The sequence below is a fragment of the Oncorhynchus gorbuscha genome, linkage group LG13, assembly GCF_021184085.1.
Source record: "Oncorhynchus gorbuscha isolate QuinsamMale2020 ecotype Even-year linkage group LG13, OgorEven_v1.0, whole genome shotgun sequence".
NCBI classification, from domain to species: domain Eukaryota; kingdom Metazoa; phylum Chordata; class Actinopteri; order Salmoniformes; family Salmonidae; genus Oncorhynchus; species Oncorhynchus gorbuscha.
In genome coordinates this window covers 88,031,948-88,104,036 of record NC_060185.1, presented here as the reverse complement: position 1 = coordinate 88,104,036, position 72,089 = coordinate 88,031,948, and the positions used below count along the sequence as shown (strand labels likewise).

The 72,089-nt window shown below is 45.9% G+C and overlaps 1 pseudogene; it reads right to left on the bottom strand.

Annotated features, from left to right (window-relative positions):
• Window positions 1-24,276: 24,276 nt before the first annotated feature.
• LOC123993655 lies at window positions 24,277-38,689 on the bottom strand (annotated as a pseudogene).
• Window positions 38,690-72,089: the final 33,400 nt, after the last annotated feature.

The window sequence follows — 72,089 nt, the reverse complement described above, 5'->3', positions numbered from 1 at the left end:
GGTGGCTGACTTGTGTATTCTACCTTTAGGTGGCTGACTTGTGTATTCTACCTTTAGGTGGCTGACTTGTGTATTCTACCTTTAGGTGGCTGACTTGTGTATTCTACCTTTAGGTGGCTGACTTGTGTATTCTACCTTTAGGTGGCTGTATTCTACCTTTACTTGTGTATTCTACCTTTAGGTGGCTGACATGTGTATTCTACCTTTAGGTGGCTGACATGTGTATTCTACCTTTAGGTGGCTGACATGTGTATTCTACCTTTAGGTGGCTGACTTGTGTATTCTACCTTTAGGTGGCTGACTTGTGTATTCTACCTTTAGGTGGCTGACTTGTGTATTCTACCTTTAGGTGGCTGACTTGTGTATTCTACCTTTAGGTGGCTGACATGTGTATTCTACCTTTAGGTGGCTGACATGTGACCTTTAGGTGGCTGACATGTGTATTCTACCTTTAGGTGGCTGACTTGTGTATTCTACCTTTAGGTGGCTGACATGTGTATTCTACCTTTAGGTGGCTGACATGTGTATTCTACCTTGTGTATTTAGGTGGCTGACTTGTGTATTCTACCTTTAGGTGGCTGACTTGTGTATTCTACCTTTTTAGGTGGCTGACATGTGTATTCTACCTTTAGGTGGCTGACATGTGTATTCTACCTTTAGGTGGCTGACTTGTGTATTCTACCTTTAGGTGGCTGACTTGTGTATTCTACCTTTAGGTGGCTGACTTTAGGTGGCTGTGTATTCTACCTTTAGGTGGCTGACTTGTGTATTCTACCTTTAGGTGGCTGTGGTATTCTACCTTTAGGTGGCTGACTTGTGTATTCTACCTTTAGGTGGCTGACATGTGTATTCTACCTTTAGGTGGCTGACATGTGTATTCTACCTTTAGGTGGCTGACATGTGTATTCTACCTTTAGGTGGCTGACTTGTGTATTCTACCTTTAGGTGGCTGACTTGTGTATTCTACCTTTAGGTGGCTGACTTGTGTATTCTACCTTTAGGTGGCTGACTTGTGTATTCTACCTTTAGGTGGCTGACTTGTGTATTCTACCTTTAGGTGGCTGACTTGTGTATTCTACCTTTAGGTGGCTGACTATTCTACCTTTAGGTGGCTGACTTGTGTATTCTACCTTTAGGTGGCTGACATGTGTATTCTACCTTTAGGTGGCTGACTTGTGTATTCTACCTTTAGGTGGCTGACATGTGTATTCTACCTTTAGGTGGCTGACATGTGTATTCTACCTTTAGGTGGCTGACTTGTGTATTCTATTCTACCTTTAGGTGGCTGACTTGTGTATTCTACCTTTAGGTGGCTGACTTGTGTATTCTACCTTTAGGTGGCTGACTTGTGTATTCTACCTTTAGGTGGCTGACTTGTGTATTCTACCTTTAGGTGGCTGACTTGTGTATTCTACCTTTAGGTGGCTGACTTGTGTATTCTACCTTTAGGTGGCTGACTTGTGTATTCTACCTTTAGGTGGCTGACTTGTGTATTCTACCTTTAGGTGGCTGACTTGTGTATTCTACCTTTAGGTGGCTGACACCTTTGTGTATTCTACCTTTAGGTGGCTGACTTGTGTATTCTACCTTTAGGTGGCTGACTTGTGTATTCTACCTTTAGGTGGCTGACATGTGTATTCTACCTTTAGGTGGCTGACTTGTGTATTCTACCTTTAGGTGGCTGACTTGTGTATTCTACTTGTGTATTCTACCTTTAGGTGGCTGACTTGTGTATTCTACCTTTAGGTGGCTGACTTGTGTATTCTACCTTTAGGTTGTGTATTCTACCTTTAGGTGGCTGACTTGTGTATTCTACCTTTAGGTGGCTGACTTGTGTATTCTACCTTTAGGTGGCTGACTTGTGTATTCTACCTTTAGGTGGCTGACTTGTGTATTCTACCTTTAGGTGGCTGACTTGTGTATTCTACCTTTAGGTGGCTGACTTGTGTATTCTACCTTTAGGTGGCTGACTTGTGTATTCTACCTTTAGGTGGCTGACTTTAGGTGTATGTATTCTACCTTTAGGTGGCTGACTTGTGTATTCTACCTTTAGGTGGCTGACTTGTGTATTCTACCTTTAGGTGGCTGACTTGTGTATTCTACCTTTAGGTGGCTGACTTGTGTATTCTACCTTTAGGTGGCTGACTTGTGTATTCTACCTTTAGGTGGGTATTCTGACCTTTAGGTGGTGACTTGTGTATTCTACCTTTAGGTGGCTGATTGTATTCTACCTTTAGGTGGCTGACTTGTGTATTCTACCTTTAGGTGGCTGACTTGTGTATTCTACCTTTAGGTGGCTGACTTGTGTATTCTACCTTTAGGTGGCTGACTTGTGTATTCTTTACCTTGTGTATTTAGGTGGCTGACTTGTGTATTCTACCTTTAGGTGGCTGACTTGTGTATTCTACCTTTAGGTGGCTGACTTGTGTATTCTACCTTTAGGTGGCTGACTTGTGTATTCTACCTTTAGGTGGCTGACATGTTGTGTATTCTACCTTTAGGTGGCTGACTTGTGTATTCTACCTTTAGGTGGCTGACCTTTAGGTGGCTGACTTGTGTATTCTACCTTTAGGTGGCTGTGTATTCTACCTTTAGGTGGCTGACTTGTGTATTCTACCTTTAGGTGGCTGACTTGTGTATTCTACCTTTAGGTGGCTGACTTGTGTATTCTACCTTTAGGTGGCTGAGTTGTGTATTCTACCTTTAGGTGGCTGACTTGTGTATTCTACCTTTAGGTGGCTGACTTTAGGTTGTGTATTCTACCTTTAGGTGGCTGACTTGTGTATTCTACCTTTAGGTGGCTGACTTGTGTATTCTACCTTTAGGTGGCTGACTTGTGTATTCTACCTTTAGGTGCTGACTGAGGTTGTGTATTCTACCTTTAGGTGGCTGACTTGTGACTTGTGTCTACCTTTAGGTGGCTGACTTGTGTATTCTACCTTTAGGTGGCTGACTTGTGTATTCTACCTTTAGGTGGCTGACTTGTGTATTCTACCTTTAGGTGGCTGACTTGTGTATTCTACCTTTAGGTGGCTGACTTGTGTATTCTACCTTTAGGTGGCTTGTGTATTCTACCTTTAGGTGGCTGACTTGTGTATTCTACCTTTAGGTGGCTGACTTGTGTATTCTACCTTTAGGTGGCTGACTTGTGTATTCTACCTTTAGGTGGCTGACTTGTGTATTCTACCTTTAGGTGGCTGACTTGTGTATTCTACCTTTAGGTGGCTGACTTGTGTATTCTACCTTTAGGTGGCTGGTGTATTCTGACTTGTGTATTCTACCTTTAGGTGGCTGACTTGTGTATTCTACCTTTAGGTGGCTGACTGTATTCTACCTTTAGGTGGCTGACTTGTGTATTCTACCTTTAGGTGGCTGACTTGTGTATTCTACCTTTAGGTGGCTGACATGTGTATTCTACCTTTAGGTGGCTGACTTGTGTATTCTACCTTTAGGTGGCTGACATGTGTATTCTACCTTTAGGTGGCTGACTTGTGTATTCTACCTTTATTCTTTAGGTGGCTGTGTATTCTACCTTTAGGTGGCTGACTTGTGTATTCTACCTTTAGGTGGCTGACTTGTGTATTCTACCTTTAGGTGGCTTGTGTATTCTACCTTTAGGTGGCTGACTTGTGTATTCTACCTTTAGGTGGCTGACTTTAGGTGTGTATTCTACCTTTAGGTGGCTGACTTGTGTATTCTACCTTTAGGTGGCTGACTTGTGTATTCTACCTTTAGGTGGCTGACTTGTGTATTCTACCTTTAGGTGGCTGACTTGTGATTCTACCTTTAGGTGGCTGACTTGTGTATTCTACCTTTAGGTGGCTGACTTGTGTATTCTACCTTTAGGTGGCTGACTTGTGTATTCTACCTTTAGGTGGCTGACTTGTGTATTCTACCTTTAGGTGGCTGACTTGTGTATTCTACCTTTAGGTGGCTGACTTGTGTATTCTACCTTTAGGTGGCTGACTTGTGTATTCTACCTTTAGGTGGCTGACTTGTGTATTCTACCTTTAGGTGGCTGACTTGTGTATTCTACCTTTAGGTGGGACTTGTGACTTTAGGTGGCTGTGTATTCTACCTTTAGGTGGCTGACTTGTGTATTCTACCTTTAGGTGGCTGACTTGTGTATTCTACCTTTAGGTGGCTGACATGTGTATTCTACCTTAGGTGTATTCTACCTTTAGGTGGCTGACTTGTGTATTCTACCTTTAGGTGGCTGACTTAGGTGGCTGACTTGTGTATTCTACCTTTAGGTGGCTGTATTCTACCTTTAGGTGGCTGACTTGTGTATTCTACCTTTAGGTGGCTTAGGTGGCTGACTTGTGTATTCTACCTTTAGGTGGCTGACTTGTGTATTCTACCTTTAGGTGGCTGACTTGTGTATTCTACCTTTAGGTGGCTGACTTGTGTATTCTACCTTTAGGTGGCTGACTTGTGTATTCTACCTTTAGGTGGCTGACTTGTGTATTCTACCTTTAGGTGGCTGACTTGTGTATTCTACCTTTAGGTGGCTGACTTGTGTATTCTACCTTTAGGTGGCTTGTGTATTCTACCTTTAGGTGGCTGACTTGTGTATTCTACCTTTAGGTGGCTGACTTGTGTATTCTACCTTTAGGTGGCTGACTTGTGTATTCTACCTTTAGGTGGCTGTGTATTCTACCTTTAGGTGGCTGACTTGTGTATTCTACCTTTAGGTGGCTGACTTTAGGTGGCTGTGTATTCTACCTTTAGGTGGCTGACTTTAGGTTGTGTATTCTACCTTTAGGTGGCTGACTTGTGTATTCTACCTTTAGGTGGCTGACTTGTGTATTCTACCTTTAGGTGGCTGGTGTATTCTACCTTTAGGTGGCTGACTTGTGTATTCTACCTTTAGGTGGCTGACTTGTGTATTCTACCTTTAGGTGGCTGACTTGTGTATTCTACCTTTAGGTGGCTGACTTGTGTATTCTACCTTTAGGTGGCTGACTTGTGTATTCTACCTTTAGGTGGCTGACTTGTGTATTCTACCTTTAGGTGGCTGACCTTAGGTGGCTGACTTGTGTATTCTACCTTTAGGTGGCTGACTTTAGGTGGCTGTGTATTCTACCTTTAGGTGGCTGACTTGTGTATTCTACCTTTAGGTGGCTTTAGGTGACTTGTGTATTCTACCTTTAGGTGGCTGACTTGTGTATTCTACCTTTATTCTTGTGTATTCTACCTTTAGGTGGCTGACTTGTGTATTCTACCTTTAGGTGGCTGACTTGTGTATTCTACCTTTAGGTGGCTGACTTGTGTATTCTACCTTTAGGTGGCTGACTTGTGTATTCTACCTTTAGGTGGCTGACTTGTGTATTCTACCTTTAGGTGGCTGACTTTAGGTTGTGTATTCTACCTTTAGGTGGCTGACTTGTGTATTCTACCTTTAGGTGGCTGACTTGTGTATTCTACCTTTAGGTGGCTGACTTGTGTATTCTACCTTTAGGTGGCTGACTTGTGTATTCTACCTTTAGGTGGCTGACATGTATTCTACCTTTAGGTGTATTCTACCTTTAGGTGGCTGACTTGTGTATTCTACCTTTAGGTGGCTGACTTGTGTATTCTACCTTTAGGTGGCTGACTTGTATTCTACCTTTAGGTATTCTACCTTTAGGTGGCTGACTTGTGTATTCTACCTTTAGGTGGCTGACTTGTGTATTCTACCTTTAGGTGGCTGACTGTATTCTACCTTTAGGTGGCTGACTTGTGTATTCTACCTTTAGGTTGTGTATTCTACCTTTAGGTGGCTGACTTGTGTATTCTACCTTTAGGTGGCTGACATGGTATTCTACCTTTAGGTGGCTGACTTTAGGTGGCTGTGTATTCTACCTTTAGGTGGCTGACTTGTGTATTCTACCTTTAGGTGGCTGACTTGTATTCTACCTTTAGGTGGCTGACTTTGTTACCTTTAGGTGGCTACCTTTAGGTGGCTGACTTGTGTATTCTACCTTTAGGTGGCTGACTTGTGTATTCTACCTTTAGGTGGCTGACTTGTGTATTCTACCTTTAGGTGGCTGACTTGTGTATTCTACCTTTAGGTGGCTGACTTGTGTATTCTACCTGACTTGTGTATTCTACCTTTAGGTGGCTGACTTGTGTATTCTACTTTAGGTGGCTGACTTGTGTATTCTACCTTTAGGTGGCTGACATGTGTATTCTACCTTTAGGTGGCTGACTTGTGTATTCTACCTTTTACCTTTAGGTGGCTGACTTGTGTATTCTACCTTTAGGTGGCTGACTTGTGTATTCTACCTTTAGGTGGCTGACTTGTGTATTCTACCTTTAGGTGGCTGACTTGTGTATTCTACCTTTAGGTGGCTGACTTGTGTATTCTACCTTTAGGTGGCTGACTTGTGTATTCTACCTTTAGGTGGCTGACTTGTGTATTCTACCTTTAGGTGGCTGACTTGTGTATTCTACCTTTAGGTGGCTGACTTGTGTATTCTACCTTTAGGTGGCTGACTTGTGTATTCTACCTTTAGGTGGCTGACTTGTGTATTCTACCTTTAGGTGGCTGACTTGTGTATTCTACCTTTAGGTGGCTGACTTGTGTATTCTACCTTTAGGTGGCTGACTTGTGTATTCTACCTTTAGGTGGCTGACTTGTGTATTCTACCTTTAGGTGGCTGACTTGTGTATTCTACCTTTAGGTGGCTGACTTGTGTATTCTACCTTTAGGTGGCTGACTTGTGTATTCTACCTTTAGGTGGCTGACATGTGTATTCTACCTTTAGGTGGCTGACTTGTGTATTCTACCTTTAGGTGGCTGACATGTGTATTCTACCTTTAGGTGGCTGACTTGTGTATTCTACCTTTAGGTGGCTGACTTGTGTATTCTACCTTTAGGTGGCTGACTTGTGTATTCTACCTTTAGGTGGCTGACTTGTGTATTCTACCTTTAGGTGGCTGACTTGTGATTCTACCTTTAGGTGGCTGACTTGTGTATTCTACCTTTAGGTGCTGACATGTGTATTCTACCTTTAGGTGGCTGACTTGTGTATTCTACCTTTAGGTGGCTGCTGATTCTACCTTTAGGTGTGTATTCTACCTTTAGGTGGCTGACTTGTGTATTCTACCTTTAGGTGGCTGACATGTGTATTCTACCTTTAGGTGGCTGACTTTAGGTTGTGTATTCTACCTTTAGGTGGCTGACTTGTGTATTCTACCTTTAGGTGGCTGACTTGTGTATTCTACCTTTAGGTGGCTTTGACTTGTGTATTCTACCTTTAGGTGGCTGACTTTGTGTATTCTACCTTTAGGTGGCTGACTTGTGTATTCTACCTTTAGGTGGCTGACTTGTGTATTCTACCTTTAGGTGGCTGACTTGTGTATTCTACCTTTAGGTGGTATTCTGACATGTGTATTCTACCTTTAGGTGGCTATTCTATTCTACCTTTAGGTGGCTGGTATTCTACCTTTAGGTGGCTGGTGGCTGACTTGTGTATTCTACCTTTAGGTGGCTGACTTGTGTATTCTACCTTTAGGTGGCTGACTTGTGTATTCTACCTTTAGGTGGCTGACTTGTGTATTCTACCTTTAGGTGGCTGACTTGTGTATTCTACCTTTAGGTGGCTGACTTGTGTATTCTACCTTTAGGTGGCTGACTTGTGTATTCTACCTTTAGGTGGCTGACCTTTAGGTTGTGTATTCTACCTTTAGGTGGCTGACTTGTGTATTCTACCTTTAGGTGGCTGACTTGTGTATTCTACCTTTAGGTGGCTGACTTGTGTATTCTACCTTTAGGTGGCTGACTTGTGTATTCTACCTTTAGGTGGCTGACTTGTGTATTCTACCTTTAGGTGGCTGACTTGTGTATTCTACCTTTAGGTGGCTGACTTGTGTATTCTACCTTTAGGTGGCTGACTGTATTCTACCTTTGTGTATTCTACCTTTAGGTGGCTGACTTGTGTATTCTACCTTTAGGTGGCTGACTTGTGTATTCTACCTTTAGGTGGCTGACTTGTGTATTCTACCTTTAGGTGGCTGACTTGTGTATTCTACCTTTAGGTGGCTGACTTGTGTATTCTACCTTTAGGTGGCTGACTTGTGTATTCTACCTTTAGGTGGCTGTATTCTACCTTTAGGTGGCTGACTTTAGGTGGCTGTGTATTCTACCTTTAGGTGGCTGACTTGTGTATTCTACCTTTAGGTGGCTGACTTGTGTATTCTACCTTTAGGTGGCTGACTTGTGTATTCTACCTTTAGGTGGCTGACTTGTGTATTCTACCTTTAGGTGGCTGACTTGTGTATTCTACCTTTAGGTGGCTGACTTGTGTATTCTACCTTTAGGTGGCTGACTTGTGTATTCTACCTTTAGGTGGCTGACTTGTGTATTCTACCTTTAGGTGGCTGACTTGTGTATTCTACCTTTAGGTGGCTGACTTGTGTATTCTACCTTTAGGTGGCTGACTTGTGTATTCTACCTTTAGGTGGCTGACTTGTGTATTCTACCTTTAGGTGGCTGACTTGTGTATTCTACCTTTAGGTGTATTCTACCTTTAGGTGGCTGACATGTGTATTCTACCTTTAGGTGGCTTGTGTATTCTACCTTTAGGTGGCTGACTTGTGTATTCTACCTTTAGGTGGCTGACTTGTGTATTCTACCTTTAGGTGGCTGACTTGTGTATTCTACCTTTAGGTGGCTGACTGTATTCTACCTTTAGGTGGCTGACTTGTGTATTCTACCTTTAGGTGGCTGACATGTGTATTCTACCTTTAGGTGGCTGACTTGTGTATTCTACCTTTAGGTGGCTGACTTGTGTATTCTACCTTTAGGTGGGTGTATTCTACCTTTAGGTGGCTGACTTGTGTATTCTACCTTTAGGTGGCTGTATTCTACCTTTAGGTGGCTGACTTGTGTATTCTACCTTTAGGTGGCTGACTTGTGTATTCTACCTTTAGGTGGCTGACTTGTGTATTCTACCTTTAGGTGGCTGACTTGTGTATTCTACCTTTAGGTGGCTGACTTTGTGTATTCTACCTTTTGGCTGTGGTATTCTGAGGTGGCTTGTGTATTCTACCTTTAGGTGGCTGACTTGTGTATTCTACCTTTAGGTGGCTGACTTGTGTATTCTACCTTTAGGTGGCTGACTTGTGTATTCTACCTTTAGGTGGCTGACTTGTGTATTCTACCTTTAGGTGGGTGGCTGACTTGTGTATTCTACCTTTAGGTGGCTGACTTGTGTATTCTACCTTTAGGTGGCTGACTTGTGCTGATTGTGTATTCTACCTTTAGGTGCTGACTGACTTGTGTATTCTACCTTTAGGTGGCTGACTTGTGTATTCTACCTTTAGGTGGCTGACTTGTGTATTCTACCTTTAGGTGGCTGACTTGTGTATTCTACCTTTAGGTGGCTGACTTGTGTATTCTACCTTTAGGTGGCTGACTGTATTCTACCTTTAGGTGGCTTGTGTATTCTACCTTTAGGTGGCTGACTTGTGTATTCTACCTTTAGGTGGCTTGTGTATTGACCTTTAGGTGGCTGACTTGTGTATTCTACCTTTAGGTGGCTGACTTGTGTATTCTACCTTTAGGTGGCTGTGTATTCTACCTTTAGGTGGCTGTGTATTCTACCTTTAGGTGGCTGACTTGTGTATTCTACCTTTAGGTGGCTGACTTGTGTATTCTACCTTTAGGTGGCTGACTTGTGTATTCTACCTTTAGGTGGCTGACTTGTGTATTCTACCTTTAGGTGGCTGACTTGTGTATTCTACCTTTAGGTGGCTGACTTGTGTATTCTACCTTTAGGTGGCTGACTTGTGTATTCTACCTTTAGGTGGCTGACTTGTGTATTCTACCTTTAGGTGGCTGACTTGTGTATTCTACCTTTAGGTGGCTGACTTGTGTATTCTACCTTTAGGTGGCTGACTTGTGTATTCTACCTTTAGGTGGCTGACTTGTGTATTCTACCTTTAGGTGGCTGACTTGTGTATTCTACCTTTAGGTGGCTGACTTGTGTATTCTACCTTTAGGTGGCTGACTTGTGTATTCTACCTTTAGGTGGCTTTAGGTATTCTACCTTTAGGTGGCTGACTTGTGTATTCTGACTTGTGTATTCTACCTTTAGGTCTACTTGTGTATTCTACCTTTAGGTGGCTGCTGACTTTAGGTGGCTGACTTGTGTATTCTACCTTTAGGTGGCTGACTTGTGTATTCTACCTTTAGGTGGCTGACTTGTGTATTCTACCTTTAGGTGGCTGACTTGTGTATTCTACCTTTAGGTGGCTGACTTGTGTATTCTACCTTTAGGTGGCTGACTTGTGTATTCTACCTTTAGGTGGCTGACTTGTGTATTCTACCTTTAGGTGGCTGACTTGTGTATTCTACCTTTAGGTGGCTGACTTGTGTATTCTACCTTTAGGTGGCTGACTTTAGGTGGCTGTGTATTCTACCTTTAGGTGGCTGACTTGTGTATTCTACCTTTAGGTGGCTAGGTGGCTAGGTGGACTTGTGTATTCTACCTTTAGGTGGCTGACTTGTGTATTCTACCTTTAGGTGGCTGACTTGTGTATTCTATTCTACCTTTAGGTGGGACTTGGTATTCTACCTTTACTTGTGTATTCTACCTTTAGGTGGCTGACATGTGTATTCTACCTTGTGTATTTAGGTGGCTGACTTGTGTATTCTACCTTTAGGTGGACTTGTGTATTCTACCTTTAGGTGGCTGACTTGTGTATTCTACCTTTAGGTGGCTGACTTGTGTATTCTACCTTTAGGTGGCTGACTTGTGTATTCTACCTTTAGGTGGCTGACTTGTGTATTCTACCTTTAGGTGGCTGACTTGTGTATTCTACCTTTAGGTGGCTGACTTGTATTGTATTCTACCTTTAGGTGGCTGACTTGTGTATTCTACCTTTAGGTGGCTGACTTGTGTATTCTACCTTTAGGTGGCTGACTTGTGTATTCTACCTTTAGGTGGCTGACTTGTGTATTCTACCTTTAGGTGGCTGACTTGTGTATTCTACCTTTAGGTGGCTGACATGTGTATTCTACCTTTAGGTGGCTGACTTGTGTATTCTACCTTTAGGTGGCTGACTTGTGTATTCTGACTTGTGTATTCTACCTTTAGGTGGGACTTGTGTATTCTACCTTTAGGTGGCTGACTTGTGTATTCTACCTTTAGGTGGCTGACTTGTGTATTCTACCTTTAGGTGGCTGACTTGTGTATTCTACCTTTAGGTGGCTGACTTGTGTATTCTACCTTTAGGTGGCTGACTTGTGTATTCTACCTTTAGGTGGCTGACTTGTATTCTACCTTTAGGTGGCTGATTGTATTCTACCTTTAGGTGGCTGACCTGACATGTGTATTCTACCTTTGGGTGACTTGTGTATTCTACCTTTAGGTGGCTGACTTGTGTATTCTACCTTTAGGTGGCTGACTTGTGTATTCTACCTTTAGGTGGCTGACTTGTGTATTCTACCTTTAGGTGGCTGACTTGTGTATTCTACCTTTAGGTGGCTGACTTGTGTATTCTACCTTTAGGTGGCTGACTTGTGTATTCTACCTTTAGGTGGCTGACTTGTGTATTCTACCTTTAGGTGGCTGACTTGTGTATTCTACCTTTAGGTGGCTGACTTGTGTATTCTACCTTTAGGTGGCTGACTTGTGTATTCTACCTTTAGGTGGCTGACTTGTGTATTCTACCTTTAGGTGGCTGACTTGTGTATTCTACCTTTAGGTGGCTGACTTGTGTATTCTACCTTTAGGTGGCTGACTTGTGTATTCTACCTTTAGGTGGCTGACTTGTGTATTCTACCTTTAGGTGGCTGACTTGTGTATTCTACCTTTTAGGTGGTATTGACTTTAGGTTGTGTATTCTACCTTTAGGTGGCTGACATGTGTATTCTACCTTTAGGTGGCTGACTTGTGTATTCTACCTTTAGGTGGCTGACTTGTGTATTCTACCTTTAGGTGGCTGACTTGTGTATTCTACCTTTAGGTGGCTGACTTGTGTATTCTACCTTTAGGTGGCTGACTTGTGTATTCTACCTTTAGGTGGCTGACTTGTGTATTCTACCTTTAGGTGGCTGACTTTAGGTGCTGTATTCTACCTTTAGGTGGCTGACTTGTGTATTCTACCTTTAGGTGGCTGACTTGTGTATTCTACCTTTCTGACTTGTGTATTCTACCTTTAGGTGGCTGCTGAGGTGGCTGACTTGTGTATTCTACCTTTAGGTGGCTGACTTGTGTATTCTACCTTTAGGTGGCTGCTGACTTGTGTATTCTACCTTTAGGTGGCTGACTTGTGTATTCTACCTTTAGGTGGCTGACTTGTTTACCTTTAGGTGGCTGACTTGTGTATTCTACCTTTAGGTGGCTGACTTGTGTATTCTACCTTTAGGTGGCTGACTTGTGTATTCTACCTTTAGGTGGCTGACTTGTGTATTCTACCTTTAGGTGGCTGACTTGTGTATTCTACCTTTAGGTGGCTGACTTGTGTATTCTACCTTTAGGTGGCTGACTTGTGTATTCTACCTTTAGGTGGCTGATTCTACCTTTAGGTGGCTGACTTGTGTATTCTACCTTTAGGTGGCTGACTTGTGTATTCTACCTTTAGGTGGCTGACTTGTGTATTCTACCTTTAGGTGGCTGACTTGTGTATTCTACCTTTAGGTGGCTGACTTGTGTATTCTACCTTTAGGTGGCTGACTTGTGTATTCTACCTTTAGGTGGCTGAGGTGGCTGACTTGTGTATTCTACCTTTAGGTGGCTGACTTGTGTATTCTACCTTTAGGTGGCTGACATGTGTATTCTACCTTTAGGTGGCTGACTTGTGTATTCTACCTTTAGGTGGCTGACTTGTGTATTCTGACTTGTGTATTCTACCTTTAGGTGGCTGACTTGTGTATTCTACCTTTAGGTGGCTGACTTGTGTATTCTACCTTTAGGTGGCTGACTTGTGTATTCTACCTTTAGGTGGCTGACTTGTGTATTCTACCTTTAGGTGGCTGACTTGTGTATTCTACCTTTAGGTGGCTGACTTGTGTATTCTATTAGGTGGCTATTCTACCTTTAGGTGGCTGACTTGTGTATTCTACCTTTAGGTGGCTGACTTGTGTATTCTATTCTACTTGTGTATTCTTTAGGTGGCTGACTTGTGTATTCTACCTTTAGGTGGCTGACTTGTGTATTCTACCTTTAGGTGGCTGACTTGTGTATTCTACCTTTAGGTGGCTGACTTGTGTATTCTACCTTTAGGTGGCTGACTTGTGTATTCTACCTTTAGGTGGCTGACTTGTGTATTCTACCTTTAGGTGGCTGACTTGTGTATTCTACCTTTAGGTGGCTGACTTGTGTATTCTACCTTTAGGTGGCTGACTTTTGTGTATTCTACCTTTAGGTGGCTGACTTGTGTATTCTACCTTTAGGTGGCTGACTTGTGTATTCTACCTTTAGGTGGCTGACTTGTGTATTCTACCTTTAGGTGGCTGACTTGTGTATTCTACCTTTAGGTGGCTGACTTGTGTATTCTACCTTTAGGTGGCTCTATTCTACCTTTAGGTGGCTGACTTGTGTATTCTACCTTTAGGTGGCTGACTTGTGTATTCTACCTTTAGGTGGCTGACATGTGTATTCTACCTTTAGGTGGCTGACTTGTGTATTCTACCTTTAGGTGGCTGACTTGTGTATTCTACCTTTAGGTGGCTGACTTGTGTATTCTACCTTTAGGTGGCTGACTTGTGTATTCTACCTTTAGGTGGCTGACTTGTGTATTCTACCTTTAGGTGGCTGACTTGTGTATTCTACCTTTAGGTGGCTGACTTTTGTGTATTCTACCTTTAGGTGGCTGACTTGTGTATTCTACCTTTAGGTGGCTGACTTGTGTATTCTACCTGACTTGTGTATTTAGGTGGCTGACTTGTGTATTCTACCTTTAGGTGGCTGACTTGTGTATTCTACCTTTAGGTGGCTGACATGTGTATTCTACCTTTAGGTGGCTGACTTGTGTATTCTACCTTTAGGTGGCTGACTTTAGGTTGTGTATTCTACCTTTAGGTGGCTGACTTGTGTATTCTACCTTTAGGTGGCTGACTTGTGTATTCTACCTTTAGGTGGCTGACTTTAGGTTGTGTATTCTACCTTTAGGTGGCTGACTTGTGTATTCTACCTAGGTGGCTGACATGTGTATTCTACCTTTAGGTGGCTGACTTGTGTATTCTACCTTTAGGTGGCTGACTTGTGTATTCTACCTTTAGGTGGCTGACTTGTGACTTTGTGCTATTCTACCTTTAGGTGGCTGACTTGTGTATTCTACCTTTAGGTGGCTGACTTGTGTATTCTACCTTTAGGTGGCTGACTTGTGTATTCTACCTTTAGGTGGTGGTGTATTCTACCTTTAGGTGGCTGACTTGTGTATTCTACCTTTAGGTGGCTGACTTGTGTATTCTACCTTTAGGTGGCTGACTTGTGTATTCTACCTTTAGGTGGCTGACTTGTGTATTCTACCTTTAGGTGGCTGACTTGTGTATTCTACCTTTAGGTGGCTGATTCTACCTTTAGGTGGCTGACTTGTGTATTCTACCTTTAGGTGGCTGACTTGTGTATTCTACCTTTAGGTGGCTGACTTGTATTCTATTCTACTTGTGTATTCTACCTTTAGGTGGCTGACTTGTGTATTCTACCTTTAGGTGGCTGACTTGTGTATTCTACCTTTAGGTGGCTGTGTGTATTCTACCTTTAGGTGGCTGACTTGTGTATTCTACCTTTAGGTGGCTGTATTCTACCTTTAGGTTGACTTGTGTATTCTACCTTTAGGTGGCTGACTTGTGTATTCTACCTTTAGGTGGCTGACTTGTGTATTCTACCTTTAGGTGGCTGACTTGTGTATTCTACCTTTAGGTGGCTGACTTGTGTATTCTACCTTTAGGTGGCTGACTTGTGTATTCTACCTTTAGGTGGCTGACTTGTGTATTCTACCTTTAGGTGGCTGACTTGTGTATTCTACCTTTAGGTGGCTGACTTGTGTATTCTACCTTTAGGTGGCTGACTTGTGTATTCTACCTTTAGGTGGCTGACTTGTGTATTCTACCTTTAGGTGGCTGACTTGTGTATTCTACCTTTAGGTGGCTTGTGACTTTAGGTGTGTATTCTACCTTTAGGTGGCTGACTTGTGTATTCTACCTTTAGGTGGCTGACTTGTGTATTCTACCTTTAGGTGGCTGACTTGTGTATTCTACCTTTAGGTGGCTGTGTGCTTTAGGTGGCTGACTTGTGTATTCTACCTTTAGGTGGCTGACTTTAGGTTGTGTATTGACTTGTGTATTCTACCTTTAGGTGGCTGACTTGTGTATTCTACCTTTAGGTGGCTGACTTGTGTATTCTACCTTTAGGTGGCTGACTTGTGTATTCTACCTTTAGGTGGCTGACTTGTGTATTCTACCTTTAGGTGGCTGACTTGTGTATTCTACCTTTAGGTTCTATTCCTTTAGGTGGCTGACTTGTGTATTCTACCTTTAGGTGGCTGATTCTACCTTTAGGTGGCTGTGTATTCTACCTTTAGGTGGCTGACTTGTGTATTCTACCTTTAGGTGGCTGACTTGGTATTCTACCTTTAGGTGGCTGACTTGTGTATTCTACCTTTAGGTGGCTGACTTGTGTATTCTACCTTTAGGTGGCTGACTGTATTCTACCTTTAGGTGGCTGTATTCTACCTTTAGGTGGCTGACTTGTGTATTCTACCTTTAGGTGGCTGACTTGTGTATTCTACCTTTAGGTGGCTGACTTGTGTATTCTACCTTTAGGTGGCTGACTTGTGTATTCTACCTTTAGGTGGCTGACTTGTGTATTCTACCTTTAGGTGGCTGACTTGTGTATTCTACCTTTAGGTGGCTTTGACATGTGTATTCTACCTTTAGGTGGCTGACTTGTGTATTCTACCTTTAGGTGGCTGACATGTGTATTCTACCTTTAGGTGGCTGACTTGTGTATTCTACCTTTAGGTGGCTGACTTGTGTATTCTACCTTTAGGTGGTGGTATTCTACCTTTAGGTGGATGTATTCTACCTTTAGGTGGCTGACATGTGTATTCTACCTTTAGGTGGCTGACTTGTGTATTCTACCTTTAGGTGGCTGACTTGTGTATTCTACCTTTAGGTGGCTGACTTGTGTATTCTACCTTTAGGTGGCTGACTTGTGTATTCTACCTTTAGGTGGCTGACATGTGACTTTGGTGGCTGACTTGTGTATTCTACCTTTAGGTGGCTGACTTGTGTATTCTACCTTTAGGTGGCTGTATTCTACCTTTAGGTGGTGTATTCTACCTTTAGGTGGCTGACTTGTGTATTCTACCTTTAGGTGGCTGACTTGTGTATTCTACCTTTAGGTGGCTGACTTGTGTATTCTACCTTTAGGTGGCTGACTTGTGTATTCTACCTTTAGGTGGCTGACTTGTGTATTCTACCTTTAGGTGGCTGACTTGTGTATTCTACCTTTAGGTGGCTGACTTGTGTATTCTACCTTTATGTGTATTCTACCTTTAGGTGGCTGACTTGTGTATTCTACCTTTAGGTGGCTGACTTGTGTATTCTACCTTTAGGTGGCTGACTTGTGTATTCTACCTTTAGGTGGCTGACATGTGTATTCTACCTTTAGGTGGCTGAGGTGGCTTGTGTATTCTACCTTTAGGTGGCTGACTTGTGTATTCTACCTTTAGGTGGCTGACTTGTGTATTCTACCTTTAGGTGGCTGACTTGTGTATTCTACCTTTAGGTGGCTGACTTGTGTATTCTACCTTTAGGTGGCTGACTTGTGTATTCTACCTTTAGGTGGCTGACTTGTGTATTCTACCTTTAGGTGGCTGACTTGTGTATTCTACCTTTAGGTGGCTGAGGTGGCTTGTGTATTCTACCTTTAGGTGGCTGACTTGTGTATTCTACCTTTAGGTGGCTGAGGTGGCTTGTGTATTCTACCTTTAGGTGGCTGAGGTGGCTGTTGTGTATTCTACCTTTAGGTGGCTGACTTGTGTATTCTACCTTTAGGTGGCTGACTTGTGTATTCTACCTTTAGGTGGCTGAGTTGTGTATTCTACCTTTAGGTGGCTGACTTGTGTATTCTACCTTTAGGTGGCTGACTTGTGTATTCTACCTTTAGGTGGCTGAGTTGTGTATTCTACCTTTAGGTGGCTGACTTGTGTATTCTACCTTTAGGTGGCTGACTTGTGTATTCTACCTTTAGGTGGCTGACTTGTGTATTCTACCTTTAGGTGGCTGGTGTATTCTACCTTTAGGTGGCTGACTTGTGTATTCTACCTTTAGGTGGCTGACTTGTGTATTCTACCTTTAGGTGGCTGAGGTGGCTGTTGTGTATTCTACCTTTAGGTGGCTGAGTTGTGTATTCTACCTTTAGGTGGCTGACTTTAGGTGGTGTATTCTACCTTTAGGTGGCTGACTTGTGTATTCTACCTTTTTACTTGTGTATTCTACCTTTAGGTGGCTGACTTGTGTATTCTACCTTTAGGTGGCTGACTTGTGTATTCTACCTTTAGGTGGCTGCTGTATTCTACTTGTGTATTCTACCTTTAGGTGGCTGACTTGTGTATTCTACCTTTAGGTGGCTGACTTGTGTATTCTACCTTTAGGTGGCTGAGTTGTGTATTCTACCTTTAGGTGGCTGAGTTGTGTATTCTACCTTTAGGTGGCTGAGTTGTGTATTCTACCTTTAGGTGGCTGACTTGTGTATTCTACCTTTAGGTGGCTGTATTCTACCTTTAGGTGGCTGAGTTGTGTATTCTACCTTTAGGTGCTGCTTGTGTATTCTACCTTTAGGTTGTGTATTCTACCTTTAGGTGGCTGAGTTGTGTATTCTGTGTATTCTACCTTTAGGTGGCTGACTTGTGTAGGTGGCTGAGGTGGCTTGTGTATTCTACCTTTAGGTGGCTGACTTGTGTATTCTACCTTTAGGTGGCTGACTTGTGTATTCTACCTTTAGGTGGCTGACTTGTGTATTCTACCTTTAGGTGGCTGACTTGTGTATTCTACCTTTAGGTGGCTGACTTGTGTATTCTACCTTTAGGTGGCTGACTTGTGTATTCTACCTTTAGGTGGCTGACTTGTGTATTCTACCTTTAGGTGGCTGACTTGTGTATTCTACCTTTAGGTGGCTGACTTGTGTATTCTACCTTTAGGTGGCTGAGTTGTGTATTCTACCTTTAGGTGGCTGAGTTGTGTATTCTACCTTTAGGTGGCTGACTTGTGTATTCTACCTTTAGGTGGCTGGTGGTATTCTACCTTTAGGTGGCTTGTGTATTCTACCTTTAGGTGGCTGACTTGTGTATTCTACCTTTAGGTGGCTGTGGTATTCTGAGGTGGCTGACTTGTGTATTCTACCTTTAGGTGGCTGACTTGTGTATTCTACCTTTAGGTGGCTGACTTGTGTATTCTACCTTTAGGTGGCTGACTTGTGTATTCTACCTTTAGGTGGCTGAGTTGTGTATTCTACCTTTAGGTGGCTGAGTTGTGTATTCTACCTTTAGGTGGCTGAGTTGTGTATTCTACCTTTAGGTGGCTGAGTTGTGTATTCTACCTTTAGGTGGCTGAGTATTCTACCTTTAGGTGGCTGTATTCTACCTTTAGGTGGCTGACTTGTGTATTCTACCTTTAGGTGGCTGACTTGTGTATTCTACCTTTAGGTGGCTGACTTGTGTATTCTACCTTTAGGTGGCTGACTTGTGTATTCTACCTTTAGGTGGCTGACTTGTGTATTCTACCTTTAGGTGGCTGACTTGTGTATTCTACCTTTAGGTGGCTGACTTGTGTATTCTACCTTTAGGTGGCTGACTTGTGTATTCTACCTTTAGGTGGCTGACTTGTGTATTCTACCTTTAGGTGGCTGAGTGTACAGTATCTAACAAACCCACACACACACACAACATAGAGACACTTCCCTCTAGTGGAAAAAGAGGTGAGGTTCTCCACGAGGAAGAAGGGCTGGTGCAACAGCCTTCATACCCAGTAGTAGCACTCCAGGAGGATTGGTTGACCTGTTATAGCTCACCAGACATAACAGAAATTAACAACACTTTCTTCTCAAGAAGTTGTTTTAATTCAGAACTCTTTGTTCCCCATGACAACAGTCAAAATAGTTGACAACAGTAAAAATCTGTGTTCCCCATCAAAACCAATTTATAGTCTATTTCTTCAACCAGAGGAAACTATAGGAACAGATTGCTCGAGATGTACAGTACAGGTTTAGTTTCAGGTAACATAAATAACCTCATCTTCATTCCATCTCAAATCAGCACATTTGCCAGGTAGTCCATAAACTTGGTTAAAACAAAATCAGAACATTTAAGGGAAACAAATAAAACTATTCCATTCCTGAGTTTGAGAGGGAAAGAGAAGTTCCATAATCTATGTATCATTCCCAGATTGTAATCTAGTCTTCAGACTGAGTTCAATGTATAGCCTGACTGCTATGGCTGAGGGAGACCAGTCTCTCTCTGATGCTTCTGTTCTCCTGCAGCATCCTACCGATGGTCCTTAACACAGCCTGTCTGGCTGCCCACTGCTGGGGAGGAGAGAGAAGTAACAGAGTTATGGCAAGGCCCACATCAACATCATGTAAAAACGTTGTAGGTTAGAGACCGTACAGTAGTTTAATAACAGTAGGTCTGTGACAGGTAACACAATTCAACAGCTGCCAGACTGCCAGGAAAGGGAGGCAACAGACACAAACCACACAAATAAATCAGGCATATTTGTAATACAGCATCACATTTACAGGTTGGTTGGTTGACGTGTGCTCGTCTCTCTGGTAGAAGGTGAAGAGGTCTTCATTCATCATGCTCTGAGGAGTGCCTGTATCGGACATGGAGGAACAAGGAAGGAACGAGACTGCGGCCCCGTTTAAAATATTTTAAAGTGATTCCTTCCTTCCTAGCTTCCTTGAAATTAGCACTGGTTAGACATGATTGGACAGGTAAACTTAACGACCCACATATATTCATGTTTTTTCATTGTAATCAGTGAATACTTCCAGGAAGTTACGGTGGATTAATGGATTTTTAAAGATTTCTAACAGGGTTGAGTTGGGTAGCCTACCCTTGACATAGCACCCAACTTAACGTTAGCTAGCTAGACCATCACATGACAACATTCTGCTGATAGCTAACTACTTATTCTGACAATATTCTGGATAACGTTATTTTAGTGTAGTTACATCTTTGGCCAACGCCAGGACTTCTCCGTCTCTGTGATCTCTCTCCTTCACTTTGACTTCGAGCAGCTGTCATTCTCTCTATCACGGGTCGCGGTGGAGGCATCGACCTTCTCTCCTCCTTTCGTTTCTTCTTGGACAGTGCAGGCTTGCTGTTACACTTTGTTAATTTGATCTTTTTTGTTGACAATGTATCTTGTCTTCTCCGTGAGCTGGACAACTCGATCAAGTACTCATTCGTTTGCTGTCCATCTTTTTGACTACATCGTGAGGATTGAGATCCAAAACTTGGCACGTAAACAGCCTTGAACTGAGCACCTGGCATTTTATTTCTCTATGCCCGTTTATCAACAATAATTTTAAGTTAGCTAGCAAAAGTTAGTCTCTCAAAAAATGCTGCTGACTAGTTAACGGACAGTCTCGAGCCCTACTTACCTCGAACAGTTAGGATTAGCTGCACGTGCCCAGTCTGTAAACATTAATCTATTGATCTAGTTAGAGATGCAACAGCGCACTATTTAATTCTCAATTTAGCTGCTAATCACTTATTTGGTGAACATTAGTGTTGTCACTCACTGACAAAAAGAGCAGTACAATTTGCCACTGCCAGCCAAATTGATTTATGTAAATAAGATATTTGCCATGCTGCATTACAATGGCTTCTCTTCGCCAGCAGATGGCGTTGCTTTCTTTTTCTGACAAACGTAATAGTACATACTGCAGTGGCATGTTGAGTCCACTTTTAACCCTCTGGGTATCCGTCGTTGTTGGTATCAGGAGCCAAAGGTCCGGGCTGGATGATTGGATCTGCCTGCATCTATAATTTGCCCTTTCTGACCTGGTTCAGCTAAGGCCAGATGTGTCAGAAACCTCCCCCTTGGTCTCTGTCACACACAGCAAATGCATTTAACAAGGGTCACAACACTGTGAAACAAATAAAAAAGAGGAACAAAACGATGTAGAAAGACTGGTCTTGTGAGGAAGGAATCTTCTCCATGAAGTGAGCATTTACTCACTGCCCATCACGGATTAAAAAGGAATGGACTGCTGTAACAGTATTTCTACCAATCCAAATGGGTTTAATTCCATGGAGGGGAGTTATGTCCACTTTTAGCAACATAATGAGAAATTGGAGTGTTTGAGTCATTTTATTTGGGTGCAGGGTTCAAAAGGAATGTACTGAAAAAAGAAGCTGTGTGTTTTCCCTTTCCATGTACAAACCTAGCAGCACACATGCCTTGCTTTCCTCAAGAAATGGACTTCAACCACTGTTTCTCCTCACAGCTGAGTTTTATTCTTTCAACATCTCACATTACAAATACTTCAAATGTTGTATGCATACAGTTATAAATAGTTGGCTGCAGATGATTATATGACTTTAGATCTTGATTTTTACTTCAGTTCTACAAACCAACTATAAAAACTGACATCTGTTACCACATAACATAACTGGGAGGGGAGGGGAGGGGGGGAATATACAAATTGGAACTTATAAATGCGAAATGACCATAATAAAAATCAAGATGATGTCTCAAGTAAAAAAGGTATATCAATAAATACAACCTTCCCAGCATACCATTAAAAACTATTGACATGTTTCGCAATCAAGTAATACTAACAGACATTATTCCTCTGAATGTGTTACACAAACAGCAATTAGAAAACCTAGACATCAACAAGTTCAACACATCACCCCAAAAAATAGAGAAATCTGATCCAAATGATAAATTTTACATTTCAATTTAAAATATAACAAATGCTAAATACGTTATCAACTTAGTATATACAATGTTTTCTTAATCACAGTAGCATGGTAGTAGCAAAATAATTGAATAAGCACAAAATAATGTTTAAAAATAAATTCAGTTATATATTAGTAGAAAGTCTCTTGTTTTGTTTGACTTTGCAGACACCAGCATGAACAATAGTAGACTGAGAAAATAATCCTGTTTGAATGTTTACATGGTTTATATGGGTTTAAATGATTTACATTGCAGAAAGAGGGAAACCGTTTTACGAAAGAAGAAATATTGCACATAAGTTAACTTGCAACATGAATCACATTCAAGTCTATGTCCCAAAGCATGCCACATCACAGGGGTGGAGTGATCAAGTCTCTTTAAGGAACAAGTGTCTTCTACATGGCTAAACTCATGTGGTATCCTGCATGTACAGCAGGTCTGTCTGTGAGGGAGGCAGACTTTAGGTGAGAAAGAGAGGATAGATATTAGGTGATCTGAAAGAGAACTTAACTCATACAAAAATAAAACAGAGAGATCTAGTGCATTACAATAGTTCTGCATTAACACTAGTCAATAGTCATGTTATTCTGTATTATGTCATGCATGCCTAGAATAACTGGAACGTTCTGGAACCTTCAGGTAGTTCCAGAATGAGAATCTAAATAGTTTTTAGAACACCTGTCATCATTCACTGATGATACAAGGGAACAAGGGTTCACTCATCCACCCAAGCCAAAACATTTCCCCAAGATTTCTTACCCACTACAAGCTGAATATATACGTTTCAAGACTATCAAAATAAGTTTAGAAAGGTCTTGTCATGCCTTAAGATCCAGTACTTATGGTTTATTATTATGAAAGAGAAGTCTGTACATGATTGGCTAACTCTTTTTCTTTTCTCTACACAATCACACCAGACAATTTAACATTTACCAGCACTTAAATATATAAAAAGCTAAATTGAAAATTATATTAATATCATTCATTTTTTATTTTTTAAATTAAGTTTTACCATAAATGCAGATCTCTTAGTAACAAAGGTACAAAATTATTTTTCACCAAGTGAAAAAAATGAGGTATTGCAAAAGGAGTTATCCCATCTTGTGAAAAATGTGCCTAAAATGACTATTGAAAAAAATATTTAGAAAAGTAGTGCATAATAAATTTATATATGTTCATGACAAAATAATCAGCTAGAAAACACTGTACAAAAATCAGCAGGCCATGTATAAAATAATATCTTTATCTCTGTGACAGTAAGTTCTTCAGAGTGTCCAACTATTAACGTATTCATCCTCCACAGCTAAGATCCACTAGCGAATCCATTCGCCACAGCTCAGATCTACTTCCTCTACACTCCAGTCATGGTAGAGAGTGCGCCAGATCACCATGAGACTAGCCTGGTAGTCCTGTCTGTCTGTGCTTAAGCCAACTCCTCTCTGTGTTAATTGGCTGGACAATGATAGCCAGAGGAGATGGTTAACACTAAAGCACATAGTATGCAGCCTGGTACTATGTCACTCAGGGAACACTGTAGCTAGTTACCACTGTACTGTGCATTCCTACTAGTACTACAACATTAGCATGTTAGCGTCCAGTGCTAATATCCCTGACAATATAAAGTGAGCTAATACTAGTGCCAATACCGGAGCCCTGCAGAGACAGCTAGGGCTGTAGTCTTTATGAGCTGAAAGTGTCTTTCCAAAGACTGTTTCTCCCCTCTCCTCAATTTCACAACTTAAAACGGCACTAGCCTTATTGACCTCCTGAACCTGAAAATGGAGTCTTATAGTCCTTAAACCCCTCAGATAATCAACTGGCTTTGATCACTTGTTTTTAGGCCAACCTTTGGTGTGCCCATTTTGGCTACAAAGAGTCAATTTAAACCATGATCTAGAAACACATACCAGTTATCGATGTCAGGCCCTATACCGAGGGGATAATTTTTCTGAAATAATCCTGTTTGTACTCTGAACAGTTTATTTATGACGAAGGGAATTGTCGGTCTGCCCTTCTGCAGTGGATTTCTTTGACTATTGAACTTTAACCTGACCAGTTGCTCTCAACCTTTGGTTAACGATACAATTATAAATCTAATCCTGCATGCGTAAAGTAACAAAATAAGTGCACCCTTTAAAACGCAACTGTCCTAGTTAATATACTGATTGAGGTGCAGCACATAGCTCACTCAAATTTGATATATGTTACTCTTGACAACAAATGTAAGCAGCTTCGCCAGCTAATGAGAGAAAAGTACAGTCAAGTCAGAAGAAACATTTCTTTTCATATCTAATAATGCATCCAAGTACTCATGCACACCTTAACTTAAATTCAAAACGGGATTTCTTTCACTTCGTTTTACTTCTTAGCATTTACTTGTCTTAGAAGAAAGTCTGATAAAAAAAAAGATTAAATTAAGCTTTTAAGTTTCTTTTTTCATTTTGAAACTAAATAGGAACCAGCAAAAAGAAAAGTGCATTTATTTTCTACAACATAACCCGTCCTCCTCCCTAATTCCACCTGAAGGATATGTGTCGGGGCCGGTCTCCCCCCCTCCTTGACCAGTGGCTTGTGGAACTCTCGTCCGGCACGGGAGTGGATGGCGGCCCAGCAGTACTCACAGTAGTACTGGAGACAGGTGACGTTTGCGCAGAAGAAGGGAGCGAACTTCCCCCCACAGCGTGTCCCCTGGCACTCATCACACAGCTGGTCATCCAGCACATATGGCTTCACTTCCACCTGGGGGAGAAAGAGGAGATGAAACATACCCAGATGGAATGGGACAAGAGAGAAACCAGAGGGGAAAAGCTCAGCTCCATTTTGTAGCTTAGCTATTGTTCGTGTGAGGTCTCGATGGTTCTTCTCCTGGACAAAATGCACAGCGTATGTGGCCCCGCTAAACTACCACAGACCAGACTGACTCACCCGTTTGTCGATCTCGCCGTGCTGCAGCTGAACGAATCGAGCGCTGATTGCAGCGATGTAGCTCTGCTGATTGGAGAATGCCACACGGCCCGCTCCTTTAGGGTACTTCAGCTCAGGGTCTGTGTCGATGCCAGCGTAACACACTCCTCCATACAGACGATCCATTATCATGGCCAGCTCCACTGGAACATTAACACATATAGGATGATGTGGCTGGCTGGGTCTGTCAGACAGTGTTAGCCTACTGAGCTAAAGCCTGGGCATTACTGTAGCTCAGAGTCTCTCTCTCACACACACACACACACACACACACACACACACACACACACACACACACACACACACACACACACACACACACACACACACACACACACACACACACACACACACACACACACACACACACACACACACACACACACACACACACACACACACACACACACACACACACACACACACACACACACACACACACACAGAATCACAGTCCAGTACCTGCACGAAGAGGACGTGGCACCCCCCCTACGAAGATGGTCTTCCTGGGGTCCAGAGGCTGAGAGCCATCCATCACAAAGTCACTGTCGTTCAGGTTCCAGGGACGGATCTGGACCTAGAGGAACGGCCAGACAACATTCAGGTAACACTCATATAACATCTAGAAAATGACAACAAATTTCAATATGTTTGTAACTCTTTCAATGTCCCTACAACTAGATGTGAATGAGGTGAGCAGAGTGGACTGGGCCGGGCCGAACTAGGTGAGTGGACTGGGCCGGGCCGAACTAGGTGAGTGGACTGGGCCGGGCCGAACTAGGTGAGTGGACTGGGCCGGGCCGAACTAGGTGAGTGGACTGGGCCGGGCCGAACTAGGTGAGTGGACTGGGCGAGTGGACGGGCCGAACTAGGTGAGTGGACTGGGCCGGGCCGAACTAGGCGAGTGGACTGGGCCGGGCCGAACTAGGCGAGTGGACTGAGTGGACTGGGCCGGGCCGAACTAGGTGAGTGGACTGGGCCGGGCCGAACTAGGTGAGTGGACTGGGCCGGGCCGAACTAGGTGAGTGGACTGGGCCGGGCCGAACTAGGTGAGTGGACTGGGCCGGGCCGAACTAGGTGAGTGGACTGGGCCGGGCCGAACTAGGTGAGTGGACTGGGCAGGGCCGGGCCGAACTAGGTGAGTGGACTGGGCCGGGCCGAGTGGACTAGGTGAGTGGACTGGGCCGGGCCGAACTAGGTGAGTGGACTGGGCCGGGCCGAACTAGGTGAGTGGACTGGGCCGGGCCGAACTAGGTGAGTGGACTGGGCAGGGCCGGGCCGAACTAGGTGAGTGGACTGGGCAGGGCCGGGCCGAACTAGGTGAGTGGACTGGGCAGGGCCGGGCCGAACTAGGTGAGTGGACTGGGCAGGGCCGGGCCGAACTAGGTGAGTGGACTGGGCAGGGCCGGGCCGAACTAGGTGAGTGGACTGGGCAGGGCCGGGCCGAACTAGGTGAGTGGACTGGGCAGGACAGGGCAGGGCTGAACTTGGTGAGTGGACTGGACAGGGCAGGGCTGAACTTGGTGAGTGGACTGGACAGGGCAGGGCTGAACTAGGTGAGTGGACTGGACAGGACAGGGCAGGGCAGGGCTGAACTTGGTGAGTGGACTGGACAGGGCAGGGCAGGGCAGGGCTGAACTTGGTGAGTGGACTGGACAGGGCAGGGCTGAACTAGGTGTGTGGACTGGACAGGGCAGGGCTGAACTAGGTGAGTGGACTGGACAGGACAGGGCAGGGCAGGGCTGAACTTGGTGAGTGGACTGGACAGGGCAGGGCAGGGCAGGGCTGAACTTGGTGAGTGGACTGGACAGGGCAGGGCTGAACTTGGTGTGTGGACTGGACAGGGCAGGGCTGAACTAGGTGAGTGGACTGGACAGGACAGGGCTGAACTAGGTGAGTGGACTGGACAGGACAGGGCTGAACTAGGTGAGTGGACTGGGCAGGGCCGGGCTGAACTAGGTGACTGGACTGGGCCGGGCTGAACTAGGTGACTGGACTGGGGAGATCTCACAACCATTTACCAGCAGTGCGAGACTGACAAGGAGGACAGACAACTCCCACCAAGACAGACTGGCTCGTGTGTCACACACAGACACGTCAAGCTCCACTCACAGGCTTGTCCTTGATGGTGGGGCTGGAGACACAGAGGTAGAGCTTGCCATCCTCCTCGATACAGGCATCGATCAGAGCCTGGACAGAGCTCTCGTCTTGGAACAGTAAGAATGCATAACCTAGAGGGAAAGAAAGAGCTCAATACTCATGACCATCTAGTCCCCGTCATGCCTCGGGCCCAGAGGTTCCCCGTCATGCCTCGGGCCCAGAGGTTCCCCGTCATGCCTCGGGCCCAGAGGTTCCCCCAGAGGTTCCGTCATGCCTCGGGCCCAGAGGTTCCCCGTCATGCCTCGGGCCCAGAGGTTCCCCGTCATGCCTCGGGCCCAGAGGTTCCCCGTCATGCCTCGGGCCCAGAGGTTCCGTCATGCCTCGGGCCCAGAGGTTCCCCGTCATGCCTCGGGCCCAGAGGTTCCCCGTCATGCCTCGGGCCCAGAGGTTCCCCGTCATGCCTCGGGCCCAGAGGTTCCCCGTCATGCCTCGGGCCCAGAGGTTCCCCGTCATGCCTCGGGCCCAGAGGTTCCCCGTCATGCCTCGGGCCCAGAGGTTCCCCGTCATGCCTCGGGCCTAGAGTATTTCCTGGCCAATGTGACCATATCAGACTCACCTTTGGGTGGGAAATAGGACTTGCTCTCAGCTTTGTGGGGCCAATCAACAAACAGGTGACCGAACCGGCGGAAACTGGCGGTGATCTCATCTGAGAATGAAAGAGTCAAAGATAGTCAGCTACACAGGCTCTTCAGGACCCTGTAGTTGTAGCACATAGCCTTCATGCCTCTGACATCACATCGGGACCCATTAACAAAGAAAAGAGACACCTCTCATCGTCTTTAACTCAGAACTACATTGTAAAAGGTGTATTATTCTGTTCATTGATCAATACCTTCATCTATATCGGGGGGCAGTCCTCCCACAAACACCTTGCGTGAGTATCTCTCCACTCGCTCTCCGTTGAGGTGTGGGAAACAGTGGGCGGATCCTAAACCAGGAAGTCCCTGGTCACCTGACTCGTCCTCTCCGAAGGACCGCTCGTCCTCCATGGGAAACAGGTTAGAGTGACCTGGAGGGCAGAGAGATAGATCGGTAGAGATGAGATACTTATTTCACACCATGTTGCCAACCCAAACCGGACTAACCCAGACACCCTGGACTTATTTCACACCATGTTGCCAACCCAAACCGTACTAACCCAGACATCCTGGACTTATTTCACACCATGTTGCCAACCCAAACCGTACTAACCCAGACACCCTGGACTTATTTCACACCATGTTGCCAACCCAAACCGTACTAACCCAGACACCCTGGACTTATTTCACACCATGTTGCCAACCCAAACCGTACTAACCCAGACACCCTGATGAAGACGTAAGCTGATATACATTGAAGTATTTTAATGTCTCATACATTAAAGGCTTTTTAACTTTCAAACCAAACACGAGTGTCTGGACATTTCTTTGCCACTTAGCACCTATTTGTGGTTATAATAAAAAAAAAATTCAAACCATACTGTGCTGGCTCCGATAATTCATTTTCACATTGTCCTTTTCAACAACTATTGTGGATGTTTAACCAGGCCAGCTCTGTAGAGCTTGGATTTAACCAGGCCAGCTCTGTAGAGCTTGGATTTAACCAGGCCAGCTCTGTAGAGCTTGGATTTAACCAGGCCAGCTCTGTAGAGCTTGGATTTAACCAGGCCAGCTCTGTAGAGCTTGGATTTAACCAGGCCAGCTCTGTAGAGCTTGGATTTAACCAGGCCAGCTCTGTAGAGCTTGGATTTAACCAGGCCAGCTCTGTAGAGCTTGGATTTAACCAGGCCAGTTCTGTAGAGCTTGGATTTAACCAGGCCAGCTCTGTAGAGCTTGGATTTAACCAGGCCAGCTCTGTAGAGCTTGGATTTAACCAGGCCAGCTCTGTAGAGCTTGGATTTAACCAGGCCAGCTCTGTAGAGGTTGGCTCAGCTCTGTTTGACTCAGTTGTCAAAAAAGGGTATGATTGTACCCAAATAAATACACCTACAATAAAATTCCAGTACATTGATTGAAATCAAATTAACTCAAAGCAATGTTTCATTGTGAAGAAGACAAAAGAGAACCATGATCATGAAACCAATCACGATTTCCGCAAGCACTTTGGTAAAGTCTAGTGACAAGCCACCACAGCCAGGTCATAAAAACCCAGCAGGAAACAGGCACCCGACAATCATGTCAGCTCATCCTTTTTGCTGTTACACTGTACATATGATCAGATTTCACAGCAAACACGTGTTGAACATTATTAATATAGCAATGTGTGAGATGGTCAGTCAGCACAACTGCAATAAAGACAACCTGGAAATCCATTTCAACACTTCATGTTAAGTATATAAAGCAACACAGAGCAGTAGGCCACATAATCTACATGGAAGTTTTTAAATGCTTTATAGAATTAATCAATTTTATTTAGATTTTTTTTATTAGATTAATTTCAAATCCTCCCTAGGGACTTGAAGTCTTCCTCTGCCGGTTCAGTGACTAGTGAACAGTCCGAATTTAAGAGGTAAACACGGACAAGACATCTGAAATGGCACCCTATTCCCCCAGACACAGAGGCCAAACCAGACAGACAGCATGTACTGTTTAATGGCTGCTTTGCAAATAATGACATGACTTAGGCTAAAACATGAAGACATTTTGGGTTTGGCTTTACCTCGTCGTCTGCCATAGCTCCTAGCTGCATGTAAAACAAGAGACAACAACCTTTATACCAACTCTGAACAGCACAGGGTTCTAAAATAATGTACACCATGAACAACTTGCATCCAATTGACTACCTGTATTGTGAGTGATTGAACTAAGCTATAAACTTTATTGTACTTGCAAAATATAACATTTCCATACCATTCATGGGCAAAGACCCATCTCCGCCATGGTGAGAGAAACCATAGCGACCTGGAGAGGAAGAGACCGAAGTCAGTTAGAATATGCACATTATTTTGCCTTCTCACTCCATTTAGCCACCACATTTAAACAACTGTAGCCGTTCTGTGATGTACCGAAGAGAATGAGAATTGAGATGAGCAGCAGAACCATCAAAGCGTCCAGAGAACTCTGACTTAACAGCCAACAGATAGCGATACATGATCAGAGGGGGGAAATAAGTGATGGACTGGCCTGAATTAACATAGTGACAAACTCTTTCTGAAGAGCAGTCTGGGTCTTGACTTATAAAACATGTCTTCAGAGATGGTATGCGACAAAACGTAACCCACATGTTTAATTCATGGTGGTGGAGAGAACGGAGAGTGGAGCATGGATCAAAGTGTCAGCAGTACTTAAACAGGTAAGCGTGTGTGATTGAGCAGGTTTAGACAGAGTATAGCCATTTCAACTCTATCCTGCACTGTCTCTAAATTGAAAATATGCCATTACTGTATGTTCAGCTCATATTTCCTCATTGTTCGTGGAGTATTATAGAATACCAGGGCCTATAGTCAAAGCATCTAGGATCAGGTCCCCCTTGTACATATAATCATATTCATTATTTTTCTAAAAGAAAAAAAACTCATTCAAGAACAGCACTCATTCTGAGATGCTTTGTGAATACAGACCCAGGGTGTTTCTTCATCCTGCGAGAAACAGAGAAACCCACCTTTCAATGAATCCTGTTCAGCCCTCATAATATCAATCAGACTGTTCTCCAGGGAGTGCATGCTGAAGCCATCAAAGGAACGGGTTCTCTCCTGCTGAGAGACACAGAGACAGGGAACACGATGATTAGCCTGCAGTGTTCTAAGAACAGGAACACAGAACCATTCTGACGCTAGAACCCGTGGTAGGTTCTAATCTAGACCCTTGACACCGTTTTGCTTTGTTAATAGATGAGAACTATGTTGTCCTGGTACTTTAGACCTAAACAGTTACACATTCACAGAGACGTTCTGTGGTGACGCTTATCAAACAAACTACCACCAAAATGTATTTCTGTGATTCTACAAAGATATCTCCAGATGTAGGCCATCTACAGCTTGTGTCACATGCCCGTCTCTGTAGATAGACACTGACTGCTTTTCAAATAATCCCTTCCTTGAAGTAATCACCAATCTGTGTGTGACTGGAAAAGCTAGACTTACACCCGACTGCTTTAGCCAATCCAGGTCATGTCAGATCTGCGTTTACCTCAAAGAAGAAAGGATGTATGCCTTCTTTATGTATTCAAACAGGGCCTTCTTTATGTATTCAAACAGGGCCTTCTTTATGTATTCAAACAGGGCCTTCTTTATGTATTCAAACAGGGCCTTCTTTATGTATTCAAACAGGGCCTTCTTTATGTATTCAAACAGGGCCTTCTTTATGTATTCAAACAGGGCCTTCTTTATGTATTCAAACAGGGCCTTCTTTATGTATTCAAACAGGGCCTTCTTTATGTATTCAAACAGGGCCTTCTTTATGTATTCAAACAGGGCCTTCTTTATGTATTCAAACAGGGCCTTCTTTATGTATTCAAACAGGGCCTTCTTTATGTATTCAAACAGGGCCTTCTTTATGTATTCAAACAGGGCCTTCTTTATGTATTCAAACAGGGCCTTCTTTATGTATTCAAACAGGGCCTTCTTTATGTATTCAAACAGGGCCTTCTTTATGTATTCAAACAGGGCCAACGCCTGCAGAAGTGAGATGACAGTATGTCAATATTTGTCATACAAGCGTTGTGGCATCTCTAACAACAGGAGGAGGCTGGGGTTTCCGTATTTAACGTGCTGCATCTCTAAACGAAAGAAGGCTGAAGTTTCCGTACCAAATGGCACCCAATTCCCTGTATAGTGCACTACCTTTGACCAGGCTCTGATTTAAAGTAGTGCACAAAAACAGGGAGTATGGTGCTATTTTGGGTGTACACTGATTACCGGATTAGGCTTCCTCATGGCGTACGCTTAGCACCACATTCACAGACTACATACATAGTTACTGTGGATTTCATCATGAACAAAGTTGTTGGCCTAATTGTCATTGATGTTATCAGATGCTCTACTTACTAGTAACTAGATCATATTTGCTCTTCTCATTTACTTTGTGTACTGTATTGTGCATATCAGAACATATAATTTGGCTCTGACACTTGTGTCAAAAATGCCTTTATACAAAGCTGCACATGTTGGTTTCAACAATATAGAAACATGTTTGAAGTCCATTTTCATTGTCCTATAAGGGTGGATAAATATATTTTCTCTCTACAGTTTGCTCATCACTTCTCTCACCTGGAAAGGGAAGTTGTCAGTGCGACTCATGCTGTCTTCCATCCAGGCCTTTTGGTTGAACCCAGAGTTATTACGAGGATACTTCTGAGAGGGCACCTGGAAGATAGGACAATATTATATAACAGTACCATGTGATCGTACCATTGAAGCACATGAGAGTTCATTTTATGGACTGCAGTCGCGAATAAATTATATTATAAGCAACTAAACCAAGCACCACTGGAGTTTGGCAAAACATTGAAATTAAAGAAAAATCATTGACTAGTTCATTGTAGGCTGTTATATGAATATGGTTAATCTACTCAGTCTGAGGCCTTTGGGACATCTGGTCTTAACAGGTATGAGGTGTGTCATATACAGTTGTAGTCTGAAGGTTACTAGTCACCTTAGCCAAATACATTTCAAATCAATTTCTCACAATTCCTGACACTGAAAAAATTCCCTGTCTAAGGCCAGTTAGGATCACCACTTTATTTTAAGAATGTGAAATGTCTGAATAATAGTAGAGATAATTCTTTATTTCTTTCATCACATTCCCAGTGGGTCAGAAGTTTACATACACCAAGTTAGTATCTGGTAGCATTGCCTTTAAATTGTTTAACTTGGGTCAAATGTTTCAGGTAGCCTTCGACAAGCTTCCCACAATACGTTGGGTGAATTTTGGCCCATTCCTCCAAACAGAGCTGGTGTAACTGAGTCAGGTTTGTAAGCCTCCTTGCTCGCACACACTTTTCCAGTTCTGCCCACAAATTTTCTATAGGATTGACGTCAGGGCTTTGTGATGGCCACACCAATACCTCGACTTTGTTGTCCTTAAGCCATTTTGCCACAACTTTGGAAGTATGCTTGGGGTCATTGTCCATTTGGAAGACCCATTTGCGACCAAGCTTTAACTTCCTGACTGATGTCTTGAGATGTTGTTCCAGTATATCCACCTAATTTTCCCTTCTCATGATGCCATCTATTTTGAGAAGTGCACCAGTCCCTCCTGCAGCAAAGCAGCCCCACAACATGCTGCTACCACCCCCGTGCTTCATGGTTGAGATAGTGACCGTCGGCTTGCAAGCCTCCCCATTTTTCCTCCAAACATAACAATGGTCATTATGGTTAAACACTTCTATTTTTGTTTCATCAGACCAGAAGACATTTCTCCAAAAAGTATCATCTTTGTCCCCATGTCCCCAGTTGCAAACCATAGTCTGTTTTTTTAATGGCTGATTTTGAACAGTGGTTTCTTCCTTGCGGAGCGGCCTTTCAGGTTATGCCGATATAGAACTCGTTTTACTGTGGATATAGATACTTTTGTAACAGTTTCCTCCATAATCTTCACAAGGTCCTTTGCTGTTCTTCTGAGATTGATTTGCACTTTTCACACCAAAGTACGTTCATCTCTAGGAGACAGAACACGTCTCCTTCCTGAGCGGTATGACGGCTGCGTGGTCCCATGGTGTTTATACTTGCGTACTATTGTTTGTACAGATCAACGTGGTAACTTCAGTCGTTTGGAAATTGCTCCCAAGGATGAACCAGACTTGTGGGGGTCTACAATTCTCTTTCTGAGGTCTTGGCTGATTTCTTTAGATTTTCCCATGATGTCAAGCAAAGAGGCACTGAGTTTGAAAGTAGGCCTTGAAATACATCCACAGGTACAACCTACAATTGACTCAATTTATGTCAATTAGCCTATCAGAAGCTTCTAAAGCCATGACATCATTTTCTATAATTTTCCAAGCTGTTTAAAGGCACAGTCAACTTAGTGTATGTAAACTGCTGACCCACTGGAATTGTTAAACAGTGAATTAAATCAGTCTAAACATTTGTTGGAAAAAATCCTTGTGTCATGCACAAAGTGGATGCCCTAACCAACTTGTCAAAACTATAGTTTGGTGGTTGAAAAACAAGTTTTAAAGACTCCAACCTAAGTATGTAAACTTCCGACTTCAACTGTACATCTAACAGTAGCAGGTTGTTAGATGGGAGTGTGCAGTATATCTAGCTAGTTCAGTACCAGGTTGTTAGATGGGAGTGTGCAGTATATACATCTAACAGTACCAGGTTGTTAGATGGGAGTGTGCAGTATATCTAGCTAGTTCAGTACCAGGTTGTTAGATGGGAGTGTGCAGTATATAAATCTAACAGTACCAGGTTGTTAGATGGGAGTGTGCAGTATATACATCTAACAGTACCAGGTTGTTAGATGGGAGTGTGCAGTATATCTAGCTAGTTCAGTACCAGGTTGTTAGAGGGGAGTGTGCAGTATATACATCTAACAGTACCAGGTTGTTAGAGGGGAGTGTGCAGTATATCTAGCTAGTTCAGTACCAGGTTGTTAGATGGGAGTGTGCAGTATATCTAGCTAGTTCAGTACCAGGTTGTTAGATGGGAGTGTGCAGTATATCTAGCTAGTTCTGTACCAGGTTGTTAGAGGGGAGTGTGCAGTATATCTAGCTAGTTCAGTACCAGGTTGTTAGATGGGAGTGTGCAGTATATCTAGCTAGTTCAGTACCAGGTTATTAGATGGGAGTGTGCAGTATATCTAGCTAGTTCAGTACCAGGTTGTTAGAGGGGAGTGTGCAGTATATCTAGCTAGTTCTGTACCAGGTTGTTAGAGGGGAGTGTGCAGTATATCTAGCTAGTTCTGTACCAGGTTGTTAGAGGGGAGTGTGCAGTATATACATCTAACAGTACCAGGTTGTTAGAGGGGAGTGTGCAGTATATACATCTAACAGTAGCAGGTTGTTAGATGGGAGTGTGCAGTATATCTAGCTAGTTCAGTACCAGGTTGTTAGAGGAGAGTGTGCAGTATATCTAGCTAGTTCTGTACCAGGTTGTTAGAGGGGAGTGTGCAGTATATACATCTAACAGTACCAGGTTGTTAGAGGGGAGTGTGCAGTATATACATCTAACAGTAGCAGGTTGTTAGATGGGAGTGTGCAGTATATCTAGCTAGTTCAGTACCAGGTTGTTAGAGGAGAGTGTGCAGTATATACATCTAACAGTAGCAGGTTGTTAGATGGGAGTGTGCAGTATATCTAGCTAGTTCAGTACCAGGTTGTTAGAGGAGAGTGTGCAGTATATCTAGCTAGTTCAGTACCAGGTTGTTAGAGGAGAGTGTGCAGTATATCTAGCTAGTTCAGTACCAGGTTGTTAGATGGGAGTGTGCAGTATATCTAGCGAGTTCAGTACCAGGTTGTTAGAGGAGAGTGTGCAGTATATCTAGCTAGTTCAGTACCTGATTGTTGGGGAAAGACTTCTTAAGTGGTGAGATGGAGTTGAGGGCCGTCACCCCTCCATTGAGGCCCCTGCGGTACTCACGAACCCCCTGTGACCCTCCCCAGCCACCGTACCCACCTCCCCCGGGGCTCCAGGAGGTGGAAGTGGGGGGGGCAGGGCTCTGGTAGCTGCCCCAAGGGGAGGGGGGCTTGGACTGGGCCGGGGCCAGGTGGGGCAGCTGGGTGAAAGCTCCAGAGCGGTGAGGAGGGAAGGAGGGCTGGGGAGGGTGGGGGGAGGCTGGAGAGCGACGGTGCTGAGGGGGGACCCCCTGGTTGTGGGGGTGGTAGTGGTGGGGAGGGGGTGGTGCTGGGAGACCGGGCCGATTTGGGGGGAGAAGCTGCCCCCCGCCCCTCCGAAGCTGGGCCCCGCGTGGTGGGAGAAGTTCTGGAACAGCATCTGGGGTCCGTTAGCGTTGGAACCAGCAGGGCCAAAGAACCCACCCCCGACGTCCTCGCCGATAACGGGGGAGGGGTTGGAAGGTATGGTCGGAGACCAGTTGTTGAAGGAGGTCAAGGAGGAGGTGGTGGTAGATTGGGCTCCGGATGTCCCCATCCCCAGGCTATCCTGGTAGTCAAACCCCCCCCAACACCGGAGGAGAGTCCATCCCACCTCTAAGCTTCTCCTTCCCACCGGTCTCCAACGAGCCCTTCTCCAGTGAGCCGTCCTCAGGTAGGATTCCATCCAGCTCCCCTAGGCCACCTCCGGCCTCTTGTTGCCCAGGGGAGAGGGCCTGCGGCTGGGCCTTCTCCTGCAGGTCCTGGAGGTCCAGGGCTTTGGACTTGTCGGAGTCAAGGATCTCATCCTGCATGTTACTGTGGGGTGTTACGGAGGGGAACAGCCATGCGCTACCTCCTCCATTGGTGGCCGAGGTGCTGTTGACGAATGAAGGGGGGCTGGGGGGGTTGGCAGGGTGACTGAGGTGGGGGGGCTGGGGTTGGAGGTGAGGGGGGATCCTCACAGGGAAAGCAGACTTGTTGCCACTGCCGTTATTCTTCACCAGGACTCCGAAGCCGTAGTCGTCCATTTATGAATCCCGGGGGTAAAGACAATATTTCCTCCTCAATTTTGTTCTTCTTATGTCAATGTCTTCTAGGCCTATTTCCTACTGTGTAACATGTGGAGGGAAGGAGAGGAGTGTGGGAGAGAGGGAGGAATAGAAGGGAGAAAGGGGGTGAGGGAGAGGACAGGAGTGAAGGCATGCGCGAGAAGAAAGGGGAGGGAAAGGTGATGTAGGGAAAACAGTGGGTGACGTAAAAAGGGGGAGACGGGTGAGAAGCGGACTAGACAGGGTCGAGGGAGGGGGAGAGAGAGGATCGAGGGAGGGGGGTGTAGGGTCGAGGGATGGAGAGAGAGGGTCGAGGGAGGGGGAGAGAGAGGATCGAGGGAGGGGGTGGAGGGTCGAGGGACGGAGAAAGAGGGTTGAGGGTAGGCCAGAGAGAGAGGGTCAGGGGTGGGTGGGAGGGGGGGGGGTCGAGAGGGTCGAGGGGAGAGACGGGGTCGAGGGGAGAGACGGGGTCGAGGGGAGAGACGGGGTCGAGGGGAGAGACGGGGTCGAGGGGAGAGACGGGGGGCAGGGGAGAGACGGGGGCGAGGGGAGAGACGGGGGCGAGAGAGGGGTCGAGGAGAAACGGGGGGAGAAACAGGGGCGAGAGAGGGGGGGGGGGAGAAACAGGGGCGAGAGAGGGGGAGAAACAGGGGCGAGAGAGAGAGGGGGGAGAAACAGGGGCGAGAGAGGGGGAGAAACAGGGGCGAGAGAGGGGGGAGAAACAGGGGAGAGAGAGGGGGAGAAACAGGGGAGAGAGAGGGGGAGAAACAGGGGAGAGAAAGGGGGAGAAACAGGGGCGAGAGAAAGGGGGAGAAACAGGGGCGAGAGAAAGGGGGAGAAACAGGGGCGAGAGAAAGGGGGAGAAACAGGGGCGAGAGAAAGGGGGAGAAACAGGGGTGAGAGAAAAGGGGAGAAACAGGGGTGAGAGGGGGGGGAACAGGGGCGAGAGGGGGGAGAAACAGGGGCAAGGGAGGGGGAGAAACAGGGGCAAGGGAGGGGGGAGAAACAGGGGCAAGGGAGGGGGGGAGAAACAGGGGCAAGGGAGGGGGAGAGAGAAAGGGGCATGGGAGGGGGGGACATAAATACAAAGGCTATCATTCTACAATTTGATCCTACAGGCCATCCAAAACAACACCAGCCTTGCCCAACTGCAGTGACTTTGCTGCAACTGCAGACTGCTAGTGATGTAACAATGAGATTAAATCATTGACTCGCTCAGCCACAGTAGGCCAAGGCTACATGATAAAATAACAGACTTAGCATAGCAGTAGCACTAGCAGGCCACAACAGAAAACACCTGAGTGAACCTGCGTAGGTTAGCTGCGGTATAAGCACATAGCACCAGGCAGACTGGCTACGCTATTAGTTGACGTTTCTCTTCCCAAAGGTCGTTATGTGGCTAGCAAGCTAACAGCTGCTGCATTGGGCTACATGTGCCCTGTCAATCAAACACATTACGATTATCAGTGTTGGTCTATATGCAGTGTCGTGTGTGTCTATGCTCGTGCGTTATAATGAAGGTAAATACACCAACACCTACCGAATATCTAGATTTTTTCTGCAATGACCTCCTCCGTCGCGACCAGTTAAAGAAGAAAATGCTGGTGACGTTTCTTGTCTATGCTGAATCTAGGGTAGCCTAGTTCCCCGAATACAAGCCGCCCGGCTAGGGTAATAGCCGACAAGCTAATACAGTAGATACATTGTAGCCGTTCTAACGAGTAATCGAAGCAGATAGGCAACAATGTCGATGACAAATTAAACAATGTATCCGAAAATTCCACCGACAGCGATACACGGGTTGGATATGCGGTGATACTGGTATTAAATGGTGTGTGTATCTTTAAACGACCTCCTCGGTTTCGTGTCCTGTGTGTTCAATGTCATAGCTTAGCACCAATCGTTGTCGTCATAATTTTTGTGCAATTCTAAACCACGGGTATAAACCTGAGTGCATTTCTCTGGTACGACATTACATTTCTGAAACTGATTCTATATCGTGCATTATGTACCTCTAAATTGTCGTCATGTCCTTATGGTTCCTAGATGTTGCCATATTTCAGCTTCTTTTTTTCAATTTTCTGCATTTCCAAGTCAACCGGTACGAATGGTCTCTTCTTGTCGATGACAGCTGGGCCAGTAGGGAGACACTTCCGACTCATAACCCCGCCCCCTCCTCCAACTCCCACCCACAGACTGCAAGGGTTTCCCTCTGCGGCCTCGCCCCTTTCCACAGATGACTGGTGTTTAATTGGATATGTGTGGGTAAACCACACCCATCTCACGCCTTTTCAACGAAATGGCACTGCATTAAAGACCTTCTCAGCCCAAATAAGGATGTTGAGAAATTCATGGGTGGAGTTACACATGCAGGTAAATAATGCACAAAATTCAAACCAGATGTGTTGTATACATTCAGTACTCCCTGCATTTAAAAATCTAGTCAGTCAAGGCTTCTGTGTGATATTCATCTATGATTAAACGGGTTTATTCAACACATTTAAACACAAGAAAAAGGCAAGATAAGAGGCTAATCTTGACTCAGCTAGCACATTTGGTTCCTTTGAAGTTACCTATTGGTTGTGGGAATGAAGTCATGCGTTTCCTGAAGTAAAACTGAACGTTTTTTAAACATTCTGAGAACTGAAGTGAACATTTTGCCTGTTCTGGGAACGTTCAGTTTTAGGTTGCGAGGAGGTTCTGAGAACGTTTTACTATGGTTCCCTGAATGTTTTCATTAATGTTCTGAGAACGGAAATTCTAGGTTATTAGAAGGTAATTAGAAGAATAATTTTGCACGCCCAATTTTTCAGTTTTTGATTTGTTAAAAAAGTTTGAAATATCCAATAAATGTCATTCCACTTCATGATTGTGTCCCACTTGTTGTTGATTCTTCACAAAAAAATACAGTTTTATATCTTTATGTTTGAAGCCTGAAATGTGGCAAAAGGTCGCTAAGTTCAAGGGGGCCGAATACTTTCGCAAGGCACTGTATACTGTATTCTATCCTACTGTATGTTAGTCTATGCCGCTCTGACACTGCTCTCCTTAATATTTATATATTCTTAATTCCATTACTTTAGATTTGTGTGTATTGTTAGATATTACTGCACTGTTGGAGCTAGAAACACAAGCATTTTGCTACACCTGCTAAATACGTGTATGTGACCAATACAATTTGAACTCCAAGCACAGATAGGACACATGGAAATTAATTTTCTTAGCTATTAATCATGCAAACACATGTATTTTTTTATTGTGGCACAGCATCAGCGTCAGTGAGACTTGAACTTATGTTCTCTATCCATAGAATTACTCCACTGCGCCACAAGGATGGAGCTAACAGGTCATGTTTCATTTTAGTCTATTCAAACAGACCCCATTTCAAGGGAAACATACACTCATTAAGATCAGCTGTGGTCGCGGCCAACACATCTGAACACACTCAAAAAGATAGAGGATAGAGAAATTGTTGTTGATGCTGAGAACGGAATGTGTATGTTTTTAAATAACGTTATTATAACATTCTCTGAACGCTACTAAAGTTTTCTTGTGTTTTTTATAGAAAGTTTTCTAAATGTTCTCGGAACAATTTGAGAACATGACTCAGTAGAACAATGAGGAAACCTGTAGGAAATGTTATACTGAATTGCTGAAATTCACAAAGAAGAGGTTGTTTCTTAACGTTCTCAGAACAACATGAGAACATTCCCAATGTCAAACCAGTTTTAGAACGTTCCTAGAACATTACCAAAATATAAATGAAATGTAACCATGTTTGAACTTTTAGGAAACGTTCTGTTAAAGTAATGAAATACCAGGAAAATAACAGTCTTTTGTCAAGTTCCTTAAATGTGCTGAGAATGTTCCAAAGCCAAACAACTATCCTGCACCAGAGAGTTGTGGGAAGGTTGTAGGCAAAATAACCATAGAACAACCACTCTCTCACCAAGCTCTAAGAAAGATATGGTTCTCAGAACGTTATGTGCTAGCTGGGAATCTTCTTTCATAAGCCTTGACTCTGGAACATGCTGATTTTCCTGGTATTCCCAGTCTGTTGTTCCCACATGCTTCAAGAGGGCCACCATTGTTCCTGTTCCCAAGAAAGCTAAGGTAACTGATCTAAACGACTACCGCCCCATAGCACTCACTTCCGTCATCATGAAGTGCTTTGAGAGACTAGTCAAGGACCATATCACCTTCACCCTACCTGACACCCTAGATCCACTCCAATTTGCTTACCGCCCAAATAGGTCCACAGACGATGCAATCTCAACCACACTGCACACTGCCCTAACCCATCTGGACAAGAGGAATACCTATGTGAGGATGCTGTTCATCGACTACAGCTTGGCATTTAACACCATAGTACCCTCCAAGCTCGTCATCAAGCTCGAGACCCTGGGTCTCGACCCCGCCCTGTGCAACTGGGTACTGGACTTCCTGACGGGCCACCCCCAGGTGGTGAGGGTAGGCAACAACATTTCCACCCCGCTGATCCTCAATACTGGGGCCTCACAAGGGTGCGTTCTGAGCCCTCTCCTGTACTCCCTGTTCACCCACGACTGCGTGGCCACGCACGCCTTCCACTCAATCATCAAGTTTGCGGACGACACAACAGTGGTAGGCTTGATTACCAACAACGACGAGATGGCCTACAGGGAGGAGGTGAGGGCCCTCGGAGTGTGTTGTCAGGAAAATAACCTTACACTCAACGTCAACAAAACTAAGGAGATGATTGTGGACTTCAGGAAACAGCAGAGGGAACACTCCCCTATCCACATTGATGGAACAGTAGTGGAGAGGGTAGTAAGTTTTAAGTTCCTCGGCGTACACATCACAGACAAACTGAATTGGTCCACCCACACAGACAGCATCGTGAAGAAGGCGCAGCAGCGCCTCTTCAACCTCAGGAGGCTGAAGAAATTTGGCTTGTCACCAAAAGCACTCACAAACTTCTACAGATGCACAATCGAGAGCATCCTGTCGGGCTGTATCACCGCCTGGCACGGCAACTGCTCTGCCCACAACCGTAAGGCTCTCCAGAGGGTAGTGAGGTCTGCACAACGCATCACCGGGAGCAAACTACCTGCCCTCCAGGACACCTACACCACCCAATGTCACAGGAAGGCCATAAAGATCATCAAGGACAACAACCACCCGAGCCACTGCCTGTTCACCCCGCTATCATCCAGAAGGCGAGGTCAGTACAGGTGCATCAAAGCTGGGACCGAGAGACTGAAAAACAGCTTCTATCTCAAGGCCATCAGACTGTTAAACAGCCACCACTAACATTGAGTGGCTGCTGCCAACACACTGACTCAACTCCAGCCACTTTAATAATGGGAATTGATGGGAAATGATTTAAAATATATCACTAGCCACTTTAAACAATGCTACCTAATATAATGTTTACATACCCTACATTATTCATCTCATATGTATATGTATATTGTCACACCCTGACCATAGTTTGCTTTGTATGTTTCTATGTTTTGGTTGGTCAGGGTGTGAGCTGGGTGGGCATTCTATGTTACATGTCTAGTTTGTCTAGTTCCTGAGCCAACTTCCTGTGGTTACCAGGGGACGAGAGAGACCGGGCAGGCACCGTGTTATGCTGTGAAGCGCACGGTGTCCCCAGTGCGGGTGCATAGCCCGGTGCGGTACATTCCAGCTCCGCGTATCGGCCGGGCTAGAGTGGGCATCGAGCCAAGTGTCATGAAGCCGGCTCTACGCATCTGGTCTCCAGTGCGTCTCCTTGGGCCGGCTTACATGGCACCAACCTTGCGCACGGTGTCCCCGGTTCGCCTGCATAGCCCAGTGCTGGCTATTCCACCTTGCTGCACTGGCAGGGCGACCGGGACCATTCAACCGGGTAAAGTTGGGCAGGCTCGGTGCTCAAGAGCTCCAGTGCGCCTGCACAGCCCGGTCTATCCGTCACCACCTCCACGCACCAGCCCTCCGGTGGCAGCCCCCCGCACCAGGCTTTCTCTCCGGTCCATCCTTACAGGGGCTACCTCCTCTCCTGCGATGCCGGAGTCTCCCGCCTCTCCGGCGATACCAGAGCCTTCCTCCTCTCCAGCACTGTCGGAGTCTCCCGCCTCTCCGGCGATACCAGAGCCTTCCTCCTCTCCAGCACTGTCGGAGTCTCCCGCATCTCCAGTGCTACCAGAGCCTTCCTCCTCTCCAGCGGCGCCAGTGCCGTCCGTCTGCCCAGCGCCACCAGTGCCGCCCGTCTGCCCAGCGCCGCCCGTCTGCCCAGCGCCGCCAGTGCCGCCCGTCTGCCCAGCGCCGCCAGTGCCGCCCGTCAGCCAGGGGCCGCCAGTCAGCCAGGGGCCGCCAGAGCCCCTCTGTCCCGAGCTGCCCCTCTGTCCCGAGCTGCCCCTCTGTCCAGAGCATCCGCCCCTCTGTCCCGAGCTTCCGCCCCTCTGTCCCGAGCTTCCGCCCCTCTGTCCCGAGCTGCCGCCCCTCTGTCCCGAGCAGCCGCCCCTCTGTCCCGAGCTGCCGCCCCTCTGTCCCGAGCTGCCGCCCCTCTGTCCCAAGCTGCCGCCCCTCTGTCCATTGAGAAGAGTTGCCATGGTGAGGAGGCCACGGAAGCGGACAAGGTGGGGGACTAAGACTACGGTGAAGTGAGGGCCACGTCCAGCACCAGGGGGGGGTGTACTGTCACACCCTGACCATAGTCTGCTATGTATGTTTCTATGTTTTGGTTGGTCAGGGTGTGAGCTGGGTGGGCATTCTATGTTACATGTCTAGTTTGTCTAGTTCTATGTTTGGCCTGATATGGTTCTCAATCAGAGGCAGGTGTTAGTCATTGTCTCTGATTGGGAACCATATTTAGGTAGCCTGTTTGGTGTTGGGTTTTGTGGGTGATTGTCCTTGTTACTTTCTCTGTGTTACTTTGCACCAGTATTAGGCTGTTTCGGTTTTCGTGGTACGTTTTTGTATTTGATTCGTGTTTACTTTGTTTCATTAAACATGGATCACAATAGCCACGCTGCATTTTGGTCTGACTCTCTTTCACCAGAAGAAAACCCTTACATATATACTGTACTCTATATCATCTACTGCATCTTTATGTAATACATGTATCACTAGCCACTTTAACTATGCCACTTTGTTTACATTCTCATCTCGTATGTATATACTGCACTCAATACCATCTACTGTATCTTGCCTATGCCGCTCTGTACCATCACTCACTCATATATCTTTATGTACATATTCTGTTTCCCCTTACACTTGTGTCTATAAGGTAGTAGTTTTGGAAGTGTTAGCTAGATTCATTGTTGGTTATTACTGCATTGTCGGAACTAGAAGCACAAGCATTTCGCTACCCTCGCATTAACATCTGCTAACCATGTGTATGTGACAAATAAAATTTGATTTGATTTGGGGGAAAAACACACTTTATTGGTCAAGATGTGATAATCAAATGATTGAATCAGTTATTTATCCCTTTAAGATGAATCAGAAAGCATCAGAGAGAGATTGTGTGTGTGTCTTCGGTAGCACCAAGCTGCACAGTTCACACTGCTGCATAGCAATCTCGTTAAAATAAGCTGCTGCTATTTTCAGCTGGTAATCGAGCTTTACGGCTTGATTAATCTCGCCTTGATCAGATCTGAACCTCACTGTTACTTAGAGATCTCTCTCGCTCTCGTTCTCTCTGCAGTGCTGCCCTCTACACTTCCACCTGGTTTATGTTCTTGTGAGAAGTTGTTCATATTGGATGTTTATTGTGTTTACATGACAATGTCTGCCCCAGCCCTCCACAAGACTGTGTTAGCCCACTGAGATAAACGCCTAGCAGGTATCTTCAGGACCAAGTCTTCAGGTATCAAGCAACATTACTCATCATGTAAAAGCACACAGTGACCGACTCCCTCCCTTAGGCTCACACACAGTCATAACTGGGGTCTACAGATGAGCCTCATTCACCTTTCATTATTCATTAATAATAATATATTGGATTTAAATACCACTTTTAATAAGTGCCATGGGATTTTTAATGACAACAGAGAGTCAGGACACCCGTTTAATGTCCCATCCCAAAGACAGCAGCGTAGCCTAGTGGTTAGAGCGTTGGAAGGTTGCGAGTTCAAACCCCCGAGCTGACAAGGTACAAATCTGCCGTTCTGCCCCTGAACAGGCAGTTAACCCACTGTTCCCAGGCCGTCATTGAAAATAAGAATGTGTTCTTAACTGACTTGCCTGGTTAAATAAAGGTCAAAAAAATATATTTAAAAACAATAATATATCCCCTTTACTGCCCTGAGTCAAATCAAATCAAATCAAATTTTATTTGTCACATACACATGGTTAGCAGATGTTAATGCGAGTGTAGCGAAATGCTTGTGCTTCTAGTTCCGACAATGCAGTGATAACCAACAAGTAATCTAACTAACAATTCCAAAAAAAACTACTGTATTATACACAGTGTAAGGGGATAAGGAACATGTACATAAGGATATATGAATGAGTGATGGTACAGAGCAGCATACAGTAGATGGTATCGAGTACAGTATATACATATGAGATGAGTGTGTAGACAAAGTAAACAAAGTGGCATAGTTAAAGTGGCTAGTGATACATGTGTTACATAAGGATGCAGTCGATGTTGTAGAGTACAGTATATACATATGCATATGAGATGAATAATGTAGGGTAAGTAACATTATATAAGGTAGCATTGTTTAAAGTGGCTAGTGATATATATATATATATATTTACATCATTTCCATCAATTCCCATTATTAAAATGGCTGGAGTTGGGTCAGTGTCAATGACAGTGTGTTGGCAGCAGCCACTCAATGTTAGTGGTGGCTATTTAACAGTCTGATGGCCTTGAGATAGAAGCTGTTTTTCAGTCTCTCGGTCCCAGCTTTGATGCACCTGTACTGACCCCGCCTTCTGGATGATAGCGGGGTGAACAGGCAGTGGTTCGGGTGGTTGATGTCCTTGATGATCTTTATGGCCTTCCTGTAACAACGGGTGGTGTAGGTGTCCTGGAGGGCAGGTAGTTTGCCCCCGGTGATGCGTTGTGCAGTCCTCACTACCCTCTGGAGAGCCTTACGGTTGAGGGCAGAGCAGTTGCCGTACCAGGCGGTGATACAGCCCGCCAGGATGCTCTCGATTGTGCATCTGTAGAAGTTTGTGAGTGCTTTTGGTGACAAGCCGAATTTTTCAGCCTCCTGAGGTTGAATAGGCGCTGCTGCGCCTTCTTCACGACGCTGTCAGTGTGAGTGGACCAATTCAGTTTGTCTGTGATGTGTATGCCGAGGAACTTAAAACTAGCTACCCTCTCCACTACTGTTCCATCGATGTGGATAGGGGGTGTTCCCTCTGCTGTTTCCTGAAGTCCACAATCATCTCCTTAGTTTTGTTGACGTTGAGTGTGAGGTTATTTTCCTGACACCACACTCCAAGGGCCCTCACCTCCTCCCTGTAGGCCGTCTCGTCGTTGTTGGTAATCAAGCCTACCACTGTTGTGTCGTCCGCAAACTTGATGATTGAGTTGGAGGCGTGCGTGGCCACGCAGTCGTGGGTGAACAGGGAGTACAGGAGAGGGCTCAGAACGCACCCTTGTGGGGCCCCGTGTTGAGGATCAGCGGGGAGGAGATGTTGTTGCCTACCCTCACCACCTGGGGGCGGCCCGTCAGGAAGTCCAGTACCCAGTTGCACAGGGCGGGGTCGAGACCCAGGGTCTCGAGCTTGATGACGAGCTTGGAGGGTACTATGGTGTTGAATGCCGAGCTGTAGTCGATGAACAGCATTCTCACATAGGTATTCCTCTTGTCCAGGTGGGTTAGGGCAGTGTGCAGTGTGGTTGAGATTGCATCGTCTGTGGACCTATTTGGGCGGTAAGCAAATTGGAGTGGGTCTAGGGTGTCAGGTAGGGTGGAGGTGATATGGTCCTTGACTAGTCTCTCAAAGCACTTCATGATGACGGAAGTGAGTGCTACGGGCGGTAGTCGTTTAGCTCAGTTACCTTAGCTTTCTTGGGAACAGGAACAATGGTGGCCCTCTTGAAGCATGTGGGAACAGCAGACTGGTATAGGGATTGATTGAATATGTCCGTAAACACACCGGCCAGCTGGTCTGCGCATGCTCGGAGGGCGCGGCTGGGGATGCCGTCTGGGCCTGCAGCCTTGCGAGGGTTAACACGTTTAAATGTCTTACTCACCTCGGCTGCAGTGAAGGAGAGACTGCATGTTTCCGTTGCAGGCCGTGTCAGTGGCACTGTATTGTCCTCAAAGCGGGCAAAAAAGTTATTTAGTCTGCCTGGGAGCAAGACATCCTGGTCCGTGACTGGGCTGGATTTCATCTTGTAGTCCGTGATTGACTGTAGACCCTGCCACATGCCTCTTGTGTCTGAGCCATTGAATTGAGATTCCACTTTGTCTCTGTACTGACGCTTAGCTTGTTTGATAGCCTTACGGAGGGAATAGCTGCACTGTTTGTATTCAGTCATGTTGCCAGACACCTTGCCCTGATTAAAAGCAGTGGTTCGCGCTTTCAGTTTCACGCGAATGCTGCCATCAATCCACGGTTTCTGGTTAGGGAATGTTTTTATCGTTGCTATGGGAACGACATCTTCGACGCACGTTCTAATGAACTCGCACACCGAATCAGCGTATTCGTCAATATTCCCATCTGACGCAATACGAAACATGTCCCAGTCCACGTGATGGAAGCAGTCTTGGAGTGTAGAGTCAGCTTGTTCTGACCAGCGTTGGACAGACCTCAGCGTGGGAGCCTCTTGTTTTAATTTCTGTCTGTAGGCAGGGATCAGCAAAATGGAGTCGTGGTCAGCTTTTCCGAAAGGGGGCGGGGCAGGGCCTTATATGCGTCGCGGAAGTTAGAGTAACAATGATCCAAGGTTTTACCACCCCTGGTTGCGCAATCGATATGCTGATAAAATTTAGGGAGTCTTGTTTTCAGATTGGCTTTGTTAAAATCCCCAGCTACAATGAATGCAGCCTCCGGATAAATGTTTTCCAGTTTGCAAAGAGTTAAATAAAGTTCGTTCAGAGCCATCGATGTGTCTGCTTGGGGGGGGATATATACGGCTGTGATTATAATCGAAGAGAATTCTCTTGGAAGATAATGCGGTCTACATTTGATTGTGAGGAATTCTAAATCAGGTGAACAGAAGGATTTGAGTTCCTGTATGTTTTCTTCATCACACCATGTCCCGTTAGTCATGAGGCATCCTCCTTAGACCAATGGGAAGAGTGGCCCCCCTACACCACTTCCAGCAGCATCTGTTCTCCCTTCCAGGGACCGACCAGGACCAGCCCTGTTCTCATCCAGGGACCGACCAGGATCAGCCCTGCTCCCTTCCAGGGACTGATCAGGACCGACCCTGCTCCTTCCAGGGACCGACCAGCCCTGCTGCCTTCCAGGGACTTTCAGGACCGACCCTGCTCTCTTCCAGGGACTGATCAGGACCGACCCTGCTCCTTCCAGGGACCGACCAGCCGTGCTCCCTTCCAGGGACTTTCAGGACCGACCCTGCTCCCTTCCAGGGACTTTCAGGACCGACCCTGCTCCCTTCCAGGGACCGACCAGCCCTGCTCCCTTCCAGAGGTAGAACAGGACCGACCCTGCTCCCATCCAGGGACTGATCAGGACCGACCCTGCTCCCTTCCAGGGACTGATCAGGACCGACCCTGCTCCTTCCAGGGACCGACCAGCCCTGCTCCCTTCCAGGGACTTTCAGGACCGACCCTGCTCCCTTCCAGGGACTGATCAGGACCGACCCTGCTCCCTTCCAGGGACTTTCAGGACCGACCCTGCTCCCTTCCAGGGACTTTCAGGACCGACCCTGCTCCCTTCCAGGGACCGACCAGCCCTGCTCCCTTCCAGAGGTAGAACAGGACCGACCCTGCTCCCTTCCAGGGACCGACCAGCCCTGCTCCCTTCCAGAGGTAGAACAGGACCGACCCTGCTCCCTTCCAGGGACTTTCAGGACCGACCCTGCTCCCTTCCAGGGACCGACCAGCCCTGCTCCCTTCCAGAGGTAGAACAGGACCGACCCTGCTCCCATCCAGGGACCGACCAGGATCAGCCCTGCTCCTTTCCAGAGGTAGAACAGGACCGACCAGCCCTGCTCCCTTCCAGGGACCGACCAGCCCTGCTCCCTTCCAGAGGTAGAACAGGACCGACCCTGCTCCCATCCAGGGACCGACCAGCCCTGCTCCCTTCCAGAGGTAGAACAGGACCGACCCTGCTCCCATCCAGGGACTGATCAGGACCAAACTTGCTTATCTTCAGAGGCAAGCCAGCGGTGGTATGCAAGGTGATATGCTGCTCGCGATTAATATAGTCAGCTCAGTCATTCACTGGTTTAATGAATTCATTAGTTCACAGGGACTAGGACAGCAGCAGGGTTGACTCCAGTTCCACCCAACTGTAGAAACATAGGTGTGTGTGTGTGTGTGTGTGTGTGTGTGTGTGTGTGTGTGTGTGTGTGTGTGTGTGTGTGTGTGTGTGTGTGTGTGTGTGTGTGTGTGTGTGTGTGTGTGTGTGTGTAGAAACATAGGTGTGTGTGTGTGTGTGTGTGTGTGTGTGTGTGTGTGTGTGTGTGTGTGTGTGTGTGTGTGTGTGTGTGTGTGCGTGCGTGCGTGCGTGCGTGCGTGCGTGCGTGCGTGCGTGCGTGCGTAGGAGCATGGGATGATGCTATCTGGTTTATCTACTAGCCATGGCTCTGCTACTGGTCCTATAAGGTTTCAGTTACCATGCCGACCTGAGCCCTACTATGTGTAGGCTGGTACAGTTTCCTTGGTGTTGTTCCTGTCCACTGTCCCCTGGCGGTTTCACTGTCCATGTCCCCTGTCATCCCTGTCCACTGTCATCCTTGTCCCCTGGCAGTTACACTATCCCAGTCACTACTCACCTCTCCACTGTGACAGCTGATTCGTGGATGTGCAGGGTTTTGCTCCAAACCTTCTCTAACACACCCAGTAGCTCTCTAGGACGAGGCCAACCCTGTGTATGAGTCCCAAATGACACACTATTCCCTATATAGTGTACTACTTTTGAGCAGGGCCCATAGAGCTCTGATCAAAAGTAGTGAACTATAGGGAATTGGCTGCCATTTCTAATGAACAAAGTTCTCTTGGAAAATGGTTGGAAAGCTCTGGTCATTGGTGAGATTTCGCCATCTGGTGGTCAATGTACATTACAACACACGTCTACACTGATGTCTGGTGTCACTCGCCAGAAAGAGAGAGCAGAGAAAGAGGACAGACCGAGATGTCAATAGACATGTGGAAGGACAACGCTTTCCAAGGCCTAATTTAAAACATGGAATGAACTACTTGTGAGCTGTTTGAATTGCTTCATGAGTACACCATACACACACCATTATAAACTATCAGAACTGAACTGAACATGAGCTAAGGGAGTTTGGTAAAAGCACTCTAGTATGGTTGGAAATGTAACAAAGTATACATCTCTCAAACCCCTATCACAGTCATAATGTTTAGTGAGACAAGGTATGTCCTATATGTTTAGTGAGACAAGGTATGTCCTATATGTTTAGTGAGACAAGGTATGTCCTATATGTTTAGTGAGACAAGGTATGTCCTATATGTTTAGTGAGACAAGGTATGTCCTATATGTTTAGTGGAGACAACACATAAAAACTGACACTGTTAAAAAACCTGACGAAGGAAAATCTCAATAGAAACCCGCTGACCGGCTGACGTCTGCAGTTACGTGTCTGAATAGAAGAGCTGTTTGGATCTTTCCAGTTGTTGAAACTTGAAACACAGCTCGTATTACACCGTCAGACAGAAAAGAGACGCCACATCAGATGAGAACAATGGTCGTGTTTCATTTCAGACAAGTTACTTCTTGCTGCTCTTCACAGAGCTGATAGGTTAAATAAATATAGTGGCCTCTAGGTGGAGATGTGGTTTATACCTATCCAGAAGCATCAGGTCTTGGAAGAAGAGGAGAAGTGGAGAAGACACAGGGAAAAACTTTTGACCTGCTGGATCTCTGAGAGTTTACAATGATAGAATTCTGCCTCTCCTCTCCTCTCCTTCCCTTCCTTTCCCCTCCTCTCCTCTCCTCTCCTCTCCTCTCCTCTCTTTCCCTCTACATTCCTCTCCTCTCTTTCCCTCTACATTCCTCTCCTCTCTTACTCTCTCATTTCCTCTCCCCTCTTCCCCTCTCCTCTCCTCTCCTCTCCTTCCCTTCCTTTCCCCTCCTCTCCTCTCCTCTCCTCTCCTCTCTTTCCCTCTACATTCCTCTCCTCTCTTTCCCTCTACATTCCTCTCCTCTCTTACTCTCTCATTTCCTCTCCCCTCTTCCCCTCTCCTCTCCCGATTGCCTCATACCTAATACTAAACACTTTGTCTGTCTGTGTATAATTAGATGACTGCCAACCTTGTATGTTTGGGTTTGTCTTATCCGACATGAACATTACAGTTTGCGTTCTGTGCAACTTTGCGCACGCGTTTACTGTAAACACTGAGTCTGTACCCGCTTTAAGTTACAGTTTTAACAGTGGCCAAGCTGGCTACGATAGCTATTTGATCATAATGTAGGCCTACCAGAGTGGAATACCATCAAAAACAATAGAGACAAAAAGAGTCCCATAACATTTTAACATGGAAATAGCTGTTCTATCATTCAGCTACAGTAGAAGTAGAAGCCAATGTGTGGTGTTAAATAGCCACATTCCAAATAACATCAAATAAAATAAAATAAAATGTATTTGTCACATACACATGGTTAGCAGATGTTAATGCGAGTGTAGCGAAATGCTTGTTCTTCTAGTTCCGACAATGCAGTAATAACCAACAAGTAATCTAACTAACAATTCCTAAACTACTGTCTTATACGCAGTGTAAGGGGATAAAGAATATGTACATAAGGATATATGAATGAGTGATGGTACAGAGCAGCATACAGTAGATGGTATCAAGTACAGTATATACATATAAGATGAGTATGTAAACAAAGTGGCATAGTTAAAGTGGCTAGTGATACATGTATTTCATAAGGATGCAGTCGATGATATAGAGTACAGTATATATGTATGCATATGAGATGAATAATGTAGGGTAAGTAACATTATATAAGGTAGCATTGTTTAAAGTGGCTAGTGATATATTTACATCATTCCCATCAATTCCCATTATTAAAGTGGCTGGAGTTGAGTCAGTGACAGTGTGTTGGCAGGGGCCACTCAATGTTAGTGGTGGCTGTTTAACAGTCTGATGGCCTTGAGATAGAAGCTGTTTTTCAGTCTCTCGGTCCCAGCTTTGATGCACCTGTACTGACCTCGCCTTCTGGATGATAGCGGGGTGAACAGGCAGTGGCTCGGGTGGTTGATGTCCTTGATGATCTTTATGGCCTTCCTGTAACATCGGGTGGTGTAGGTGTCCTGGAGGGCAGGTAGTTTGCCCCCGGTGATGCGTTGTGCAGACCTCACTACCCTCTGGAGAGCCTTACGGTTGAGGGCGGAGCAGTTGCCGTACCAGGCGGTGATACAGCCTGTATATACTGTACTCTATATACTGTACTCTATACCATCTACTGCATCTTGCCACCTTTATGTAATACATGTATCACTAGCCACTTTAAACTATGCCACCTTTATGTTTACATACCCTACATTACTCATCTCATATGTATATACTGTACTCGATACCATCTACTGCATCTTGCCTATGCCGTTCTGTACCATCACTATTCATATATCTTTATGTACATTTTTTTTTATCCCTTTACACTTGTGTGTATAAGGTATTAGTTGTGGAATTGTTAGTTTAGATTACTCGTTGGTTATTACTGCATCGTCGGAACTAGAAGCACAAGCATTTCGCTACACTCGCATTAACATCTGCTAACCATGTGTATGTGACAAATACAATTTGATTTGATTTGATTTAGATTTGATTCAACTAGAGTCTACGAAGGGATGAGGTAATAGACTTGCAAATAGGCTAGAAGTGTGTGTGTGTGTGTGCTTGTGTGTACCTACGTTTCTGAGCGTGTGTGTACACGCACGCATGCACACACACACACTAGCTATTGTCAACAACTTGCACCATCCAGGAGGGGAAGCGAGTCCTTGGCACTGCCGTTGGAGTTCCTGTCCAACACCTGTGGGACTACCGGTGACGACTTCATCCCACTGGGCACCAAACTGGTTGACGTTGAATTGATGTCTTATTTGAATGTTTATTTTGAAAGGCAGTCATGTTGAGACCAAGGTGTAATTTACATATGATCCCTGTAATTACAAAGATACACTCATCAAATACAGATGTGAAAATCCAAAGCAGAAATCCAACACCTGATCAAAGAAAAGAAACACATTCTTCAGTAAGAAGGAATTTTGAAGATTATTCAACAAGTAAGGTGCAAAAAAACGAAAGGAATTTCCAGAGGTAGCCATCCCTGCGACTGGTATGGTAACTTGTACGTCTAAAGGTTAATAATGATGTTAGGTACAGTGGGACTTTTTGTGGACTTTTTAAATTATAAGAGAGCACCCAGCTAGCACATTTGGTTCCTTGGAAGTTGTGGGAATGTACGTTTTTCGTTTCTAATTGATTCTGGAAACGAAGCTACTGTACATTTCCAAACCAGTAAAATGGAACATTTTTTAAACATTCTAAGAATGGATGTGAACAATTTTTCCTGGAAACATTCATCTTTAGGTTGCATGGAGGTTTATGAATAACTTCCCCAACGTTCAATGAATGTTTCAGTTAGACTTTTAATAACACTGCTAGCTTACTTTGGCTTAAAGGGACATTTCCACATGTTTCAACTTCATATCCATCCAGCACCACCCCAACATCAACATATAAGAAAATGACGCGTTTCTAGGTTTTGCAGTAAAAACGATAGAGGAAGATAAGTGTTTCCAATTGCATCTTCAATCAATAAGTATATAATTAATAGACAATGCCTCCTCATAATTGTCAATATAACTATTTGTTCAGCACTTTGAAATGTACACAGACTGAATTCAGAACTGGGGCCGTTCTTACTGTATTCTCCCTGTAAACCAAGTCAGAACCGTATGATAAATAAAGGGGGCATATAAGCATACAATGACAGGTCTTACAATATTCAATGATGACAGTTTTCTAAAACAGGCTAAACAGTAGGCTAAGTCTTAGCCTGAAACAGAAGGCTAAGTTATGAGTGGAAAAGGGAACAAATTATTAGGTTTAGGCACATGGGCTACTAACAGCTTACTACACAACATACACTTAGTATTACATTCTTAGCTATAGTATACATATCTCCCTGGCATATTACATAATTTATGCAGCAGCATACAATACCTTTTTGGACTCATCCTGTTGTGCTGTGCTCACTTGAACAGGAAGGTGGAGCGGCGGTCCTTCTTGGCAAATTTTGTCATCAAACTTTGTAATCAAAGTCTGGCATTCTCTGGACTAATGGTGCTTTCAAGACAACTGGGAACTTGGTTGAATCATGGTTGAATTATGACGTCAGTGATTTTCAGGGATTCATACACTTAGTATTACTTTCTTAGCTACAGTATACATATCTCCCTGGCCAGGGATTCTTACCAGTTTCCCAGTCCCTGTCGATGAAAAACATACCCACAGCATGATGCTGCCACCACCATGCTTCACTGTGGGGATGGTGTTCTCGAGGTAATGAGAGGTGTTGGGTTTGCGATTTCCTTGATGGTCAAAAACCTACATTTTAGTTTCATCTAACCAGAGTACCTTCTTCCATATGTTCGGGGAGTCTCCCACATGCCTTTTGGCGAACACCAAACTTGTTTGCTTATTTTGTTCCTTTAAGCAATGGCTTTTTTTGACCACTCTTCCTTAAAGCCCAGCTTTGTGGCGTGTACGGCTTAAAGTGGTCCTATGGACAGATACTCAAATCTGCACTGTGGAGCTTTGCAGCTCCTTCAGGGTCATCTTTGGTCTCTTTATTGCCTCTCTGATTAATGCCCTCCTTGCCTGTTCCACGCGTTTTGGTGGGTGGCCCTCTCATGGCAGGTTTGTTGTCGTGCCATATTCTTTCCATTTTTTAATAATGGATTTAATGGTGCTCCGTGGGATGTTCAAAGTTTCCGATATTTTTTATAATCTAACCCTGATCTGTACTCCACAACTTTGTCCCTGAACTGAGAGAGCTCCTTGGTCTTCAGGGTACCGCTTGCTTGGTGGTGCCCCTTGCATAGTGGTGGTGCCCCTTGCTTAGTGGTGGTGCCCCTTGCTTAGTGGTGGTGCCCTTTGCTTAGTGGTGGTGCCCTTTGCTTAGTGGTGGTGCCCTTTGCTTAGTGGTGGTGCCTTTTGCTTAGTGGTGGTGCCCCTTGCTTAGTGGTGGTGCCACTTGCTTAGTGGTGGTGCCACTTGCTTAGTAGTGTTACAGACTATGGGGCCTTTCAGAACAGGTGTATATATACTGAGATCATGTGACAGATCATGTGACACATTGTACACAGGTGGACTTTAATTAAAGTTGAAGGTAATTGGTTGCACCAAATCCTATTTAGGGGCTTCATAGCAAAGGGGGTGAATACACATGCATGCACCACTTATTTATTAAGTTATTTATTTAATTTCACTTACCAATTTGGACTATTTTGTCCATTTACATGAAATCCAAATTCAAATTGATTTAAATTACATTTACATTACATTTACATTTAAGTCATTTAGCAGACGCTCTTATCCAGAGCGACTTACAAATTACAGGTTGCAATGCACAAAAATAGAAAAATGCCCAGGGGGGTGAATACTTTTGCAAGGCACTGTCAGAGTTTGACGTAATTTTATCTGTGGCCAGTGACATTAAGCGTTCATCGAAGGCCACTTCTAATGTAACTCTAGGGCAGCACCAAAGGGGCTTACAATTTCGAGCTCTCCCTGTAGAGAATACGTATGTCATGCAATAACATGCAAATTAAATACTTAAAAATCATACAATGTGATTTTCTGGATTTTTGTTTTAGATTCCGTCTCTCACAGTTGAAGTGTACCTATGATAAAAATTACAGACCTCTACATGCTTTGTAAGTAGGAAAACCTGAAAATCGGCAGTGTATCAAATACTTGTTCTCCCCACTGTATATATATATGCAGTAGGTATACAGTACCAGTCAAACGTTTGGACACACCTACTCATTCAAGGGTTTTTCTCAGACTCTCAGATAGACTAGTTGACCCCAGTGGTGTAAACTGGCCTGTGGGCCAGTGACCAGTCAACCATGGCTAAGAGTGGTAAATAAAAAGGTCTACTAATAAACCTGAGAGCTGTAAACACCTCTCTGTCCTCTGTGGTCTCAACTCAACCGGGCCCTGCCCAGGATCATTGAAGGCTCCTGTACAGTACCTGCCACACAGTGTGTGTGTGTGTGTGTGTGTGTGTGTGTGTGTGTGTGTGTGTGTGTGTGTGTGTGTGTGTGTGTGTGTGTGTGTGTGTGTGTGTGTGTGTGTGTGTGTGTGTGTGTGTGTGTGTGTGTGTGTGTGTGTGTGTGTGTGTGTGTGTGTGTGTGTGTGTGTGTGTGTGTTTCTCTGCAGTCACCTTTCATATCGCAGGGCTTCATAAGGCTATTGTATTATGGGGGGTGGCTGAGGAGGGTCACAGGGAAATGTTCTCTCTCTGACACTCTGACTCTCTCTCTCTCTGACTCTATATGTTTCTCTATATACAATGCCTTCAGAAAGTATTCAGACCCCTTGACTTTTTTCCACATTTTGTTACGATACAGCTTTGTCCTAAAATGGATTTCTAAAAAAACGAAGTCTTTTTGAAATGTTTGTAAATGTTTTAAAAATAAAAACAGAAATACCTTATTTACATAAGTATTCAGACCCTTTGTTATGAGACTCGAAATTGAGCTCAGGTGCATCCTGTTTCCATTGATCATCCTTGAGATTTTTCTACAACTTGATTGGAGTCCACCTGTGGTAAATTCAATTGATTGGACATGATTTGGAAAGGCACATAACTGTCTATATAAGGTCCCACCGTTGACAGTCCATGTCAGAGTAAAAACCAAGCCATGAGGTGGAAGGAATTGTTCGTAGATCTCCGAGACAGGATTGTGTCGAGGGCCAGATCTGGGCGAAGGGTAGAAAAAAGTTTTGGCAGCATTGAAGGTCCCCAAGAACACAGTGTCCTCCATCATTCTTAAATGGAAGAAGTTTGGAACCACCGAGACTCTTCCTAGAGCTGGCTGCACGGCCAAACTGAGCAATCGGGGGAGAAGGGCCTTGGTCAGGGAAGTGGTCAAGATCCCGATGGTCACTCTGACAGAGCTCTAGAGTTCCTCTGTGGAAATGGGAGAACCTTCCAGAAGGACAACCATCTCTGCAGCACTCCATCAATCAGCCCTTTATGGTTGAGTGGCCAGATGGTATCCACTCCTCGGTAAAAGGCACATGACAGCCTGCTTGTCGTTTGCCAAAAGCCACCTAAAGACTCTCAGACCATGAGAAACAATATTATCTGGTCTGATGACACCAAGATTGAACTCTTTGAACTGAATGTCAAGTGCCACATCTGGAGGGAACCTGACACCATCCCAATAGTGAAGCATGGCGATGGCAGCATTATGCTGTGGGGAATGGGAGTCTAGTCAGGGAATGGGAGTCTAGTCAGGGAATGGGAGTCAGAGGCAGGGAATGGGAGTCTAGTCAGGGAATGGGATCAGCAGCAGGGAATGGGATCAGCGGTAGGGAATGGGATCAGCGGTAGGGAATGGGAGTCTAGTCAGGGAATGGGATCAGCAGCAGGGAATGGGATCAGCGGTAGGGAATGGGATCAGCAGCAGGGAATGGGAGTCTAGTCAGGGAATGGGATCAGCGGTAGGGAATGGGATCAGCAGCAGGGAATGGGAGTCTAGTCAGGGAATGGGATCAGCGGTAGGGAATGGGATCAGCAGCAGGGAATGGGAGTCTAGTCAGGGAATGGGATCAGCAGCAGGGAATGGGAGTCTAGTCAGGGAATGGGAGTCTAGTCAGGGAATGGGATCAGCAGCAGGGAATGGGAGTCTAGTCAGGGAATGGGAGTCTAGTCGGGGAATGGGATCAGCGGCAGGGAATGGGAGTCTAGTCAGGGAATGGGATGAGCAGCAGGGAATGGGAGTCTAGTCAGGGAATGGGATCAGCGGTAGGGAATGGGATCAGCGGTAGGGAATGGGATCAGCGGCAGGGAATGGGATCAGCGTTAGGGAATGGGAGTCTAGTCAGGGAATGGGATCAGCGGCAGGGAATGGGAGTCTAGTCAGGGAATGGGAGTCTAGTCAGGGAATGGGAGTCTAGTCAGGGAATGGGAGTCTAGTCAGGGAATGGGAGTCTGCGGCAGGGAATGGGAGTCAGCGGCAGGGAATGGGAGTCTAGTCAGGGAATGGGAGTCTAGTCAGGGAATGGGAGTCTAGTCAGGGAATGGGAGTCTAGTCAGGGAATGGGAGTCTAGTCAGGGAATGGGGTCAGCGGCAGGGAATGGGAGTCTAGTCAGGGAATGGGATCAGCGGCAAGGAATGTGTCATGTTTTGTCATTTATTATCTTGTCTTGTCCCTGTGCTTCCCATTCTATTCGTTTCCCTCTGCTGGTCTTATTAGGTTCTTTCCCTCTTTCTATCCCTCTCTCTCCCCCTCCCTCTTTCACTCTCTCGCTCTCTCTTCTCTCTATCGTTCCGTTCCTGCTCCCAGCTGTTCCTATTCCCCTAATCAATCATTTAGTCTTCCCACACCTGTTCCCGATCCTTTCCCCTGATTAGAGTCCCTATTTCTTCCTTTGTGTTCCGTTCCTGTCCTGTCGGTTCCTTGTTTAGAATTCACCGTGCTGTGATTGTGTATCGCCCTGTCGTGTCGTGTTTTCCTCAGATGCTGCGTGGTGAGCAGGTGTCTGAGTCTGTCTGGTTCAAGTGCCTTCCCGAGGCAACCTGCTGTTCACCTGCTGTTCAAGATCGAGTCTCCAGTTTGTCCTCGTCATTTCGAGTGAAAGTTGTGTTTTTTGTTTGTATTTACTTTACTGGATTAAAGACTCTGTTTTCGCCAAGTCGCTTTTGGGTCCTCTTTCACCTGCATGACAGAAGGAACCGACCAAGGAATGGACCCAGCGACTTCAGACGCTCGTTACACTGCCGTCGAGATCCAAGGAGCCATGCTCGGCAGACACGAGCAGGAATTGTCTGCTGCTCGCCATGCCGTGGAGAACCTGGCCGCTCAGGTTTCCGACCTCTCTGGACAGTTCCAGAGTCTACGTCTCGTGCCACCTGTTACTTCCTGGCCTGCGGAGCCTCCAGAACCTAGGGTTAATAACCCACCTTGCTACTCCGGGCAGCCCACTGAGTGCCGCTCCTTTCTCACGCAGTGTGAGATTGTGTTCTCTCTCCAACCCAACACATACTCTAGAGAGAGAGCTCGGGTTGCTTACGTCATTTCACTCCTTACTGGCCGGGCTCGAGAATGGGGCACAGCTATCTGGGAGGCAAGGGCTGATTGCTCTAACAAGTTCCAGAACTTTAAAGAGGAGATGATTCGGGTTTTTGACCGTTCAGTTTTTGGTAGGGAGGCTTCTAGGGCCCTGGCTTCCTTATGCCAAGGTGAACGGTCCATAACGGATTATTCTATTGAGTTTCGCACTCTTGCTGCCTCTAGTGAGTGGAACGAGCCGGCGCTGCTCGCTCGTTTTCTGGAGGGACTCCACGCAGTGGTTAAGGATGAGATTCTCTCCCGGGAGGTTCCTTCAGATGTGGACTCTTTGATTGCTCTCGCCATCCGCATAGAACGACGGGTAGATCTTCGTCACCGGGCTCGTGGAAGAGAGCTCGCATCAACGGTGTTTCCCTGCTCCGCATCGCAACCATCTCCTCCTCTGGCTCAGAGACTGAGCCCATGCAGCTGGGAGGGATTCGCATCTCGACTAAGGAGAGGGAACGGAGGATCACCAACCGCCTGTGCCTCTATTGCGGAGTTGCTGGACATTTTGTTAATTCATGTCCAGTAAAGCCAGAGCTCATCTGTAAGCGGAGGGCTACAGGTGAGCGCAACTACTCAAGTCTCTCCATCAAAATCCTGTACTACTTTGTCGGTCCATCTACGCTGGACCGGTTCGGGTGCTACATGTAGTGCCTTGATAGACTCTGGGGCTGAGGGTTGTTTCATGGACGAAGCATGGGTTCGGAAACATGACATTCCTTTCAGAGAGTTAGAGAAGCCTACGCCCATGTTCGCCTTAGATGGTAGTCATCTTCCCAGTATCAGATTTGAGACACTACCTTTAACCCTCACAGTATCTGGTAACCACAGTGAGACTATTTCTTTTTTGATTTTCCGTTCACCGTTTACACCTGTTGTTTTGGGTCATCCCTGGCTAGTATGTCATAATCCTTCTATTAATTGGTCTAGTAATTCTATCCTATCCTGGAACGTTTCTTGTCATGTGAAGTGTTTAATGTCTGCCATCCCTCCCGTTTCTTCTGTCCCTACTTCTCAGGAGGAACCTGGCGATTTGACAGGAGTGCCGGAGGAATATCATGATCTGCGCACGGTCTTCAGTCGGTCCCGAGCCAACTCCCTTCCTCCTCACCGGTCGTATGATTGTAGTATTGATCTCCTTCCGGGGACCACTCCTCCTCGGGGTAGACTATACTCTCTGTCGGCTCCCGAACGTAAGGCTCTCGAGGATTATTTGTCTGTGTCTCTTGACGCCGGTACCATAGTGCCTTCTTCCTCTCCGGCCGGGGCGGGGTTCTTTTTGTTAAGAAGAAGGACGGTACTCTGCGCCCCTGCGTGGATTATCGAGGGCTGAATGACATAACGGTTAAGAATCGTTATCCGCTTCCCCTTATGTCATCAGCCTTCGAGATTCTGCAGGGAGCCAGGTGCTTTACTAAGTTGGACCTTCGTAACGCTTACCATCTCGTGCGCATCAGAGAGGGGGACGAGTGGAAAACGGCGTTTAACACTCCGTTAGGGCATTTTGAGTACCGGGTTCTGCCGTTCGGTCTCGCCAATGCGCCAGCTGTTTTTCAGGCATTAGTTAATGATGTTCTGAGAGACATGCTGAACATCTTTGTTTTTGTCTATCTTGACGATATCCTGATTTTTTCTCCGTCACTCGAGATTCATGTTCAGCACGTTCGACGTGTTCTACAGCGCCTTTTAGAGAATTGTCTCTACGTAAAGGCTGAGAAGTGCTCTTTTCATGTCTCCTCCGTTACTTTTCTCGGTTCCGTTATTTCCGCTGAAGGCATTCAGATGGATTCCGCTAAGGTCCAAGCTGTCAGTGATTGGCCCGTTCCAAGGTCACGTGTCGAGTTGCAGCGCTTTTTAGGTTTCGCTAATTTCTATCGGCGTTTCATTCGTAATTTCGGTCAAGTTGCTGCCCCTCTCACAGCTCTTACTTCTGTCAAGACGTGTTTTAAGTGGTCCGGTTCCGCCCAGGAGCTTTTGATCTTCTAAAAGAACGTTTTACGTCCGCTCCTATCCTCGTTACTCCTGACGTCACTAGACAATTCATTGTCGAGGTTGACGCTTCAGAGGTAGGCGTGGGAGCCATTCTATCCCAGCGCTTCCAGTCTGACGATAAGGTTCATCCTTGCGCTTATTTTTCTCATCGCCTGTCGCCATCTGAGCGCAACTATGATGTGGGTAACCGTGAACTGCTCGCCATCCGCTTAGCCCTAGGCGAATGGCGACAGTGGTTGGAGGGGGCGACCGTTCCTTTTGTCGTTTGGACAGACCATAAGAACCTTGAGTACATCCGTTCTGCCAAACGACTTAATGCCCGTCAAGCTCGTTGGGCGTTGTTTTTCGCTCGTTTCGAGTTTGTGATTTCTTACCGTCCGGGTAGCAAGAACACCAAGCCTGATGCCTTATCCCGTCTGTTTAGTTCTTCTGTGGCTTCTACTGATCCCGAGGGGATTCTTCCTTATGGGCGTGTTGTCGGGTTAACAGTCTGGGGAATTGAAAGACAGGTTAAGCAAGCACTCACGCACACTGCGTCGCCGCGCGCTTGTCCTAGTAACCTCCTTTTCGTTCCTGTTTCCACTCGTCTGGCTGTTCTTCAGTGGGCTCACTCTGCCAAGTTAGCTGGTCATCCCGGTGTTCGAGGCACTCTTGCGTCTATTCGCCAGCGCTTTTGGTGGCCGACTCAGGAGCGTGACACGCGCCGTTTCGTGGCTGCTTGTTCGGACTGCGCGCAGACTAAGTCGGGTAACTCTCCTCCTGCCGGTCGTCTCAGACCGCTCCCATTCCTTCTCGACCATGGTCTCACATCGCCCTAGACTTCATTACCGGTCTGCCTTTGTCTGCGGGGAAGACTGTGATTCTTACGGTTGTCGATAGGTTCTCTAAGGCGGCACATTTCATTCCCCTCGCTAAACTTCCTTCCGCTAAGGAGACGGCACAAATCATTATCGAGAATGTATTCAGAATTCATGGCCTCCCGTTAGACGCCGTTTCAGACAGAGGCCCGCAATTCACGTCACAGTTTTGGAGGGAGTTCTGTCGTTTGATTGGTGCGTCCGTCAGTCTCTCTTCCGGGTTTCATCCCCAGTCTAACGGTCAAGCAGAGAGGGCCAATCAGACGATTGGTCGCATACTACGCAGCCTTTCTTTCAGAAACCCTGCGTCTTGGGCAGAACAGCTCCCCTGGGCAGAATACGCTCACAATTCGCTTCCTTCGTCTGCTACCGGGTTATCTCCGTTTCAGAGTAGTCTGGGTTACCAGCCTCCTCTGTTCTCATCCCAGCTTGCCGAGTCCAGCGTTCCCTCCGCTCAAGCGTTTGTCCAACGTTGTGAGCGCACCTGGAGGAGGGTGAGGTCTGCACTTTGCCGTTACAGGGCACAGACTGTGAGAGCCGCCAATAAACGCAGGATTAAGAGTCCAAGGTATTGTTGCGGCCAGAGAGTGTGGCTTTCCACTCGCAACCTTCCTCTTACGACAGCTTCTCGTAAGTTGACTCCGCGGTTCATTGGTCCGTTCCGTGTTTCCCAGGTCGTCAATCCTGTCGCTGTGCGACTGCTTCTTCCGCGACATCTTCGTCGCGTCCATCCTGTCTTCCATGTCTCCTGTGTTAAGCCCTTTCTTCGCACCCCCGTTCGTCTTCCCTCCCCCCTCCCGTCCTTGTCGAGAGCGCACCTATTTACAAGGTACATAAGATCATGGACATGCGTTCTCGGGACGGGGTCACCAACACTTAGTGGATTGGGAGGGTTACGGTCCTGAGGAGAGGAGTTGGGTCCCGTCTCGGGACGTGCTGGACCGTTCACTCATTGATGATTTCCTCCGTTGCCGCCAGGATTCCTCCTCGAGTGCGCCAGGAGGCGCTCGGTGAGTGGGGGGTACTGTCATGTTTTGTCATTTATTATCTTGTCTTGTCCCTGTGCTTCCCATTCTATTCGTTTCCCTCTGCTGGTCTTATTAGGTTCTTTCCCTCTTTCTATCCCTCTCTCTCCCCCTCCCTCTTTCACTCTCTCGCTCTCTCTTCTCTCTATCGTTCCGTTCCTGCTCCCAGCTGTTCCTATTCCCCTAATCAATCATTTAGTCTTCCCACACCTGTTCCCGATCCTTTCCCCTGATTAGAGTCCCTATTTCTTCCTTTGTGTTCCGTTCCTGTCCTGTCGGTTCCTTGTTTAGAATTCACCGTGCTGTGATTGTGTATCGCCCTGTCGTGTCGTGTTTTCCTCAGATGCTGCGTGGTGAGCAGGTGTCTGAGTCTGTCTGGTTCAAGTGCCTTCCCGAGGCAACCTGCTGTTCACCTGCTGTTCAAGATCGAGTCTCCAGTTTGTCCTCGTCATTTCGAGTGAAAGTTGTGTTTTTTGTTTGTATTTACTTTACTGGATTAAAGACTCTGTTTTCGCCAAGTCGCTTTTGGGTCCTCTTTCACCTGCATGACAGAATGGGAGTCTAGTCAGGGAATGGGATCAGCAGCAGGGAATGGGAGTCTAGTCAGGGAATGGGATCAGCAGCAGGGAATGGGAGTCTAGTCAGGGAATGGGATCAGCGGTAGGGAATGGGAGTCTAGTCAGGGAATGGGATCAGTGGTAGGGAATGGGATCAGCAGCAGGGAATGGGATCAGCAGCAGGGAATGGGATCAGCAGCAGGGAATGGGATCAGCGGCAGGGAATGGGAGTCTGCGGCAGGGAATGGGAGTCAGCGGCAGGGAATGGGAGTCTAGTCAGGGAATGGGATCAGCAGCAGGGAATGGGAGTCTAGTCAGGGAATGGGATCAGCAGCAGGGAATGGGAGTCTAGTCAGGGAATGGGATCAGCGGCAGGGAATGGGATCAGCAGCAGGGAATGGGAGTCTAGTCAGGGAATGGGAGTCTAGTCAGGGAATGGGAGTCTAGTCAGGGAATGGGAGTCTAGTCAGGGAATGGGAGTCTAGTCAGGGAATGGGATCAGCGGCAAGGAATGGGAGTCTAGTCAGGGAATGGGATCAGCAGCAGGGAATGGGAGTCTAGTCAGGGAATGGGATCAGCAGCAGGGAATGGGAGTCTAGTCAGGGAATGGGATCAGCAGCAGGGAATGGGAGTCTAGTCAGGGAATGGGATCAGCGGCAGGGAATGGGATCAGCAGCAGGGAATGGGAGTCTAGTCAGGGAATGGGATCAGCAGCAGGGAATGGGAGTCTAGTCAGGGAATGGGATCAGCAGCAGGGAATGGGAGTCTAGTCAGGGAATGGGATCAGCGGCAGGGAATGGGATCAGCAGCAGGGAATGGGATCAGCAGCAGGGAATGGGATCAGCAGCAGGGAATGGGATCAGCAGCAGGGAATGGGATCAACGGCAGGGAATGGGATTCTGCGGCAGGGAATGGGAGTCAGCGGCAGGGAATGGGAGTCTAGTCAGGGAATGGGAGTCTAGTCAGGGAATGGGAGTCTAGTCAGGGAATGGGGTCAGCGGCAGGGAATGGGGTCAGCGGTAGGGAATGGGAGTCTAGTCAGGGAATGGGATCAGCGGCAGGGAATGGGATCAGCGGTAGGGAATGGAATCAGCGGTAGGGAATGGGATCAGCGGTAGGGAATGGGATCAGCAGCAGGGAATGGGATCAGCGGTAGGGAATGGGATCAGCGGCAGGGAATGGGATCAGCGGCAGGGAATGGGGTCAGCGGTAGGGAATGGGATCAGCGGTAGGGAATGGGATCAGCAGCAGGGAATGGGAGTCTAGTCAGGGAATGGGATCAGCGGCAGGGAATGGGATCAGCGGTAGGGAATGGGATCAGCGGTAGGGAATGGGATCAGCGGCAGGGAATGGGGTCAGCGGTAGGGAATGGGATCAGCAGCAGGGAATGGGAGTCTAGTCAGGGAATGGGATCAGCAGCAGGGAATGGGATCAGCAGCAGGGAATGGGATCAGCGGCAGGGAATGGGATCAGCAGCAGGGAATGGGAGTCTAGTCAGGGAATGGGAGTCTAGTCAGGGAATGGGATCAGCGGCAGGGAATGGGATCAGCAGCAGGGAATGGGATCAGCAGCAGGGAATGGGATCAACGGCAGGGAATGGGATTCTGCGGCAGGGAATGGGAGTCAGCGGCAGGGAATGGGAGTCTAGTCAGGGAATGGGAGTCTAGTCAGGGAATGGGAGTCTAGTCAGGGAATGGGGTCAGCGGCAGGGAATGGGGTCAGCGGTAGGGAATGGGAGTCTAGTCAGGGAATGGGATCAGCGGCAGGGAATGGGATCAGCGGTAGGGAATGGGATCAGCGGTAGGGAATGGGATCAGCGGTAGGGAATGGGATCAGCAGCAGGGAATGGGATCAGCAGCAGGGAATGGGATCAGCGGCAGGGAATGGGATCAGCGGCAGGGAATGGGGTCAGCGGTAGGGAATGGGATCAGCGGTAGGGAATGGGATCAGCGGCAGGGAATGGGATCAGCGGCAGGGAATGGGGTCAGCGGTAGGGAATGGGATCAGCGGTAGGGAATGGGATCAGCGGTAGGGAATGGGATCAGCAGCAGGGAATGGGAGTCTAGTCAGGGAATGGGATCAGCGGCAGGGAATGGGATCAGCGGTAGGGAATGGGATCAGCGGTAGGGAATGGGATCAGCGGCAGGGAATGGGATCAGCGGCAGGGAATGGGGTCAGCGGTAGGGAATGGGATCAGCAGCAGGGAATGGGAGTCTAGTCAGGGAATGGGATCAGCAGCAGGGAATGGGATCAGCAGCAGGGAATGGGATCAGCGGCAGGGAATGGGATCAGCAGCAGGGAATGGGAGTCTAGTCAGGGAATGGGAGTCTAGTCAGGGAATGGGATCAGCGGCAGGGAATGGGATCAGCGGCAGGGAATGGGATCAGCGGTAGGGAATGGGATCAGTGGTAGGGAATGGGATCAGCGGCAGGGAATGGGATCAGCGGCAGGGAATGGGGTCAGCGGTAGGGAATGGGATCAGCAGCAGGGAATGGGAGTCTAGTCAGGGAATGGGATCAGCAGCAGGGAATGGGATCAGCAGCAGGGAATGGGATCAGCGGCAGGGAATGGGATCAGCAGCAGGGAATGGGAGTCTAGTCAGGGAATGGGAGTCTAGTCAGGGAATGGGATCAGCGGCAGGGAATGGGAGTCTAGTCAGGGAATGGGAGTCTAGTCAGGATTGAGGCAAAGATGAGCAGAGCAGAGCAAGGTACAGGGAGATCCTTGATGAAAACCTGCTCCAGAGCTCTCAGGACCTCAGACTGGGCGAAGGTTCACTTTCCAACAGGGCAAAGACTCTCTCTAAGCACACAGACAAGACAATGCAGGAGTAACTTCAGGACAAGTCTCTGAATGTCCTTGAGTGGACTTGAACCCGATTGAACATCTCCTGAGAGACCTGAAAATAGCTGTGCAGCAACACTCCCCATCCAACCTGACTGAGCTTAAGGGGATCTGCAGAGAAGAATGTGAGAAACTCCCCAAATACAGATGTGCCAAGCTTGTAGCATCAAACCCAAGAAGACTCAATGCTGTAATCGCTGCTAAACGTGTTTCAACAAACTACTGAGTAAAGGGTCCTAATACTAAATGTGATATTGCCGTGTTTATTTTTTATAAATTAGAAAAAAATGGAATAACCGGTTTTTGCTTCATCATTATGGGGTATTGTGTGTAGAATGAAAAGGATTTTTATTTTTAAATCTGTTTTAGAATAAGGCTGTAACATAACAAAATGTTGTTAAAGTCAGGGGGTGTGAATACTTTCCGAAGGCACTGTACATGTCTCTCTGTCTCTCTGTCTCTATGCATCTTCCTGTCTAATCTCTTCTCTCTGTCTGAGAGGAGGGCCTGTCTCTATCTAATAGACAGTGACAGTATGAGAGGAGGGCCTGTCTCTATCTAATAGACAGACAGTATGAGAGGAGGGCCTGTCTCTATCTAACAGACAGACAGTATGAGAGGAGGGCCTGTCTCTATCTAACAGACAGACAGTATGAGAGGATGGCCTGTCTCTATCTAACAGACAGACAGTATGAGAGGAGGGCCTGTCTCTATCTAATAGACAGTGACAGTATGAGAGGAGGGCCTGTCTCTATCTAACAGACAGACAGTATGAGAGGAAGGCCTGTCTCTATCTAACAGACAGACAGTATGAGAGGAGGGCCTGTCTCTATCTAATAGACAGTGACTGTATGAGAGGAGGGCCTATCTCTATCTAACAGACAGACAGTATGAGAGGAGGGCCTGTCTCTATCTAATAGACAGTGACAGTATGAGAGGAGGGCCTGTCTCTATCTAATAGACAGTGACAGTATGAGAGGAGGGCCTGTCTCTATCTAACAGACAGACAGTATGAGAGGATGGCCTGTCTCTATCTAACAGACAGACAGTATGAGAGGAGGGCCTGTCTCTATCTAATAGACAGTGACAGTATGAGAGGAGGGCCTGTCTCTATCTAACAGACAGACAGTATGAGAGGAGAGCCTGTCTCTATCTAACAGACAGACAGTAGGAGAGGAGGGCCTGTCTCTATCTAATAGACAGTGACAGTATGAGAGGAGGGCCTGTCTCTATCTAACAGACAGACAGTATGAGAAGAGGGCCTGTCTCTATCTAACAGACAGACAGTATGAGAGGAGGGCCTGTCTCTATCTAATAGACAGTGACAGTATGAGAGGAGGGCCTGTCTCTATCTAACAGACAGACAGTATGAGAGGAGGGCCTGTCTCTATCTAACAGACAGACAGTATGAGAGGAGGGCCTGTCTCTATCTAATAGACAGTGACAGTATGAGAGGAGGGCCTGTCGCTATCTAATAGACAGTGACAGTATGAGAGGAGGGCCTGTGCTCTGTTTAATTGCTCCTGTGACAGTGGCCTGATCTGATACAGCAAGCCCCTGTGTTCACAGCAGGTCAGGCGTTCGTGTGTGTGTGTATGTGCGCAGGATACTGGCACAGACAGAATCATCACTCAAGTGTTGCTTTCTGGGCTTCACATATCCAGGCCCCACATAGTGAACACCATTCATTAGTATCAGGCTGAGGAGGAGAGGAGAGGAGAGGAGAGGAGAGGAGAGGAGAGGAGAGGAGAGGAGAGGAGAGGAGAGGAGAGGAGAGGGAGGAGAGGAGAGGAGAGGAGAGGAGAGGAGAGGAGAGGAGAGGAGAGGAGAGGAGAGGAGAGGAGAGGAGAGGAGAGGAGAGGAGAGGAGAGGAGAGGAGAGGTAAGTAAAGAGATGAAAGGAAAGGAGGGGTGGAGAGGTAAGTGGGTAAGTGAGAAGATGAGTGGAGGAGATGTGAGGGGAGGAGATGAGGAGAGGTGATGAGGGGAGGAGAGTTGAGGAGATTAGGGGAGTGGAGAGGTGAGGAGATGAGCAGGTGAGGTGAAGAGATGAGGGGAGGTGAAGAGATAAGAGGTGAAGAGATGAGGAGATGAGGGGAATGGAGATGTGAAGAGATGAGGTGAAGAGATGTTGAGAGGTAATGAGGGAGGAGATGAGGGGAGTGGAGAGGTGAGGAGGGGATGAGGGGAGCAGAGAGGTGAAGAGATAAGGAGAGGTGAAGAGATGAGAGGAGGAGGTGAGGGGAATAGGTGAACAGAGAGGTAAGGGGATGAGAGGTGAGGAGATGAGAGGACAGGTGAGGGGAGGAGATGAGAGGTGAGGAGATGAGGGAAGCGGAGAGGTGAAGAGATAAGGAGAGGTGAAGAGATGAGAGGAGGAGGTGAGGGGAAGAGGTGAACAGAGAGGTAAGGGAATGAGAGGTGAGGCGGATGAGAGGACAGGTGAGGGGAGGAGATGAGAGGTGAGGAGATGAGATGAGGTGAGGGAAGGGGAGAGATGAGGTGATGAGGGGAGAGGATATGAGGGGAGATGGTGTGCCAAATACCCTTGTCAGTTATTTGCAACTGTCTGGACTGAATGAACATCCTTTCACTTCATCCATCTAACTCTGGAGATTTTGTGAAGATTTATGTGCAGTCCATCCGTCCTGGCAAAAAGCTACGACAACAACATACTTTATCAATGTCATCATGTTGCATGAACATGGCTAGTTCAATCGAGTACAGGCTTAACTGTATGAACAATAAAGACGGAATGTAATATAACATTTTATGAAATTGTTCGGGGAAATGGCCTCATCTCCAGGGGAAGATCCTCTGAGCCAGATGATGTGATGGCAGGTAGTCCTATGAGGGGCTGCTGAAACACCCCTGCTGGGAGAAAGGATCGCTTAGATGTGCTCAATCTAAAAACTGTACCAAATGATTCACCTCCATTTCTCCTTCAAGTACCATGTCGCAATACGCCGTCAGTGGGAAACAGAGATATTAAAGAAAGGAGATAGGAATCCAATTGGACAATAAATGGAAAAAACACCGACCCAACTTGACAATTGACCAATCGCATTCACGTTAGCATGTTGTGTCACGCCGTTGTTATGCAAATCGTCACACATTTCGATTCTAATTGGGTTTCCCATCTCCTTAAAATGATCTCTGTGGGAATGCAAATGAACGCTGCTCTCGCTCTGGGAACTGCAACTTGGTGAGAGACTCATTTTACAGCTAGCTAGTTATTTCTTCATGTGTTGGTATTCACTTTGATATTATTGTGTGTATCTATGTTTTCTAGCTACCTTGCCAGCCAGCCCAGGGAGAGAGAGAACATTGCATTGTGGGTTTTGAAGTAGACTTGAGCTGCAACAGATTTTCACGTTTCTACCAATCTTGTTATTACAACAGAAGCATCAAATCAAATCAAATGTATTTATATAGCCCTTCGTACATCAGCTGATATCTCAAAGTGCTGTACAGAATGAAACATTTGTTCACAAAAAATATTGTTTTCACATGTTAGTGTTTATCACTGTTAATTATAGTAATTTGTGGTTTGGGGTGGATCATTTAAAAAGTGTGTTTTATTTATTTCACCTTTATTTAACCAGTTAGGCCAGTTGAGAACAAATTCTCATTTCCACTTGCGACCTGTCCAAGATAAAGCAAAGCAGTGGGAAAAAAACAACAACACAGAGTTACACATAAACACATGTACAGTCAATAACACCATAGAAAAATCTATGTACAAGGTGTGCAAATGTAGAAGAGTAGGGAGGTAAGGCAATAAATAGGCCATAAAGGCAAAATAATTCAAATGTAGAATTATCCCTTTAAGGTTATTATAGCTGATGGATGGTTTTCAAAAACCTTTGCTGGAAAACAGCAAGAGGGAGAAGGAGGGTAAGTTGACATATGTGACCGACCACCTCGATTCAGTCTTATGTAGCAAAATTTGAAATTGCGTTTTTTACATTGGATAAAGGTTGGACTCAGAGCTACAAAAATGTATATCATACACTACAGTTGAGGAACAATGGGAAAGTAATTCTGCTTTGAAAGTTGATAAACTTGCAATCTCGTTTTTGAGAAAATGGCCCGTGTATGTTTTGGTACACCTACTGGAGAGCTCGTCTTTGTCTACAACCATTCAGCATTGTTCACACCCTCTTAAGCCTTAGCCCCACCCATATCTTTCAGGATTTACGTGAGGCCATGTGGTGAACAAATCAAATTGTATTTGTCACATGTGCTGAATACAACAGGTGTAGACCATACAGTGAAACACTTACTTACAAAGCCCTTAACTAACAATCCTTGAAGAAGTTTTAAGGAATTTTTTTACAGTGTTTCGTAAAAAAATTGAAAGTTAAAAGTAACATAATTAAACAGCAGCAGTAAAATAACAATAGCAAGGCTACAGTGGGGCAAAAAAAAGTATTTAGTCGGCCACCAATTGTGCAAGTTCTCCCACTTAAAAAGATGAGGCCTGTAATTTTCATCATAGGTACACTCCAACTATGACAGACAAAATGAGAAAAAAGAATCCAGAAAATCACATTGTAGGATTTTTTATGAATTTATTTGCAAATTATGGTGGAAAATAAGTATTTGGTCAATAACAAAAGTTTATCTCAATACTTTGTTATATACCCTTTATTGTCAATGACAGAGGTCAAACGTAGTATAGTATGGCTATAGTTAGTATGCCAAAAGTTCCCGGATATCATAGTAAATTCTCCAAAATGCAAAGTATACATGCAGTGGAAACTATTTCCTCACGTTTAGGGCTTTTAAGGCCCATAATGCAATTATTCTGAAAATGGGTGTTGCTTCACAACGTTATCAGATTTGAAGAAAATGGCAGAAAATATGCAGCCGAAGTCCGACAAAAGCGGATACAAATTGCTTTAACTAATTATGAATTATGTTGAGCAATGTAATAAAGTAATGACTTTTCAAATAAGTTACGTTACATGTTATGTTAGCTGAAAATGTGTTAGCTACGCTAACCTTACGAACAGCATAGCATTACAGCAGTAGGTACCGGTATGTTAGCTAGCTACCTAACATTACTTGGCAACTAATACATCAAACTTGCCAAGCGGTATTAACTTTCTGCTATCTAACTAACTACCCAAAGTTTTATTGACTTGATTATTCACATCATTCTTAGCTAAGTGGTATAGTCGTTGTGCATTTCAATGGACATTGTTCATTCTGGCTATCTACCTCGGTTTCAGTGCATTCTCATGCAGAATAACTGATGAATGAACAGCAGCAGCACAGTTACAGTCACCAACGCTCTGGATTCACATGAAAACAGCCTAACCAGCTATGCTAGGGTGAGTAAAATGTTCAGAGTGAGGTGTTCTCTGTCTCATTTGTGTCTGGAAGTTCAAGTAGCTAGCCAACGTTAGCCAGTTAGCTTGGGTGCTTGACTGCCATTGAACAGATCACTGCACCTGTAAACAGCCCATCTGTAAACAGCCCATCTATCTACCTACCTTATCTCCATACAGTATTTATTTATTTATTTATTTATTTATTTATTTATATGCTCCTTTGCACCCCAGTATCTCTACTTGCACATTCATCTTCTGCACATCTACCATTCCAGTGTTTAATTGCTATATTGTAATTACTTCACCACCATTGCCTATTTATTGGCTTAACTCCCTTATCTTACCTCACTTTAAACAGTATTTTTATTTTATTTTGTTTTACTATATTATTAACTATGTTTTGTTTTTTCCATGTGTATGTTATGCAGGTGAATGAGGACCCAAAAGCGACTTAGCGAAAACAGAGTCTTTATTCCAGTAAATGGCAA